The sequence below is a fragment of the Biomphalaria glabrata genome, chromosome 6 (genome assembly GCF_947242115.1).
Source record: "Biomphalaria glabrata chromosome 6, xgBioGlab47.1, whole genome shotgun sequence".
Taxonomy (NCBI): domain Eukaryota; kingdom Metazoa; phylum Mollusca; class Gastropoda; family Planorbidae; genus Biomphalaria; species Biomphalaria glabrata.
In genome coordinates, this window is record NC_074716.1 from 38,697,316 (window position 1) to 38,769,404 (window position 72,089).

Sequence of the window (72,089 nt, forward strand, 5' to 3'; positions counted from 1 at the left end):
GTGAATATTATTTGTAGATTTATACATTCTTGAACTAGGATTCTAGGCCTATCATGTGAATATTATTTGTAGATCTATACATTCTTGAACCAGGATTCTAGGCCTATCATGTGAATATTATTTGTAGATCTATACATTCTTGAACCAGGATTCTAGGCCTATCATGTGAATATTATTTGTAGATCTATACATTCTTGAACCAGGACTCTTTCTCGGGGGGAGGGGATGGGTCGGGGTAGAAAATGTTTCATTTGTTAAGACCTAACATTCATTAGTTATTGAGAAAAAAAATTCTCCATCAGTTGTATAAAGGAGGTATTGTCTTTTAAAGTATTTTCTTTGGTTTTTCTTGTTTATTTGCACAGGACACACTATTTCTATTGGTCACTGTAAAACACATAACCATGTGACAAACACTTGATCTGTTTGTTATGTATGATCAAGATCGGAGACACCTCAATATAACACTACTTCGCCTCTGTTCAGCGCCGCTATCTGGAGTCAGGATCCTATCAGTAAGTAGATCTATAGATTCACAATCAGCTGATTATAATTCAACAAACTTATCATCGTCGCCTTATAAAATCGTATCCTGGCTGTCAGCGTCCTTTCCCGCCCTCCCCAGCAGGCTTATGGTTAGGCTCGTCCAGCACAGCACACAGGACAGTTAGGCAAAACAAAACAACATCCCGGCTCAAAACTTGAACGTACCGCTATTGTTTCTTCGGCTACTCGGCGATCTTGTGGACGTGCTTCTAAGACACTTGATTCAGTTTAGTCATTCTTTTGTGTCATTCGTTTTGAGAATGAAGTCTCTTGTGTTTGTTTTCGCTGTTGGGCTGTGTCTGTTCTACAACCATTTGCCATTACAAGGTAAGAGACACAGATCTCTAGAGAAGTGTTCTTGTATCTAGATGAAGATCTTATGACTTTATTTTTTTACTTTATTACAAATTTACACCCTTAACTTGAGTTAATTTTCAATAAAGCTTTGAGGAAATGTTTTTTTTTAAATTAGCTTATTGATTTGATAAGAAAGGGGATTAGAATAGATGGTCAAGTGTTTTAGATGTGGGTTCAAGTCCTTGTACACGTAATGCTGTGTTGCTCGGGATGTAAACATGTCTGCTCAGTATGACCATTGTTTTAGAAATGTAGGTCGTTGTACTAGGCCACACAACGCCCTCATCTAGGAGTGAAATAAAAACTTTGACCTGTTCTTTAAACATCTTCATGGATGTCTCCTCATAGTTTAGATTCTGTATTTGTTCAAACTATTTCCAAGTCAATTGAACTCAAGACGTCCAGAACGGAAACAAACAAAATAGAAAATATACTTTTTCTTGTAAAACAAAGTAGAAAATATACTTTTTCTTATAAAACAATATAGAAAATATACTTTTTCTTATAAAACAAAATAGAAAATATACTTTTTCTTATAAAACAAAATAGAAAATATACTTTTTCTTATATAACAAAATAGAAAAACTACCTTTTTTGTGTGTGTATAAAACAATGATTTTGCAAGGGAAAGAACTGCACATTTACTGCATATGTCTCAATACTGTAATACTTAGGGCCTCGAATGTGTTTGCGAGGTCAGCTGTCACTATCTCTCGAATGACATAACGAAAGGTTATACTGTTATCTTAAAAACTTCCATAGTCGCTTGACCTCTAGCTAAGATTTTCATATTGTGCTCTTTTTTTGTTCCACTTTCATTTTTGATAACTTGGGTTAGTGGCACCGAGATAATAATGATAATAATAATAATTATTATGTTAGAAAAGAACGAGTATTCATTCTCAGGCGAAGCCAGGGTCGAGTTTCGTTATAGGGAAACAAAATTCATCGTAGTCCCTTTATCAGTTTCCACTGAGGAATTTTCTGGTGATGTGGCAGGTCTGCAGCAGTATCGCCCTCTGACAGGTAGCGAAAATGCTCTTAGGAATGCCAAGGGCCTTGAAGGTATCTGTGAGGTCAGTTGTTATTATCCCCTCGGTTGATATAACAATGAGGTATATTGTTGTTTTAGATAATTTCCCTAAACGCTTAATCTCCAAGCCAAGGTTCCCATATTTTTGTTGTTTTTTTCAGCTCAGTTTTTTTTTTTAAATTATGAGATAGCGGTACAACGATGTCAATAATGGTAGCGGCCTTTTCCTTTTTTTATCGATGACTCACCCACATTTCCACATTTTCGGCAGTTGCCAACAATATTGAGTTTTAGGATATGTTTCTCGTAATTTTGTGTCCTAATTACCCTGTCTTGTATTGCTGTAACAAAGCCTTTAGTTTCAGAGTATATATGATCTGCTTTGAGCCCTGCTAAGGAAGCAGCCTTGTCAATGTTGTCCCCATGTAATGAAGCCGGGAATTTTCCGTGGAGTGTTTTTTTTTTCTTTCCATTGGTGAATCTCATGCCCTACGTCGTCAAAATCGACATTAACATCAACATTGTGTAGGTTCAGAGGGTCACATCATAGTCGTATTTGCGTAGGAAGGAAACTAGTTCATTGCTGGAGGCGTGCAGTTTTTATCGTATTTTTTAAACTTGCGTCTTACACAGTTTGAAGATGTTTTGCACTCCATTACCTCCATCCTTCCAGGGTAGGTATAACCTTATGGTGGAGGACTTGGGGTGTATACATTGAAATTTGGTTAATAATTTCCTCGTGAGCCTGTCAAGGTCATGTAGGTCGGTGTCAGATCATTTGATGATACCGAATGTATAGAGGAGCACTGGGACGGCTCAGATATTTATTTATTTATTATTATTTTTATTATTATTATTATTATTATTCTAGTTGGCCTCCTTCAGTCGTAGAGTGACTATGGTTCATCTCGAACACTTTTTCACGTGGCTGTGGAGGCCTATTTCGGAGAGATACTCCCGTCCACAAATACCGCTATTGTATTGCTCCTTCAAGCTTAGTGAGAAATCCATTTTGTGAGCATGTGGGAACAATACAACGATGGTTTAGCCCTTATTTAATAGCTAAGTCAATATCTAATTTAAAATAACTAGTCTAAATCTGGATTCGAACACTAGCCCTCTCAATTATGTAAGCAGGTGGCTCATATCCCCCTGCCACACAGTACAATGTTCGTGTTTTTTTAAAGTAAACTTGAAAATCAACTTTGGCTTGTTTTCAAATCGTTATCAGTAATGGTAAAATGTGTGTTAAGCTTCAGGAAGCTGTAAACTTTATTACAATGTGTTCATTGATAGATAACTTTACAACTCCGGATGCCATGGGCTGAGTGGTTGACGCTGGTTACCATTATTCTGTTCACGTTTAGTTTAGATATTTCTAGGAAAAGAAAGCATGAGACTTGTCGGGAAATAGGTCAGGACGTAGCGGCTCAGGATGTGCAATAGTTGTATCACAGTCTTATCTGCTATTGTTTTTGTGTTGTCTGTCTGTACGTCTATTTGTCCGCCCGTCCGCCCCGTTTAGATCGCAAAAGCTAGAAAAGATATTGAAAATCTGATATTATGATATTTTAGAACTTTAAAAGTTCTCGAGCTACGCCAGCTATTTTCTTTTTAGAAAGCAAACGTTTAACTTTAAATATGAAAACAGTTTCCATTAAAAATACATTTTTACAATTGTTCACCATTAACAATAAAAAAAAGAGTAGAGACTGTTTAAATAAGGGAGACAATTTTTCTTTATATTTAAAAACAAAATTATGCAAACGATTTTGATTTTGGCAATGTTTATATTACCTCGCTTTGTATGTTTCTTGGATGTTTCTATGCTTTGCAATCGATTTTTCAACCATTTCTACACATCTAATCATCATCAAATTTTGCACACAAGCTCATGATCGATGACAACACAGGAATCAATAAATAAAATTCAACTCACTCACCTAGATAATGTGAAAGAAGCATTAATGTAGACAGCGAGAGCTATATGTACATTGATGTAATGATTATATCAAAGGCTGTATACTAATGTAAACATTATGTTAATGTAAAGTATATATCAAAAGACTGTGCTAATGTAAAGATTATATCAAAGACTGTATTCTAATGTAAAGATTATATCTAAGACTTATATTAATGTAAAGTATATATCAAAAGACTATATGCTAATGTAAAGATTATATTGAAGACTGTATGTTTATGTAAAGAATATATCAAAGACTGTATGTTAATGCAAAGATTTATCAAAGATTGTATGCTAATGTAAAGAACCTCCGACCCCCCCCCCCTCCAGCTACGCACATGGTTTCCACACAAACTATCTTTTAAACCTTTGTTTGAAGTGATTCGGACATCCACTATTGTACCATAGGCTCGTTCCTTTGTTATTATTTGAAGTTAAAATAACAAGCTTTGTTTTCTGTGATCATTGTCAAACATTATTTAAATAACAAGCTTTGTTTTCTGTGATCATTGTCAAACATTATTTAAATAACAAGCTTTGTTTTCTGTGATCATTGTCAAACATTATTTAAATAACAAGCTTTGTTTTCTGTGATCATTGTCAAACATTATTTAAATAACAAGCTTTGTTTTCTGTGATCATTGTCAAACATTATTTAAATAACAAGCTTTGTTTTCTGTGATCATTGTCGAACATTATTTAAATAACACGCTTTGTTTTCTATGATCATTGTCAAACATTATTTAAATAACACGCGTTGTTTTCTGTGATCATTGTCAAACATTATTTAAATAACAAGCTTTGTTTTCTGTGATCATTGTCAAACATTATTTAAATAACAAGCTTTGTTTTCTGTGATCATTGTCGAACATTATTTAAATAACACGCTTTGTTTTCTATGATCATTGTCAAACATTATTTAAATAACACGCTTTGTTTTCTGTGATCATTGTCAAACATTATTTAAATAACAAGCTTTGTTTTCTGTGATCATTGTCAAACATTATTTAAATAACAAGCTTTGTTTTCTGTGATCATTGTCGAACATTATTTAAATAACACGCTTTGTTTTCTATGATCATTGTCAAACATTATTTAAATAACACGCTTTGTTTTCTATGATCATTGTCAAACATTATTTAAATAACACGCTTTGTTTTCTATGATCATTGTCAAACATTATTTAAATAACACGCTTTGTTTTCTGTGATCATTGTCAAACATTATTTAAATAACAAGCTTTGTTTTCTGTGATCATTGTCAAACATTATTTAAATAACACGCTTTGTTTTCTGTGATCATTGTCAAACATTATTTAAATAACAAGCTTTGTTTTCTGTGATCATTGTCAAACATTATTTAAATAACACGCTTTGTTTTCTGTGATCATTGTCAAACATTATTTAAATAACAAGCTTTGTTTTCTGTGATCATTGTCAAACATTATTTAAATAACAAGCTTTGTTTTCTGTGATCATTGTCAAACATTATTTAAATAACAAGCTTTGTTTTCTGTGATCATTGTCAAACATTATTTAAATAACAAGCTTTGTTTTCTATGATCATTGTCAAACATTATTTAAATAACAAGCTTTGTTTTCTGTGATCATTGTCAAACATTATTTAAATAACAAGCTTTGTTTTCTGTGATCATTGTTGAACATTATTTAAATAACACGCTTTGTTTTCTATGATCATTGTCAAACATTATTTAAATAACACGCTTTGTTTTCTATGATCATTGTCAAACATTATTTAAATAACATGCTTTGTTTTCTATGATCATTGTCAAACATTATTTAAATAACACGCTTTGTTTTCTGTGATCATTGTCAAACATTATTTAAATAACAAGCTTTGTTTTCTGTGATCATTGTCAAACATTATTTAAATAACATGCTTTGTTTTCTGTGATCATTGTCAAACATTATTTAAATAACAAGCTTTGTTTTCTGTGATCATTGTCAAACATTATTTAAATAACACGCTTTGTTTTCTGTGATCATTGTCAAACATTATTTAAATAACAAGCTTTGTTTTCTGTGATCATTGTCAAACATTATTTAAATAACAAGCTTTGTTTTCTGTGATCATTGTCAAACATTATTTAAATAACAAGCTTTGTTTTCTGTGATCATTGTCAAACATTATTTAAATAACAAGCTTTGTTTTCTATGATCATTGTCAAACATTATTTAAATAACAAGCTTTGTTTTCTGTGATCATTGTCAAACATTATTTAAATAACAAGCTTTGTTTTCTGTGATCATTGTCAAACATTATTTCTTTGATTTGCATTGCCAGGAAAATGTTCGACTTCATTGCTCTTCAAGAATGTTATGTTACTAGCAGTGGCGTAGCTAGAAATTTACCATCATTTTTGGGCCCGGGGGGGCTTGACCTCTTAGGAGGCCCCTGTATTTTGCGTAATATTTAATATTCAATGTAAAAAAACACTCGTTTGGGGGCTACCCTCAAGTGGCGGCCCTGGGGGATTATCTAATTCTCCCCCTCCCTCGCTACTACCTAGCTACGCCTCTGGCTACTAGCGGATAGTACGAAGACTCAAAAAAACAAAGATTTACTGCTGCAGGGGTAAACGACTGTATAGAAAATACGAAAAACATGCATATATGTAACCCTGCCGGACCAAGTAAAACGAAGGACGTTTGGGCCACGAGGTTACAAGGTTATTATTCTTCGTAAATATAGCTATCTATATAGCTCCTAATACAAGGTTACAAAGACAGTTTGTGTGGAAACACAAACTTAAAATCGGCCCCCGAAGTGGTCCACCCAGGCAGGCTTCAATATTTTCAGAAAGAACATCCAAATGAAATTATATCAAAGACAAATGAGAGATAAGAATGGAGAAAGAAGGTTGACAGATCTTGTGCAGTGCCCCAATGGTGCTGCAGATCAAAGGATAGGTGCAAGTGAATGCAAAGTTAGATGTGAACCTGGCCTAATTAGTTCCCGCTTCAGACCTTGTGGTCTATAGGGCAGATGATGTAAAGTTCATCTGTTTTTGTGGCTTACGGTTAACGAGGATGTCATGTAGCCAGCACAACGACCAACCGTCTTTACTTTTCCCCAACTAATGTCAGGTACCCATTAGAGCTGGGTAGACTCAGAGGCGCCCAAGGATTCCGAAGTTGAAAATCCCAGTCTTCGAACCCGGGACCCTCGGTTCGGAAGATAGGCGCATTACCGAGCCTCTCTGGTCTTCACTTAATGTAATTTTTTTGAAAATACTGATTCCTATATTCGAATTTTTGTATATCAATGTGTGCTACCATTAAAGTTGAAGAAAATGAAGTTTATAAGATTACTATTCGTTTTAAATTAGGTTTAACTTATAATGCATACTAATTAGCTTTTTCTCTTTAAAAAACTGCTTGCATAATTGATTTTAAAAATTAGATTTTTCGCTTTCAGGAAAAAAAAAGTAGCCATTGCATCAGAACTTTGAATGGTCTAAAATATTGTGATGTCGGATTTTCAATATCTTTTCTAGTTTACGAGATCTAAACGGGACAGACGGACAGAAATTTCGCACAAAACTAATAGCGTCTTTTCCCCTTTCCGTGATCTTTGAAAGAGTCGTCGAGCTCTTTCTGAAGCCATTTGCTGCCAGCAGTTTTCCTCTGGAAAGAGCAAACTTGATACATTTGTATTTAGAACGCAAGTTTTTGTCTAAAGTCTAAAGTCTTCTTTGCTCTCGATTTCATGACAGATGTAACAAACTGTGGTGCAGTGAGTTGTTCAGTGGTCTCTCTGTCTCACCAAATCTGTTTCAACACGATTTCTGTCTCAAGATCTGTCTCTCATCAAGGTCTCTGTTTGTCTGTTCGTCTGTCTGGACCAGTTGGAAAGAGGGAGAAATAACGGGGTATCTGGATGATCGCTTTTTAAATGTATTTTTAAAAAAAGGGGGGGGGGAACGTGCTGAATTCGAGCTTGTGGGCTAAAGCCTTCTCAGGTCTCTCAAACCAACGCGGTAACAGCTCTGCTAGCGAACAGTCTATGAACAGCTTATACCACCACTTCAGTCAAGTACTGTTACTTTTGCTTGAATTTTTTTTTTATTGATTCTTGTGTTGTCAGGTAAGAAATTTCAGCTTGATCCGAGATAGGGTGTCGGAGAAATAACGTGTACAAACTTTTGGCCAGACAGATAGACACACAGACACACAGAGTTGATATAAGCTTTGTAAAAAAATATTCTTAAGTTTGCTTATGTCTTGTTTTGTGTTTCTCTTTGTCTTGTTAAGGAGATTATAAAAAGAAAAGGCTTTCACTTCTTTTGTTTCGCTTAAAACAACAACAAGGGATAATGAAAAGAAAAAAAAAAGTAAAAAAGCTAGGACATTGTTCTACGGGTCATCTTCACCTGTTTCGTAGTAGTTGAACTGTTGGGAAACCACACATGATCTGTCGATCGTTTTTCTCCATTCCTCTCTGTCTTTTGCCTTGGATACGATTCTCTTTCAAAGTCAGGCCAGTCCATTCTTTGACATTTATCTTCTAATCGCTTTCTCCGTCTGCCTCTTCTTTTTTTTCCCTGGTACTGTTCCCTAAAGGAAGGTCTTTGCGAGCCCTGAGTAGTTTGTGATATTGCCTTAAAGTTTTATAGGACATGAATGCTATCTTTTTTTTTTCTTTTTAATCTGTCAGCTATTGCGCTTAGATAGGGGCCTATCGGATAGAAAGTGGCGTATCATGTCGTTATTTTGTTATGCATTGGAGTGTTACTTATAAAATCATACAATTATAGTATCTTTACATTTGCATCTTCCTGTTCTAGAGTTTAGTGTTATTATTGTTGTTATTATTTTTATTATTCTTCGTAAATATAGCTATCTATCCACGCTACAAAGTTATGGACATAAAACATGATAGCTCCTAATGCAATGTATGGGTGTTATCTTAGTGTGGCTTCTTAGACTATTAGAGCTCTATCGACATTCTCGTCTTAATTGGGACAGACATAACTGTTGTTCAAACTCACAGATAGATAATGGCAGTCGACAATGTAAGGAACAGCGTGTCAACTGAACACAGTCTCAGTTTGAAAACAACACCAGGGGCTTTTCAGTTGTTGTTGCTACTTCATCCATTAGAGCAAACTAGTGGCTCGGTGCGTGTTGCTTTTTTTACTGTGTCTTTTGGTACTCTTTGTGTCTGTGTGTGTGTGTGTGTGTGTTTGTTATGAGTGTTATCTAGCTATCACTGAAGAGTGCGTGGACTGCAGGGGGCGTCACAGTGAGACGTCAGACAGTGAAACTTATGTGTGTTGGAATGTATATGTGAGTATGTGTGTGTTTGAATGCATTTGTGAGTATGTGTGTGTTTTAATGCATATGTATGTAGATTTCTCAACTCAGAAAAAGATACTGTACATCTCTTTACTGTACATCTCTTTACTGTATATCGTTGTTTAGTTGCTTTGAATATCTGTATAACTGACGAGCCAATGAGCGATTATAAATACTCACTATGTGGTGACGCTTGCAATATTTATTTGTTACAAATCTTGTATCAACTCTGTCTGTCTGGGTGGAATCTTTGACACTTTTTTTCTCCCACTTCCCATTCTTGGATCTAGTTGAATATTTTCACATTTCTTCTTTGTCGATGACAACACACGAATCCACACAAACAAAAATTAACCCATTAGTTAATCAATTAGTCGTAACTAATTCAATTTGTTTTATATAGAAAAGTACTAAAATAAGGGGAGATAGGCATTGCAATAATGGGAAATATGACAGACTGAGTGGCATTGGTTCAGGGCCGAACTGGATGTTAAAATCGGCCTGGGCATTACCATACGATTCGGCCCACAACTTGATTGCATATGATAAGCATAAAACTGAATGCACGTGTGCAAGCCTAGGTTTCAATAACGTATTGTTTTAACATGTAGACTTTAGAGACTATAGGAAATCTCAATGTGTCAAAATAAAAATTCTTCAGTGCATCGCAATCTTCATTAGTTGATTACATTATTTTGATATAACTAAAAGTGTGAAGCCTAACATTTGATGGCTGCCTTTTCGTGTGTTACGCGCTCGGGAGTGTCTCCTCGATGGTCCCAGGTTCGAGCTCTGCCCGCCACCCACTTACAAATATTGCAGCATTAGCACTAACCCAAAAGCCAATTATTTACCCTGAAAAAAGTGTACCCACAATTCACTTATAGCCATTGGAGTAGATATTACATCAATTCCTTACGTAAATTGTTAATGCCTACTCGGGTAGGTCAACGCCAAAATGACATGATTGTTTCACAACACTACTCTACTATTTTGTCATCGCATTTAGAGACACTCAATTAATACAAGACACCTGAATTTGAAGGCGCACATGCATTTCCAGGAATTAGAGTTTTAAGTCTGCATCTGTGTGGATAGGAGTTAGTGTCTCTAAGTCGTCTACCTTGATCTCCAGGAGTAAGTCGAGTTGAGAATGTTCCTTGGTGAAAGTTGTTTTGAGATTCAGCCACGTTCATTGAATGTTTTTTTTAGACAGGATAATCCAACTATGAGTCAATTTTGGTAACAGTGGATTTACAGATTGCGGTATACAGCACTACATAATAGCATAGCACATTCTTCATTCCATATGATAGGACGAATTTGTACAAATTCTCCTTCTTCCCTAGTGCTATTAGAGCATGGAATAGGTTGCCTGAGCCAGCCAGGAAAACCAGTGGCTTGGCAGAATTGAAGTCATTGAATGAATGATGCATGTCGCGCTGGACGTAATCGTCTTTTTTTTTTTTTAAGTAACGTCTGTATTATATATGATAAGATTAAGAAATACTCCATTTTAAGTTCAGGGTCCCGTTTTAGATTCACACGAGTATGTTCACACTAAGTTTGACTTCTATAGGTCTGTAAATAAAATGTAGGTCTTATGTTGTTTGTTAATCTCTTATTCTGTAAAGAGAATAGAATTTCAGGATTTGCGGCGATTATTACAGTTAATTATTTAAAGATATTTTATCAAAGTTAAGGCGATATCAATCACGTTTACGAGACTTATTGACATTTAATGTTACCCATTCGGCAGCCCCACCGACCCATTTTGGAGGCGCGGTGGCGGAGCAGGAAAAGCGTTCGATTCCTGGTGGGATTTTAATAACGGGATATTTGGGCGCCTCTGAGTGCACCCAGCTCTAATGGGTACCTGATATTAGTCACCCAGCTCTAAAGGGTACCTGACATTAGTCACCCAGCTCTAATGGGTACCTGACATTAGTCACCCAGCTCTAATGGGTAGATGACATTAGTCATCCAGCTCTAATGGGTACCTGACATTAGTCACTCAGCTCTAATGGGTACCTGACATAAGTCACCCAGCTCTAATGGGTACCTGACATTAGTCACCCAGCTCTAATGGGTACCTGACATTAGTCACCCAGCTCTAATGGGTACTTGACATTAGTCACCCAGCTCAAATGGGTACCTGACATTAGTTGGGGACAAGTAAAGGCGGTTGGTCGTTGTGCTGGTCACATGACACCCTCGTTAACAGTGGGCCACAGAAACACATGCCCTTAATATCATCTCCCCTATAGATCACATGGTCTGAATGGGGAACTTTACTTTACTTTACCGGCCCATTTAGGCACCGGTCCAGCGGGCATTAGCCCAGTTGCTCATGTAGCCAGCTTGCCCCTGTGTTTGTTGTCACAAAAAAAAAAAGATATGTGTTTACATTTTGAGTATCCAATGACGAACACACAAAAGTTTAAAAATCCATGCGATTAATTACCATGACGGGACGGGGCAGCAATAAAAAGAAGATATATTTACGTTTTCTGATTGATTGTTTCTAGATGGCTACTTAGTTGTGTGTACTGTCGTCTCGATGCTCCTGTGTTCGAACCCAGTATTAGTGCGCTAGTAAAATTATCAAGGCGGTCAGCCGAGATAAAGGAATTAAAATAAGATGAACAAATACATACATGGTTGCATCAACGATTAATTGAGCAACGTAGCATTAATAGATTAATGCAATACATAAATATACACATATGCCATGTTTATGTTTTCTACTTACGACAGTGAGAAATACACAATGCACTAATCAATATAAATGAAATAATGAAATACACATGATAATATACAGTGAGAAATATGCACAAAGTATTTAAGATGGAACTGTGATTAAGTTTAGCTTACCACCAGGTATTCCTCTAAGAGTAAGAATAAATGAAATAGTCCAGACTCGATTGCCAGCGATAGAGAAATGAGCGGGTCTGGTTTGATTTAGTCTACCTTATAAAGGTCCTGAAAGAGGCGGGTGGAAACAGGAAATGTCCTAGGCTAAGAATTATCTCTCACGTGGGTGAATTTGACTCGAGATGGGAGTCGCACCTTGAAGTGTCACGAGGCGTGTTGACCCGAGTAATCTCTTTTATCAAAGAGAGACGTGGGAGAGGGGGGAAGAAAGAGTGACTTGCATTCCAGCCAAGGTGTTGTCAACTGCGACCGTCAGACATCCGGCGGGTAAGACCAAAGAGACTGTGTGTTCATCTTTCCCCGATCAAGGAAAGTGAAAGGACGCTGCATACCTATCTCCTGGTGGTGGACTAAGTCTAGCCTGAAGAGGAAAAGGTGGGGCGGGTGAAGGAATTGGGGGTAGAACGGGGAAATAATTAAAATAAAAAAAATAAATAATAATTAATGCTGTGATAAAATTGAGTGACTCTGACAGCAAGCTTTTGACTTGTCACAACAGGGTTGTTTTTTTACAAAGCTTATATCAACTCTGTCTGTCTGTCTGGTAAAACGTTTGTACACGTAATTTCTCCCACACCCAATTTCGTATCAAGCTTAAATTGTGCACAATTATTTCTTGTACCTGACAAAACATAGAGAAAACATATTTTCATAAGCACTTCGCTAGCACAGGCTTGGGGAGGCTTGAGGAAGCTTAAGGAGGCTTGAGGAGGCTTGAGCCCTCGAGTTCGTATTCAGGTCTTTCAACATTTTTTTTATATAAATGCATTTAAAAAGCGAGCACGGTAATATTAACTCAGATTCCCCATTCCTTCTCCCTCCACCCCTTTTCCAACTGGTCTAGACAAATGATATGATCTTAGCGCATTTAGAAAGCTAAAACAGGAAATTGCGCTAAACTAAAACAATCAATAAAAATACTTCGAATCGCAAAGATTTATGATTGTAAGTCAAGATCAATTACAAATTTAATGACATGACTGATCCAAAGTAATAGGGTTTGTTGCTAAACATAAAAATTATATATATGTCAGACGTGAATAGCCCAATTTTTCTGTAAAAGAAATTACAAAAGTCATTTCTCTATAGAAGAAGTTACGAAGGCTATATAATTTACAACCACAGACCTATATATACTACAATAAATATAGATTTTTGATTTCTAGTTACGATTTATTTTGGTAGGTGCTGATTTACTACTACATACCAAGTATTAGAGTTTAGAAAAACCCAGGTTCCTTTCTATTAGCTAACACCGCATATCCTATCTCTATTTGTATATTTAGATCTGTCGAGGTTCGACACCCGACTCGGGCAGAGTTGTGTTTACTGAGCGCCTAAAGGCAGCACGGAAAACCAACTCCTAGATACCCCCTCCCCCCCCCCCACTGGTCCACAAATGAGATTGGACCAAAGCGCTCTGAGCATGCTATAAGCATGAAAGTAGCGCTATATAAAAGCTATAATAATAATAATAATAATAATAATATAATAAAATTCTAGTCTAGATCATGGACGTAGCCAGGGGTGGGGGGTTGACCCCCTGCGGAATCGGAATTTAGTGACTGATTTTTTGCTTTGATTTTGTTTATTTTACGTGAGATTTTAATACTAAACCATCACTTGCCCCAGCACAACCAATGGGGGTTTTGAGTTTAAACCCCCCTACCAGGAGGTTTTGAGTTTAAAACCCCCTACAAGGGGGGTTCGAGTTTAAAACCCCCTACCATGGGGGGGGGGTTTGAGTTTAAAAACCCCTACCTGGGGTTTTTACAGTTAAATTCCCCTCTTCTATAAAACAAAACAAAAAAAATGCAAACAAAAATCCCCAAATTCCAAGAGTACAGTTAAGGAAGATTTTGATTTTAAACCCCCTCCAAAATATACGATAAACTGAAAATGTTATGAGCGTAGCTAAATGGGTATTGACTTAGACTTTAGTTTAAACCCCACTTCAGCGGGGTTTGAAGGATAAAAATACCTCTTTAATAATAAAAACAAAGCAAATTATACACTCAACATGTTATGAGTGTAGTCAAAGAAGTTTAGAGTTTAAACTCCCCTCAGGTGGGGTTAGAAGCTAAAAAGTACCTCCTCAATGTCAATAAAAGCAAATTACTTTCTCTAATATCTATGAGCGTAGCCAAAGGGTTTGAGTTTAAACCCCCCGCCAGGGGGTTTGAGGATAAAAAATACATCTTCAGTGTAAGAAAAAAAGCAAATTACGTACTCAAAATGCTATGAGCATTGCCAATAGGGGTTTTGAGTTTAACCCACCTTCAGGGGGTTTGATGCTAAAAATACCTCTTCAATATAAAAAAAAGCAAATTACACACTAAGATTATTTGAGCGTAGCCAATCCAATCGGAGTTTTGAGTTTAAACCCCTCTCCTACAGATGGCCTTTTTTTAAAGTTTAAAACCCCTCCAGATGGTTTTGAGTTTAAGATCCCCCTACAGAGCATTTTGAGGTGGAAAACCCCCAACAGATGATTTTGTCGATAAAACTTCTCTTTTCGATATAAAATCTAAAGCAAACTACAGTCACCTGATTTCAAGAGCGTATTCAAGAGAGGTTACACATTCTTACCAGTGGCCGGGCTCCACTAATAAAGTGTAGTGAATAGTCATCTGCCGAAATTGAAAAATACTAAATGTGGCTCAACAAAGATGGCTAAGACAGATTTTAGGAGTCAGTTATAGTCAAGTTATAGAGATCGGGTCTAAATCAAGGAAATTCTATGCCGAACTGGGAGTCGACCACTTAGTAAGATTGTGAGAGAGCGTCGCATGAGGTTTGCGGGGCTTGTTGTCCGACAAAATGAATTACGCATAAGAGTTGCGATGACATCTAGTACAACTTGACGCCACACATTCATGGAGGTTTGCAGGTGGGAAGAGACTTCAGACATTACCAGGGACAGATTTTTATGGAAACAGCTTGACGGCAAATGCTCCGAACGGCGCGGGAGGGTCTAAGTCAGTAAGAACTTTTTAATAGCAAGAAAATGCAGTGTAGATACCTCAGAATATACATTTTGTTGGCTTTCAATACCAGAAATAGTGCTTGGCGACGGGGCTTCGCCCCGCGCTGGGGGAGCTGCTAGCGCTCTCCCAGACCACCCTTGCTAGTAATGGCGGGGAATCTACAATTTTTCCACTAACTCCAGGAAGAACCTATTCTAATGCACAATAATGTCTTCCAAAAGAATGAAGGTTCAGAATGTAATAAAGATTATGAACACACACACACACATAAATACATATAAATTTTTTTTCGCCGGGGGGGGGGTCGAGGGGGAAGTCCTAACCCCCCCCCCCCCGAAAAAAATCCTGGCTACGCCCATGGTCTAGATCTATATATAAAAATCGAATAGATCTAGTAATAGTATAGTGTTGAAGGTCTATTTTGTTGATGAGTATATATATGTTACTGGTGCATGCGAGTCCATATGACACAACAACAGAATGAATCAAGAATATACTTAATAACGCAGGCTGATAACTTCAACAATTTAATAAACAATAAAAAGGGCACAGTCCTCTGTCGTCGCTAGCCTAGCGTCGTCCTCTTAGGCGTCTTGTCCGTTATTCTTCTTGTTCGTAATCCTACTCTGTTCTTACTCGTCACATTACTTAGGAAAAACCCGATTCACATCAACTTCTACGCATCTTGTGTCATTACATATTTCCTCCCCCCTTTATCAAAAAAAAATTTTTTTGTCAATTTTTTTTTTTTCAGTCTAAAACACTATCCCTACTGTCATGTCTGTACAATATACATGGCCAAAATTTTGGGGAAAGACAAAACAAACACATATCTTGATCTTGATGGACATCATCATGTTTCCCATCTTCATCAGTTCCTGGTGTCCATGTTTCTATGTCACAAAGTTCACCCTGTAGCTGAATGTTGACACCAAGAAAACAATATGTACAGTTCCAATACAGTTATTGGTAAGAAAATATCCGATATACGGTGTTCTAATCATCACTCATGTCATTGACGATAAAATAGTATAGTCCAGTGTAATAGTTTCACCAACCAATAGTACTAAGTCCATCAAGACATGTATACAGTCCCCATACGACGATGCCTTTGTCGATTCCACAGACATAAAACAGAGTTTTTCAGAATAAATACACATGTATATAGTCCACATACGAAGATGCCTTTGCTGACTCCATAGGCATAAAACAGAGTTTTTCAGAGTAAATACTGTTATTGGCTATATTTGCATGGTCGATCGCCTCACATCACACCAAACCCTTCCTGTCAGACAAAATGTAATAATTGTGTCAAAACAGCTTTCCAAATTATTCTACCTAACTTTTTTGTTGGGTACCAATAAGTATATTTTCTCTCCACTTACCATTTCCAAACTGACCTAGCCTTTTACTAATGAATGATAATGATTATATAAAAAAATAATGACTGTAGATGATCATACTTACTTTAATTTATACCTTTGACTTTAATTCTTGAAAATTTTTTTTAATTATCTCCCTTGATTTAATAAAATTCCCAATTTATATTTTACTGAGTTATCTTCCTTTAAAGGAAATAAAATGTAGTATTCACATATATAAACAACTTATTCATACCCATTGACTAGAACATATACATATATGCATAAACAAATCAAGATGAATAATCATTATTTACAATAGTTTATCTCACTGTAACTCTTCAAAGTATTTCTCTTTCTCATTAACATGGTCTTATGAGTGCCATACTATAGCATACAAATAAATATCATAACATATACAACTTATTTACAATCTAAAAGAACTCAACATGTTCATGCACTATACAATTAAACCATTACTAGTATATATATATCTATATATACTTATAAGTAAACCATCAAGAATTTACTTTCTCCAACTATATTCTGCTTCTCTATTTCTTCTTTGGTAAGGTCTATATGACCTACAATTGTCCCTTGTACCCTGGTACTCATCAGAGTTACATCTTCTCTGAGGGTTCCCTCTATGATACTGTCTATCATAGGCATTGCTATCAAAATTTCTGCCATACTCATAATGGTCAGATCTTCTATCTGAATAGTCATAACTTCTGCATTGCCTGGCAATATGTCCCTTTCTTTGACATTTAAAACAAATAATGTTTCTTCTCATTTTACCATAAGAATTTCTTTGTCTCATTTTGTATTCATGTCTTCTATTCCAGTTATCTATTTCTCTTTGAGTCAGTTCCTTTAGTCCATGTATATTGCCTAAAAGCAAATCATGAGACAATCCTGGTATTGCTAAACCTTTACAATAACCAGTATAAAATGGTGTTTCTAAGAAAACTTTACAGGCTTGATAGCGCTTTATACTGCCATCTATTAACCTTACTTTTTTCTCATAGCCTAATAAACAATCTGGTTTAACTAAGTTACTCCTAATTCCAACTGTACTGCATCCCGAATCTTTGACAAACCTCATAGGTTTCCCATTGATAAAACCAGAGTGTACTCTCACTCTGTTAGTTCCATCTTCAACAAAATTTATTTCTTCTATACCCATACAATAGTTCATCTCTTCTACTTCTTCACTTTCACTACTTTCTCTACTGTCCCTATCATTGGTGAAATACACTCTACTTTTGTTATTTCTGTTTCTGTTCTCTTTAAACTCAACTTTCCTACTCTGCTTTCTGTAATTATCCCTATTTTCTGATCTATTGTAATTCACTTTTTTACAGTGTGCTGCAATATGTCCTCTACCTTGACAATTAAAACAGATTATCTCTCTATAGTTAGTATTATCTCTATTTCTATCATTTCTGCTTTCATGTCTATCTTTACTCTTAGTTTCTTTACTATATCCTACAAAATCAATGTGTTTCTTGTCTTTATTTGAAAATGAATTATTAGGATAAGCACTGCTGTAGGTTCTCATAATAATAACTATGTCCTCTAAAGTTTTTGGTTTTCTCTCTTTTATAAATGACTGTAACTGAGATTCACATTTGTTTGTAAAGTTATCTATCAAAATAAAGTTTTTAAGTCCCTCATAGCTTTGATCAATTTGCTCAAATGACATCCATTTACTGAAATAATCTTTTTCAAGATTTACTGTTGTTTGAGGATCTATCTGACTACTAGGAAAATTTTCAAAATATTTTTTCCTAAATGTACTGGCATTATGACCATAGGCATTAAGAAGCTCTTTCTTTAATATATCATAACTATTCTGAATGGTATGATCATGGTTCTGACAAATAGTTAATGCTTGACCTTGAACAAAATCAAGTAAGATTTGAGACCATTCATTTTCTCTTATGTTACAACTGCTCATTTTGATCTCAAAACGCTTTAAATAGTCTGAAATACTGTCTTTATCTTCTTGAAAGGGCTGCATTTTCTTTTTCAGCCAATGATTAGTACTTTGATTATTACTATTATTGGTTTCAATCTGATTGTCTGGGGCATTGGTAGTATTAATATTAGATCTATCATTAGTATTATTGCTATTAACTTTTTGTTTATTTTGTTCAGCTTCAATTCTCAATTTCTCAAGATCATATTGTAATTTCCTATCTGCTTCTTCTTTTATTAATTGTGCTTCCCTATCTTTTTCTTTCTCCCTTATCTGATCTATTCTATCTCTCTCTATTGTCACCATTTGCTGTACATAGCCAGTTAGGTCCTTCCCTTTAAGTTCTAATTGTTTAGCCTCAGCAATAATTTGCTGGCGAAAAGTCTCCATATAATCAAAGTTTGGAGCTGTTGCCATTATGCTTATTTTATTTTAAACAATGTCTCAATATAGTTTTGATATGGCCTCCCTATTGGCCTAAATATCACAATTTAGTTTTCACAAAAACTCACTTTCAAATACTTCTTGTAATATATATATATTTAAATACCTTTGCTCAATGTTATATAAACAAATATTACCTCAGTGGACTTACTCACAGCCACAATACTTGAATACAACTCAAAATTTTATATCACCTTAATTCAGTGGACTTACTTTAGGCCACATAAACAAATATCATATACCTTTATCAATACCTTAATACTTAATTCAATGGACTTACTTCTTGCCAATAAATACCCCTAGGACTATTCTAGTCACTAGTCTAGATTCAATACAACTTCAATACAACTTCAATACAACTTCAAATAGATAAATCAATATTATACCTCCAACAGTAAATCACAATCCAGTGATACTGACAAAAAATTTTATTCTGACCAATTAGACTGTGTTTAAACACATATCTATAAAATAATGTCAACCGATTAAATCGGGACAAAAGATCTATATATAAATACTTACTCCTTAGACTCAGTTGTCTTCAGGATAAAATAGATCTAAGGCTCTCATAGGTATAACAATTTAGTTAATACCTGGAAACAATCTAGAATTTATAATCTAGATTAAACGTGGCTTACCTTATCTACTTAAGATAAAATTACTAATATATAATTAGAATAATGTAAAATAAACATAATAAGACACAAAAAAAATAAATCTATTCTAATGAGATGAGACTTTTTAGAGGAAGTATACACTGAAAGAGACAAATAAAGATGACTTCAACTGACTTCTAAAAAAAATAAAATGTACGTTGATACGAACAAAACAAGACAATCTAAACAATCATCGAGACTTTATTAAATGGAGCAGGTCCACTTTCTAATGTGTCCTATAATGACGCCCTTATCAGGCAACCTGCTCTTAACAAAGATCTACTGTCCCTAAAATAGACTTAATTTAATAATAATGGAGAGAAAAAATAAACTTATCTTTAGTTAGATCCCCTTTGTTCAGTCCACGGAGCTACAACGGTCAGTTCCACACAAGTTCCCCACTGTCTTAGTCTTAGGCAAGGCAAGGTGTGCTCCCACAAAGGCTATTCGACAGGCAGTACTGAGTTAGGCCAATCTCTCCTGGTGCTGCCACAGTATGGTACGAATCTCAGATAAAGTCCTCTGGTCAGGTTCCAAGGTTCCGGTTCCACTTGATGATCTGTTGGTGCTGGCTTCTGTCTTCAGGTCAGGAACATAAGTCAATACTGAGACAAGCTGGTGGTGCTGTCTCAAGAGAGGTAAAAAAAAATGACAAAGTCCAACTCTCTCTTTTGATGAAGATAAATGAGTCAACTTTACAAGTTGAATAGATGGTCACGCAGTGTGGTAGTAGGGTATACCATCACTTGTGTGTAGATTAGATTGTAAGCTCAGCAACACTGCAACAGTCAATTAATAGCTTGAAAAACAAACCTGACAAGGTGACTCGATCCAACGGTCAGCTTGTAGACTCTAGATACTAGATATGTAGACTCAGATGACTTTCCGTACTCACAATAAACAGATAAACCTGACAAAATGAGGTATCTTCACTCTTGAGGTATAGCCTATAGTATAGATAGAGGTATACTGACGACGGACTGCCCTAGTCCTAGATCACTTCAACGGACGAAATAGTTCTGGATTCAGACACAATGAATAGATATAGTCAATATAGATCTATATATAGATCCAGGTTCAATCTAAAAATATCTAACCTGGCTGACAAAGCTAGACGCTGGTAACGGTTTCGAATTTTCTCTAATAGAAAGTCTAGATCCACTGGAACAAAGATGCCAAAATCCAGCTGCAGTCCAGATAATTAGCACAGACGTAGGGTAGATCTAGTAGAAATAAACGAATGTTACTCCAGTACTTCTCCAGTGTACTTCGCCAAGTGTAGAACTGTAGATATATCCAGAACACGAAGTTAACTAGATTGTAGATCAAAATGACGCCCTGGCCGTCGGGGGTCGCCACATCTGTTGATGGTCTATTTTGTTGATGAGTATATATATGTTACTGGTGCATGCGAGTCCATATGACACAACAACAGAATGAATCAAGAATATACTTAATAACGCAGGCTGATAACTTCAACAATTTAATAAACAATAAAAAGGGCACAGTCCTCTGTCGTCGCTAGCCTAGCGTCGTCCTCTTAGGCGTCTTGTCCGTTATTCTTCTTGTTCGTAATCCTACTCTGTTCTTACTCGTCACATTACTTAGGAAAAACCCGATTCACATCAACTTCTACGCATCTTGTGTCATTACAATAGATTATATCTTGAGACTAATTTGCCGAGTCTAGCCTATGCTATGCCTATAGTCAGTTTTTATTAGAATAAATTCTATATATATTACTAAAGACTAAAGTTTATTAATTAATAGATTATCAGATATAGACATATGACATATATCTAATAATACTGTAATACATTTACCATACTCTATACTTAATCAACTAGACTAGAGATCTATCTATAGATCTATCTATTATCTAGTAAATCCAGATCTTTACAATATTCATTATAATACTTCTACTTATTTAATAAGTTAATAGGCCTAATTAGATTTAGATGATTAGATCTATTATAGTTTATTAATAGATTTACTTTTCAATGCCTAGACCTAATAATAAAATTGCTATTAATATCTAATGACTGATTTGTTTTATTTGTAATAGGCCTACTAGATTTAGGTCTAGACTCTACTTAAATTTAGTCTAAAATAATGACTGTCTAAGACTCTAGATGATTGAGACTTTCACATATAGGTGTTGTTAATAATACGGCATGTCGGCTGAAAGTAAGCTGTATACAAAGTATACATATATAAAGTGATTTTTTTTGTAAAAACAAAAAAATAGGTGCCGGTACTCAGTGATAGATTGCCTAACTTTCAACTAACAATAAATTAACAATTAACGTTGAAATACAAGAAAAGTAATAATTTTTCCCGACATTGAAAAAAGGTGCCCGTACCCCGTACCGATGAGTACCGTAACAAAAATATATGTATATCTCAATCTTCTTTCATTTAACTTTTTTTTTTTTTTTGCGGAGTTATTGCTACTTAATACATTAATACCGGATCGATTCATATAGGGCCTAAGTATACATGAAGGATCTCGAGCATTGGATAAATTTATTTTTTAAATACAAAGTTTTATGGAAGAGGCAATATATTAGTTGTTTGAAGTTTGTAACTTCTTAAATTCAGGCTAAAAATATCGAAGCCTACATTTTTACACTCATTGTTTAGCAAACAATTAGAAGAGAATGACTGACTCATAATGTACCTTGTGTACATTTGCAAAAACACAAACTCTCTTTGTAATCTTATCAGACTTTCAAAACTATTAAAAAAAAACTTAGTGATTATTTTTACTGTATAATTCTATTTATTATTCCTTTTTAAAAAAAGGATATACACAGAAATTTGCCATATGACTTTGTCTAACCGAAAAAAATGAAACTTACGTCTATTTATAGTTATTTTTAATTACCTAGTACTATAAAATATATTGAACTAACACGTACATTCATCATAATGCAGCCATGTGATTTTTCGTTTATGAACATAGCATTATTTACGACCAATATTTTAGAAAGGCTGCTTGGAGAAATCAGGTATACCCATTAGGAGAATAACCCTTTTCTCAAGAAAAATTCAAGAAACAGACACAAAATAGACAGTGACATTCATAACAAACTAATATTCAAAATTGATTAGAGTAACACATTTTTAACTTATCATTTAAAGTTTAAAATCACTATAATATTTTTCAACAATTTTTTTGTGTATGAAATTGTGTATCGGAAAATGCCGGGTACTTGAAATAAGCTAGTCCTAAAAAAACAACACAGATACTCATCAAATAAGATACTGTAAATGTGTAGTTTAACGCGCTAGTTTCAGGTCTTTTCTTTTTATAGCCTCTATCGGGTTTGATCACAACTACCCGTATTTTTGTGCAGAATTTTTTTCTCTATCAGGCACACTTAAAATTATAGCATAATAATGTCAGTTTAATTTAAAGAGAGAACTGAAAAATGCAAAGATATATAAGGAAAAAAGCCACTTGCGGCCCAAAACTTTTTAATCAAAGAAACGAAACGGACTAGTCCAACAAACCCTATTGATACAAACACTTGTCATAAGTTCTTTGTTCTTCGTTTTGTTCTTATATGTGGTTGTATGTTGTGCGTGTGTGGGGAACTCTATTACACACATACACACTTTTACATCAATAGTCATCCATTGAAACTTCTTACAAGTCACTCAAAAGATAATTTTTTAACTTTTTTTTTTTAAACTTTCAGGCGCTCCACTAGCACAGCCAGAGGCAACTGATATTACGACCGCAGCTACAAATATAACTACAGCAAGTACAACTAAAGCACCCACAACGACTGCGACAACGACGAATACACCCACAACATCCCCAACAACCGTTACCACTGCGTCTACAGTCAACACCACCGGGCACGTGACCACTCTCGTCACATCTAACACCACTAGCCACAATGTGACCACCGGAGCCCCATCCAGCACCACTGAGCACACCAGCTACACCACGATTGCCCCACACAACAGCACAAGCACATACGTTACCAGTCCCTCCACCAAAGGGAGCACCACCTCCCCCATCTCCACCACCACGGAGAAGCACTCTTCCGGTTCCTCCTTTGACGTCGGTTCCTTCTTTGGGGGCATTGGCTTAATGGTGGGCCTGATCATCATTGCGGCAATAGCATACCAGTGCTACAAACGGCGCTCATCAGAAGGCTACAAGTCCATGTAATGAATGAACTTGTCTTAAAGCAATGCAAGAGAAAAGGAAAAGGAGGGAAAACTTAATGCTGAAAAGAGCACACTACCCAACTCCATTTAGCTCCCTTTGTGAGTGAGCTCTCCAATGAAAGTTCTGATGTGCCTTAACTAATGACATGTATTATGATTAAGATGTGTGTGTGTGCGTGTTTCTATGCGTGTGAGTGTGGGGTATAAACATAAGTCAATGTATGCTTAGTTAGTTCTAGTCCGCATTGTAAATAATCTTTTAATACGATTTAAAAAATGTGTAAGGACCATTTGAAATTTGATAAAATGGATACTGTACGGACAGGTGGAAGAAAATTTGAGCTTCCTAATTTAGCTTGACTTTTTTTCTCGTGCGGGCCAGATGTAACCCGCGGACTGTAGTTCTAACACATATATGCAATGTTGAAGAGGTATAGCATGTACAAGATGTCCACAAAGTTCTCTAGTCAATAAAAGGATGTAGACTAAACAAATATCAGGTTTTCATGATGTTACAGAATGTAGAATGTTTTAGCACTTCGTAACATGTAGCACCATTCAAATAATGTACCATGTGAATTTTAACATTTTGGAACGGTTAGCACCATTTGACTGTTAGCAATGTGTGACAGTTAGCACCATGTGACGTTTAGCAACACGTGACGTTTATCGCTATGTGACTGTTAGCTTCAAGTGACGCTTAACATATTCTAACATAAGTCGAATATATTCACGAAGCCATTACAGTAGCATTGACCCCAAGTAATAGCAGCGAGTGTACACTTTGACACTGGGTATTAACTGGTGACTGATTCACAACATTGACATGACACCAGGGCCGGCCTTAGGCATAGGCAAACTAGGCATCCGCCTAGGGCCTCAGATTGGTGGGGGCCCTGCTTATGACAAAATATTTTTAGAGAAAAAACAGCGTAACTTGGTTCAGATATACTCTAAACATAGCATGTCTGCTAGACTATCTCTATGGCTCAAGGTTTATCAATTAAAGTTTAGATTTACTTGTTAGAATTTGTCAAAGTCATATTTGTTGATTTCGATATACTATAGATACAAATATGTTTGCGTGGTTTTAATTTCTCGTTATTTATTTTTAATTTTCATTTGGGGCCACCAAAGTCACTTCGCCTAGGGCCTCCGACCACCTAAGGACGGCTCTGATGACACCCTGGACAAGACAGTGACCCTACAACGTGACTCGTGTTTCTGTTGGAATAATAAATGCAAGTGTTTATACTCAATCTCTTCATTGGTTTTGTGTATGTGTGCCTCAATAATGCCATCAACCCATGTCACGTATTTTAATTGAACCTTGTGTTGTTCACACAATCAGCTAGACTTTATGGTCTCTCGGAGTAACCTTACAGTTGTAGGTTCGGAGCTGCCTCTCTATCGATACACTGAAGAAACACTGTATTCGTTTAGAATTTAGTATCTTCAAACTCTATCCAAATGAAATACTCCTGCGATGTATACCATTTACGTCAAACACGCAGCGCCTGTTCAAATCTTCTAGGTAGTAAAAATAGCTTGACTAACAAAAACTATCAATATCGGCAGAGCACAGTGAACAAAAAAAATCATCAATGACTATACTAATTACTGACTTATGACCATCTTGCCTCTATCGGGCAGGAAGAGTGTTTCTTACATTTGCTATAAATGTGACATGAGCATTGGCAATGTGTGGGTAGAGAGTTTCAGATTTAGGTTTCCCATGTATTGAAAGGTCCTTGTAAAGACTTATTGGTAGCTTCATAATAGTAAGGGAAAACTTAGGAAAATATATTGACATTTCTGTTCAGAAAAGGGTGTTAGGAGAAATGCAATATTTAATTGAGCAACACACTACAGTTGAGGGACATGTAGTTACGTCAAGGATATAGATGTTTACTTTGTTTATGTATTATTATAATCGGTTAGTATTAGGATTTTGAGGCGACACAGACTCGACTGGGGCCCATTCCACATTAAAGTTTGAATTGTTCAACGGTTAGGACTTAGTTCTTTACGTCGTCACCATCATCACCAAACTCCATTAGAGTGAGGGCTTGAGAGGCTTGAAACATCTCTTACAAATGCCCTGGACAGAAACCCTGCTCTTTTGCGTAGTGTATACATACAGGTCGAGAAAGTATGGTCTTCAAGACCTGTCGAAACAGAGATCAGCAAGTCTGGGGCAGTCGAACAGAATAGGAGACAGTTTCCTCTTATTCACCGCAGCGGAGGCACATTGAGTCATAGTTTGGACATAGCCGTGAGAAATATGAGCCAACAGGACAGCGGCCTGTCCTGCACTGTGTTATAATAGCTTACTCAGGCCTGGACAGCCTCCATCAAAGGCGGTCAGGGAGCCTCATGCGCTCCGAGACTCTGCGGGCTTTTTGGGACTTTTTCCTGCACTCAAACCACTCTTCCATTTCTTTTTTGTTTAAATTAAAGCCAGAGCATGATGGAAACTTGCAGCCTGCTAGGTAGGTGGTGTTAGCCATCCCTGGTGGGCCAAGGAGTCTGCAATGGTGTTGCCAGTCACTTCTTTGTGACTCGGCACCCGTTGCATTATTACAGGGGTGCCATAGCCTTGATTTATGTTGTGTGAAGCCATGATGACAGTGTCTATTTTGGGGGCCATGGTCCAAGGCTTTGCAAAGCCTTTATATGATATTTTAGGTTTTTGGAACATCGGCACAATTTAGGTCATGTCTTGCCCATAATCCCACAAGGGTTATTTCCCCTTTATAGCTCAAGAGCTATATTTTTAAACCTAAGTTATTAAAAATAAGGTCCATTCATAGCTCAAATAGTAAAGATTTATGAAATTTAATACAAATCTGTTGTCAATATCTATATATTCACAATGACTTTGCCCTATCTCAAATCACATTTTCGTTGTTAACCCCAACTCTCCGATAAAGGCCCCAGTATTTATTATACATAGACATTACGGAGCAGTGTTTTTAAGTTCTCTATTTTAAATATTTCCCACTAATATCCTGGTATCTGGGGCAAACAAGGAGGATCTGTTCCATGGCTCCTCTCCAGAACAAAGGAGTGCGTGATGGAGGTGTGGCCAATCTGGACAAGGTCGTGCTGTCAGACCCTTAAATAGCAACAAGTTTATCGTAGACAAGATTCGACAGTAGACGAGATTTAACAGTAGATGAGATTCAACAGTAGACGAGATTTGACAGTAGACGAGATTTAACAGTAGACGAAATTCAACAGTAGACGAGATTTAACAGTAGACGAGATTTAACAGTAGACGAGATTTAACAGTAGACGAGATTCAACAGTAGACGAGATTCAACAGTAGACGAGATTTGACAGTAGACGAGATTTGACAGTAGACGAGATTCGACAGTAGACGAGATTCGACAGTAGATAATATTTGCAAGTAAACAATAATTTGATAGTAAACAAAAGAAAACAAAATGAAATAACAGTGTACACAACTCCGTGTCTATTTCTTTAGTCCGTGTACAATATAAGTATAAAAAAAACAACAACTGTGTACATGTCATCAATTGTTGTATAGGGACATTGAAGTGTAGATAAATAGTAGACAATGTACACGTTTAAAGCACTGTATAAGTACCAGACAATGTACACAGAAAGATTACTGAAACGACCATATCTATGTAAAATAGTCCAACCAATAATATACTATTTTGTTACATCAGACTTCATCAACAGCCTCACGCAATAATGAATTCGCCCAGAACTAATGAAGTTAAGACCAAACCAGGCTTATGTGCACCTATCTATGTGCACTTTCAACACTCAAGAGACCACAAGCAAACACATAACACAAACACACACACACAGTGGTATTTCATTTTCAAATGAATGTTTGGTGGAGGATCAGTAAACTCTATAAGTGTTGATGAGAAGCTGCAAGAATTCATGATTCCAACGTGACGTCCCTGTTCCGTCAAGCCAAATGTTCTCGGGTTTGAATCCAACGTTAGGATCATGTTCAAACACAAAAGTTTAAGCCAAGGAAGAGCATTGATTTAGTTCAAACATGGCGCTGTTGATCTGAGAGGTTCTCAATTCATCTATGGCAGGCCCTGCTGTCAGACCCGCGTTTCTAAACGATTTTCAAATATAATAATAAAATAATCGGCATAATTTCTCTAAAACAAAAGCAAATTATTCTCTACCTCCCTCTTCCATATCACACTGACAAGGGGCAGCAGTTTGGTGACCATTGGTCTATGGGTCAATGCCAATGTATTAACACACAAAAAGTAGTACAGCTCCAGGAAATCAAAACACTTTTCTCTCTTCTCTTGTATCCCCTGTCTCACAGACACACCAAACGTTCCTTCAAATTGAAATTCTTTGCATTAAGTAGCAGCTTTGACTTTAATCTATAAACCCTCTCAACTGTGAGTCTATGCGCTTTTGTTTTTGTGCTTGACTTATTGAAGTTCACCAGCCAAGCAAGCAGCCCTAGCGTCGTGTACGTTTCGTTCTTTGTAGTCAAGATCTATTCAAAAGTCTTGCAGCTACTCAAATGTTTTTGTGATGAAACACATCTGGACCTCAAAGTCAAGCTATGACACAAATATCTAAGACTCCATGCTCAAGACGTTACTAAATTTAGAAATCCAAACAATGACATCACATGTTGTGCTATAAATAATTTGCTGACATCATTTGACTAACAATCATCACGTGGTTTCTGATATCATCGTTCAACAATCAAACACAATCATATACAAACATATGTACCCCCTCCCCTCCAATCATAGCTGCACAAGCTCACACACGCCAGCCAGTGTCCATACGTAAATCGTATCAATCTAACGGCACAACAAAGGGGGGATCAGTCCTGATGGGAGGAAGACTTGACAGAAGTTGTTTCCCTGTGAGCTCGGTGTTCCAGCGCTTCCTGTTGTAGGGAGGTCTATATCTCTGTGGGATAGTGGGTCGATCCTTATTGCGTTCTGAAAGTAATCCGTCAACAGTGTTTTTAGAAATAAAGAATAGATATTATTTGGTCAAAAACAGGATTGTTACTTGCAACTCAGAGCACTAAGCGAAAAAGGTGGCCCGGGGTTAGGAACATATTGATGGCAGTTGACAAGATTTAGATTTTATATTGTATGGCGCATCGACACGATTTAAGCAATATCGTACACGCATATTACAATGTGTGTAGAGTACGCTCTAACAATTCAACTGCTTTGCTTTCAGAACTGGGTAAATTGTAAAAAGTGCTTGTAAAATGTTTTACTTATTTCGGATGTTCCTTCAGAGTTGAAGATAATTACTTCCTAGTCCAAACCTCCCGCAGGACGACGGGGGATGGGAGCGGGCAGGGTTTGAACCCGGGACCATCGATAAGTCCGAACGACATTCCAGCGTGCAAACCGCACGACCAGGCAGCCATCCCGTTGTACAACCAAAGACATTAAGTAAAGTACACCTTATGTTACGTCACTTCCGGAGAAAGAAAAGGTTTGTTTTTAAGAGAGTTAGCATATTCAGTTCTTGTTTTTTAGTTGTTGTTTTTTTTGTTTGTTTTTTTTTTTTGCTGTTAAATTTGGAAGCCTTTCCTCTTTTTACAATACAACAATACTCAGAAAGACAGAAAGATAAATGGACATTTCTTACTCCATATGATGGAACAAATTCTTACAAGTGCTCCTCCATTCATAGCTTCATAAGTGCATGCAAAGTTTTGCCCGAATAAGGCAGAAAAAAAAAACAGTGAATTAATAGAGTTTAGCCTCTGATTAATATGCACGACTAGATGAACTATGTTAACAAGCAAAATATTTTTTAAAAATACTTTTTAAAAAGCGCATGTAAAGGCAGGGAGTTTGTTTCGTAAAACTATTTCTACCAACAATGTACATTTTGTTTTCTTATTCGATATCAAACAAAATAATTTATTGACTAATTGGGTATTTTTGTTTATCAATTCATGTTTTGTTAGGTACAATAAATTTTTTATTAAAGGATCAACTTGATCGGAGAATACGAGAGGGAGAAATAGCGTTAATTTAAGGGGACTAAACCCAACAAATTTAGCCGTAACTGTCAATTCTGAAGTATTAGTTGCCCTTGTTGCTATTGAACATAATAATTGATTACCAGTAATTATTTGTTTTATTGGTTACTTTGATTCATGTCTTGTATATGTCAATGAATAATTGTGCGAAGTTTCAACTTGATCCGAGAAACGGTGTGGGAGAAATAACGTGTACACACTTTTTACCAGACAGACAGATAGACAGATAGATAGACAGAGTGAGTTGATATACGCTTTGTAAAAACACTGTTGTTTTATTCCATTCATTTACTAATATAATGAAAGTGCTTCTGACAACAATGTGTGGCTGCTTCTTGTGACAGCAGCTAATCTCAGCTATTTGTGGTCGCAACTTATGGTAGCCAGCTTGTAACAGCAATATGTGACAGCAACTTCTGACAAAAGCACTATGCGGCAGCAGCTAGTCTAAGCAGCTTGTGACAGCTAATTGTGGCAGCAGCTTGTGACAGCTAATTGTGACAGTAGCTTGTGAAAGGGAATTGTGGCAGCAGCTTTTGACAGCTAAATGTGTCAGCAGCTTGTGACAGATAATTGTGACAGCAGCTTGTGACAGCTAATTGTGGCAGCAGCTTGTAACAGCTAATTGTGGCAGCAGCTTGTGACAGCTAATTGTGGCAGCAGCTTGTGACAGCTAATTGTGACAGCAGGTTTTGGCAGAAGTATGTAAACAATGTAAAATTGACTTACCAATTTGCTCCCTCTGTAGAATGTAAGTTGTCTCCTTCCGGTTGTCCTGGGGAAAAAATGCACCCTTTAACCAATGAACTTCAAAGTTCACTTCACAGGCTCAAACATTTGTTGATATAAATGAAAGAAAATCTTGAAAATAATTGGAAACACAGAATTATAATGTCCTAAGAACATAGACATGAACGTTTGTTAATCGCTCAAAAATATATCAATTATCAATGTTGTTTATTTCAGATTGGATTGAAAAGGTCAGTCCTTGTCTGGATTCTAAAATCTCAAATAAAATTTGCAGAAATCCTCAATTTAACGGACTATTTGGTATAACATGCGTATAACATGTCTTGTGGGTTTCAATAGATACTTCCATATGGTACAATTCTTATTTCATTGATGTTGACATATTGAACTAGAAACGTTGACTAAAATAAAATATTTATAGTGAAAATATTGACATGCATACAAGTAAATAAAACTTGCACTTACCGACCAAGAAACGTTAATTTAAAGTCTAAAAAGCGAAATATACAAAATCCATTTTTAAAGACCACCGCACTTACAATTATATAACTCAAGAATGTAGACGTTTATTTCCCTTTTTCGATATAATAATAATAATAATTAATTATTAATAATAATTAATTGACTAATTGGTTAATTGTTTGAATTTCCAATGTTTTGTGAGGTATTCTCAATAATTGCTCAAATGTTCAACTTGATCCGAGAATGGGTGTGGGAGAAATAAAGTGCACAATTATTTAAGGGGACAAAACTCTACATAGTTAACCATGTCTGTGAATACTGAAGGATTACTTTCACATGTTGGTATCAAACAAAATAATTAATATCAAGTAATTAATTGATTAATTTATTGCTTTTTTTTATTGATTCATGCTTTGTCTACGCCAATAAATAATTGTGCAAAGTTTCAACTTGATCCAAGATTAGGTGTGGGAGACAGACAAAGTTGATAAAAGCTTTGTCAAAAGTGGAATAAAGACCAAACAATTTACGTGACTGGATTGTCTGTAAGTAACAGTCTAATACCCGTGTCTGCAGCGCAATTTCCCGCTATTCTTTTATCAATCAACAGTAGACGAAATGTCAAATCTGCTCTTCACTGGACTTTATTACTTGAGCCCAGCAGCTGCTAGAAAAGCAAATGTCGTTGTTGTCGTTGTTTTTTGTAAACTGTTTTCCATGTTTCGGATGTTCCATCAAAGTTGAAGAGAATTTACTTCCTAGTCCAAACCTCCCGCAGGACGACATGGGGATGGCAGCGGGCAGGAGATGAACCCGTGACCATAGAGAAGTCCGTACGACAGTCCATCGCACGTCCAAGCAGACACTGTGTGAAATATTTTATTGGGGAAGGTGGGAAGAGAACTACCCTCTCTCCCCATGACCCACTTCTTCTACGCTCATGGAATAGTGTAACTCTTTGATAAAGTTTATGAAATGTCGGTCTATGTAGATTTGTTTTTATTTGTTCACTTGGTCGCAGTAGGGAAGAACTTCAACACTGCCTCAATCATTTAGTGACTGTAGCTTTCGTTTTTCTTGGGCTCTTGCTCTATTGACAAATCTTTCCCTCTGTCTGGCCAACATTTGAACACGTTATTTCTTCCACGGCCATCTCGGATCAAGTTCAAACTTGACACTATCATTTATTGTACCTAACAAAACTAGAATCAAGACAATAAATTATATACTAAATATGCGGGGCTTTGTCCGCGAACACAATTTAATATGAAATTTTCTCCTCATCCATTCTTGGTGCAAGTTGAAACTTTAAACCAGCGTGTTCTCAACCTTTTTAACTCGGTGACCCCCAACACGATTCCCCACAAGGCGGAGACCCCACCTGTAAAATTTATTTCCTTCATAGACCTATGTAAATTTCATTTTGCTAATATTGTATCATCGTAATCACAATGTAGGTGTGCATCCATGGTGTATTTTCTTATAAACTAAACATAACAAAAGCTGTATTGTATTTAGTGTAAAATAATTTTGTGCTTACATTTTTTAAAACGTTTATGACTTTTATTCATCTACTTTTCTCGAGCATGTTTATTATGCTAGGCATGGATCACGTACAATGTTGAATAGAGTGAACCGCTTTGCAATGAAAATATTGTTGCGACAGTATTTGCAAACACGCCAACGTCAGAACGAAGGTTGAGCTTGGTTCTGTTTCCCCGGATGAGGAATTCTCCGGATAATAAGATCATAACGAAAGTAACTTTCAGTATCAAGTCTCTTTTTGAATGGAGTCTTAAAGAGCTGTTGTTGGACATAGAAGAAAGCGCAACACAATCCAAGAACGGGATTTGTCTAAACAACTGATACAGAATTTTGTAAATGACATTGAAAGAATATTTTTCTTTAGCTGCATCGCTATTGTGACAGTGTCTTCGTTGCTAATTTATGTCCATGAATAATCGGCCTACATTGACTTTCGATGAATTTTGGTGAGTAATTCTGTACCAAACGTTGAAATCCAGACCGTCTTCAAGGCATAGTTGGAGCACCATATGTGCAGGCTCCACAATTATCTTTCAAATTACTTTCACGCTTTCAAAAATAAACCAACTTTGTCAATTAAATAATGTTCTATATAAGTTGTTTCGACAGGTTTCCAAAAAGGAAACTCGTCTTTAAAATCACGTATAAATAGTGAAATTGTAGAAGATATCACTTTCTGAATTACATGATCAATGATATCAATAGACAAATCAACTAATAATAGGCTTTAATGGCCAATTTGTTTTGATGATGGTATTTGGCACCTGAGATAAGTCTGAATCTCTTGACTTCATCAGCTTTAAAACTAAAATACTGGATCAACAAAACTGGCACGTTTCAGTTTGGGGCTTCATCCATTCGGCAGATAGAACTTCATTACATCCGAGTTTTTCAGTTCCTGTTTGAACTTTTGAAGTAAAACCTAATCCAGAAATAGTCATTACATTTTCACCTGTAACATCAAGATCCATGTTCCCGGGATGTTTTGTCATGAATGTAAAACGATGGTCTATGACTAGTTTCCATTGGTCCATGGCCTGCTAGAACTTTTACAATCCCACAATGCAGTTAACAGCGCGTTTGACGGAAAGTGATTTCAAAATATTGATGCTGCGACATAATTAGTATACTGCAATTACAAATGGAAAAATATGTCTCCTTTCACACATTGATGCTACGCTCGCTAAGAGTCCCTTCAGTATCCTCTGATAATAGATCAGTGTTCTTAATATGTCTCCCCCACATTTTTTTATTATTATTAAGTTGACTCTTCACATCATGTCATGATTTTTTTAGACCTGAAAATGTATAATGTCCCTTTATTTCATGTATAACAATGTCAATGTCAACCATCTATGGTACAAATGTGTTTCTTACGTTACTCATTAGAAACGGGAAAACAAAAAATTGCGATGAAAAATAGACGACACCCCCACAATTTCCGAAGGTCATAGGCGACCCCTGACAAATTGTCATTCGACCTCCCAAAGGAGTCGCGACTCACGAGTTGAGAACCCCTGCTTTAAACAATTTTATTTAATGTAACATGAATCTTGTAATTGTATGTACCATTGGCCTAGACATAATAAAGTCGGGCGATTAGAAATATGTGTAGCAATTGTTTTTGTTTATTTAGCTTTTAGCTATCTCAATGTCCTATCATTTGTCTGGATCAGTTGTGAAAGGGGGAGGGAAGAAGGGGGTATCCTTTTGAATGTTTACAAGATAGTTTGTTTAAATGCGTAAAAAAAATTTCCACTGAGGGATAGAGCACTAGAAAGCTGAAAAAGACTAATTCTAATTATACAACCACGTCTGTCAAGTACAATTTCTTTCCCTTGGACAAAATGAATTACCAATAGTTATTTAAGTAATTAGTTAATTTAAAAAAAAATTATTGTGTTTTCATGTAAAAGAAATAATTGTGCCAAATTTCAGCTTAATCCGAGTTTGAGTGAAATAACATGTACAAACTTTGTACCATTCAGACAGACAGACAAACAGAGTGAGTGGATATAATTTTGTAACAAAAATAGGTGTTCTTTAGCCCTGCGGTTTGTCCCAAACAAAATTTAGTAAAAAAAGTCGAAAGGCCAAACTGCCAGCCGAGAAGAGGTTGGCTTATCAAGTAACGAGGAAGTAATTCAAAGTAAAATTTCCAGTAACCTACATTTCTAAACGAGTACGGGTGTCTTCCCTTCAAACTCCGGTCGTCGGTCAGTGAGATGGTGTAACTCAAAGGACATTTCTCAAACACATTCTTCCTGACGGTCTGTAAGAAGACAAAACAACAAGAATGCTGATAAAGTTTCTCACAACTCAGTAGAGATCAGGTCTAGTTAAGGTCTAGTTAAGGTCTAGTTAAGGTCTAGTTAAGAAGGAAACGAAACCCGTTAATCCAATTACTTCAGCTGCGCTGCGCACACGGTTGGGATTTTTCACTCCAATGAAAACGCAATATTTTTGTTTCTGTCGCTTGAAAAATAAATCGAAAGGTTTTGAGTCCCCTCACATAAATCAGTACGTCGTGTCTCCATTGTCAGGACTTAGCGCCCCTTCCACCTATTATTCAGACCCAGACTTAGGCCCACACTGAGCCTACATTGAGACCCAGACTGAGGCCCACACTGAACCTACATTGAGACCCAGACTGAGGCCCACACTAAACCTACATTAAGACCCAGACTGAGGTCCACACTGAACCTACATTGAGATCCAGTCTGAGGCCAACACTGAACCAACATTGAGATCCAGACTGAGGCCCACACTGAACCTACACTGAGACCCATACTGAGGCCCATACTAAGCCTACATTGAGACCCATACTGAAGCCCACACTGAGCCTACATTGAAGCCCACATTGATCCTACATTGAGGCCCAGACTGTGGCCCACACTGAACCTACACTGAGAACAATACTGAGGCCTACACTGAACCTAAATTGTGACCCATACTGAGGCCCACACTTAGCCTATATTGAGACCTATACTGAGCCTTTATTGAGACCCAGGTTGAGGCTCACACTGAGCCTTTATTGACACCCAGGTTGAGGCTCACACTGAGCCTACATTGAGACCCACACTGAGGCCACACTGAGCCTTTATTGAGACCCAGATTGAGGCCCACACATAGCCTACATTGAGACCCAGACTGAGACCCAGACTGAACCTACATTGAGACCCACACTGAGTCTACATTGAGACCCACACTGAGTCTACATTGAGGCCCACACTGAACCTACATTGAGGCCCACACAGAGACCCATACCATGCTGCCCAGACGGTCGTCTTGATGGATTGGTGTTCAAACCACGCGCGCCCCGCCTCCAAATCCTGAGGTTTGGGCTAGGATGTAATAATCTTCAATTCTGACTGAACATCAAGACGCTTCCTCAAACAAGTTTTCTGATTGAACCAGCTGTCTCATCAACGTTTATCTCCAGAAAGTAGATCTATATATTTATAGTACAAAACTATTTCCGAAAAAAAAAAAGACTTCATGACTTCATATTAAAACTCGTATAGGAAAGATAATAAGTAGATAAATTAGCATGTAATGTTCGAAAGGTTGAATAGTTCTGTCTTTATGACACTTTGTCATCTGTGACTTTATTTTATTTTAAAATGATTCATTTTAACTTTTACTTTAATTAATTAGAAATGTGAACATTGTTTTAGACCTAATTAAGGTACTCCTAGATCTATGTGTTTTGAATATAAATATAGATTAATACTTTCGTTAAATTCAAAACATTTAGATTACCCAATCCAGCTTTTGCGTCTTCCATAATGGCTGGAGGACGATTCCACTCACATGCTCAGCTTTCTCTGACATTTTGACTCGGTCAAAAATATTTCTTTCTGGATAGCGCCGTCTAGTGGAAAGAAATATATGGATTGGCCGAGCTAAGGAAGCTCCACGATGGCTATGGATAATTTATCGCCCAGCCTTCTGCTGAAATACTGACCGTCTTTCTGAATGTAAGTCCAAAGCACAGCTAGTTCATGACGAAACTTCCGGTTTCAGGCTTCGTGCGCACTGTGCTCAAAACGTTTTGGGATATATTTGTATAAACACTCTCTAGGATAGATGATCTAAGAAATACTTGCATGTAATCTAGACACTTACACTACCAAACCAAACTGTCTACCAAGCAGTGGTTCTCTCAACCCTTCTATATGGATCTGAGACATGAGTATTATACAGAAAGCAACTAAGACTACTTGAACGCTTTCACCAAAGATGCTTGCACTCCATCATGGACATACGTTGGCAAGACCGCACTACAAACAGCGATGTCTTTGCGAACGCCGGTATGGACAGTATAGAGGAACTTCTTATGGTCCGACAGTTACACTGGGTAGGGCACGTATCCCGTATGGGGGACGAACGTATGCCGAAAGCAGTCTTTTTTAATGAGCTGAAAGGTGGTCGAAGTAACAGAGGTGCCCCACAGAAACCAGACCAGCTTAGGCGGCGCCAACTTGCTAAGCTGATGTGGTTGCATGCGGCCTCAGAACGAGACAGCTGGAGTTCACTGACCAAGGCCGCGGTATACACATTTGAGACCGAAAGAAAATCCGCTGCCGAGGACAGAACTAGGCTGCGAAAAGATAGTCTTAATCGATCACCGGCGGACAATGGTTATGCTTGCCCTGGATGTGGAAGACGTGTAGCTCACAGCCGGGGCTGCGTAGCCACTGGAAATACTGCATTCCTCATTCATCTTCGGACTCTAAGACAAGCCTTATTATTAAGCAAACGAAGGATGTTTATTAACATGACATATGCCTGCATGTTCAACAAGTTATCTTTGTAAAGAAATTTTAAATGTTGAGCTGGCAGAAAGACACATTAAAGAGCACTTTTCACAGTGATGCATGTCAATAAGACTAAATTTCATTGAAATCCTCCCGAGCCGTTCGGTGCATGTGGCAACAAGCTCTCTCCATCGTTGGATAAGGGACAGTTTTTGCTCGTTTTTTTTTTAATGTGGCCAAAGAGTTGTCCTGCAAGACTCTCCATTGTAAGGAAGGAGAGCAAACTAATACCGGAGGGCATGATGTCTGAAGAGAAAACAAATCGTATGGGTTAAGCAGGGCCGGCCTTAGGTTATTGGAGGCCCTAGGCGAAGTGGTGGCCCTGAATGAAATAGAAAAACAAGAGTCAGTTAATATAAAATGTGTACCAGACAGACATGAGTCAGTTCATATAAAATGTGTACCAGACAGACAGAGTCAGTTCATATAAAATGTGTACCAGACAGACAGAGTCAGTTCATATAAAATGTGTACCAGACAGACAGAGTCAGTTCATATAAAATGTGTACCAGACAGAGTCAGTTCATATAAAATGTGTACCAGACAGACATGAGTCAGTTCATATAAAATGTGTACCAGACAGACATGAGTCAGTTCATATAAAATGTGTACCAGACAGACATGAGTCAGTTCATATAAAATGTGTACCAGACAGACAGAGTCAGTTCATATAAAATGTGTACCAGACAGACAGAGTCAGTTCATATAAAATGTGTACCAGACAGAGTCAGTTCATATAAATGTGTACCAGACAGACATGAGTCAGTTCATATAAAATGTGTACCAGACAGACATGAGTCAGTTCATATAAAATGTGTACCAGACAGACATGAGTCAGTTCATATAAAATGTGTACCAGACAGACATGAGTCAGTTCATATAAAATGTGTACCAGACAGACATGAGTCAGTTCATATAAAATGTGTACCAGACAGACATGAGTCAGTTCATATAAAATGTGTACCAGACAGACATGAGTCAGTTCATATAAAATGTGTACCAGACAGACATGAGTCAGTTCATATAAAATGTGTACCAGACAGACATGAGTCAGTTCATATAAAATGTGTACCAGACAGACATGAGTCAGTTCATATAAAATGTGTACCAGACAGACATGAGTCAGTTCATATAAAATGTGTACCAGACAGACATGAGTCAGTTCATATAAAATGTGTACCAGACAGACATGAGTCAGTTCATATAAAATGTGTACCAGACAGACAGAGTCAGTTCATATAAAATGTGTACCAGACAGAGTCAGTTCATATAAAATGTGTACCAGACAGACAGAGTCAGTTCATATAAAATGTGTACCAGACAGACATGAGTCAGTTCATATAAAATGTGTACCAGACAGACAGAGTCAGTTCATATAAAATGTGTACCAGACAGACAGAGTCAGTTCATATAAAATGTGTACCAGACAGAGTCAGTTCATATAAATGTGTACCAGACAGACATGAGTCAGTTCATATAAAATGTGTACCAGACAGACATGAGTCAGTTCATATAAAATGTGTACCAGACAGACATGAGTCAGTTCATATAAAATGTGTACCAGACAGACATGAGTCAGTTCATATAAAATGTGTACCAGACAGACATGAGTCAGTTCATATAAAATGTGTACCAGACAGACATGAGTCAGTTCATATAAAATGTGTACCAGACAGACATGAGTCAGTTCATATAAAATGTGTACCAGACAGACATGAGTCAGTTCATATAAAATGTGTACCAGACAGACAGAGTCAGTTCATATAAAATGTGTACCAGACAGAGTCAGTTCATATAAAATGTGTACCAGACAGACAGAGTCAGTTCATATAAAATGTGTACCAGACAGAGTCAGTTCATATAGAATGTGTACCAGACAGATAGAGTCAGTTAATATAAGCTTTGTCAAAAGGAAGGTTTTTAATGTCCTCTAGATAAATTAATTGTTTATTATGCCAAATATTGAAAGGGAGTGCTGTTTAAGATAAATTCCGGTGAAATTCTTTTTGAAAGTGTACACCTGTACAGCTAAAACATTTTTCTCGAGTTAATGATTTGAGGTTAAAAGTAGATACAGGATTAGTAATTTAGTATCCCTATCATCTTCGCATGAATCGCCCAGTGGAAAGCATTATTTCTCGTATGTGTTTTTAAAATGAATTATATATTTTTTTATTTGTGCGTGTGTGTGTGTGTGTACCTCCACGTACCATTTTTTTAAATGCACTATTTATTGGAAATATTTTTCCCTTATTTAAAAAAATGTTATTTCGTTTAATTCAAGGGAGGGAATGTCAACTCAACATGGAGAACTACTATAGACGTTTAGTAGATTTAGTTCCCTTGCATTGATAAATATATTATAACTGTCACTTCGTCTTGCGAATTTTAATAGTGATTTCAATTTTTATTTTAATTCGGTTCAAAGGACATTTTACAAAGCCAATAAATTTTTTTTTGGCTACACAACATTTCTTTAATCTGGCTATATTATTGACAACATTGGTAAGAAATAAATATAGCTTCAGTTCTAATGTTCCACTGGCGCCTTACTCTTTAATGTAAATAGATAGATGTAAATAAACTATCGGAATTGAAGCCGAGACATTTAGCGCTGATAGATAGATAGATAGATAGATAGATAGATAGATAGATAGATAGATAGATAGATAGATAGATAGATAAGATAGATAGATAGATAGATAGATAGATAGATAGATAGATAGATAGATAGATAGATAGATAGATAGATAGATAGATAGACTGATTGATTGATTAGGGTTGGATGGGCACATCGTTTTTCATTGACATGGCAATTACAGTTCACAATTTGTGTTTGACTAAGTCTTTATTTCCTTAACATTTTCACTAACAAATACGAGATTGTTGCAACTGCCCATGCACAGTGGCGTCACTAGGGTCGGTGTCACCCGGTGCGGTAGGCTCAGGATGTCACCACCCCTCCCCAACAACAGTCTCCAAACAATTCCCAATATTGTTACACATATGTAAAATGAGTATCTATTCTATTTTAAATTTGAATGATTATGACATTTTATCCATGATTACTACATATATTCAAATGTAAGTTTATTAAATAAGAAATAGAGTTTACATTAAATGAACATGTTTTTCTTCTTAGACTTTAAATTCTTTTACACATTACGAAGCTGTTTAACATTATGTTAACCTTATTCAAACTTTTACTACCATCTAAAACATTTTAGAATCTAGACCAAAAATGTTCGCCGTCTCCTTAGTAATTTGTTACACCTTGTGCAGTGTTTCTGTACACATTACATCATTTTCTTTAGATTAAGATTGCATCCTTTCTCATACTAAGAAATATCAAGTTTCAAAAAATAAATTAAGAATATGTGGTATTTAGTAGTAGTGGGAAGCGTGGTCGAGAGGCTAAGTGCTTGGCTACCTATGAAGGGGGCTCGCTCGAGGTTCGACACCCGAATCGGGCAGAGTTGTATTTATTGAGTGCCTGAAGGCAGCACGGAAAAACCTTATCCTAGATTCCCCCACCACCCCCCTTCCCCACTGGTCAACAACTGAGCTTGGACCAAAGCGCTCTGAGCAAGCTATAGGCATAAAAGTAGCGCTATGGAGTGTGCATACTTCAATTACATTGTGAATTCGATTTCTATATGCATAGTTTCAAAATCAAGATTTTTAAAATATACCTATGTAATATACACATCACAATGTAAACAAATTTTAGATTAATTGTAGACTGCATGCATACAGAGATATATTTGTCGCCTATGAAATTGGTGAATTGAAACATTCTTGACCTTTGAACTCCATCCCAAATAGCTCGCGGCTTTTGGACTTTTCAAAACGTCAAGCTCTAAGACTTTGATTTCTTTATGACAAAGTTGTTTGCCTAGTTGTATCCTTCTTTGGAAATACGAAATGAAACCTCTGATAATCATTCATTCTCCCCCTTGCCGATAAAATAATCTAATATTACTTTTTGGATACATAGAACAACTACGCCATTGCCAGGATCTAAACCGCAGCCATTAAATTTAAAACTATTTTTTATTCGCAATTTCAACCCAATATGTTTTTGAAAGCTTTACATGTAAATGTCTTTAGTATTTATTTCCATTTCATTCTGCTCTGAGCACTTTTTGGTACGAAACTTTCTTTTGTTATAATTTTTTTTTAAAGTTTTATTTCTACATCTAGATCTTCAATGTAATTCTCGTCTAGATCAAAAGAATTGAGTGAATGAAAGGGATTCTTCTAGTATCAGTGTGGTCATCAAAGGTGTGTTGGCAATGCAGACGAAACACCTGTAGGAAATCGTGCGCGTGTGTTTGTGTTGAGGGAAATGGCTACAGTTTGAAATGTGAAGAACGTAATGTATAATAATGTATAAAAGAAAGATTATATATATTATTGATTCAAGAGTTTAATTATTAATAAATTAATGTTTGGTAAAATTTTGCGCACCGTTTTGCAAGTCTAGATTAAAAGAACTATCATTGGATTATTAAAATATTTAGATCTATGCTTCACTGTGGAGGTGGAGGTCTGAGTAAAAAATGTTCATTGTTGTTTTAATCAACATTCATTAATTATTCAGAAAAAAAAACAATCTATAAGTTGTATAAAGGAGTTACACAAACAAATAAGTATTTTTAATGTTTTTCTTGTTAAGTAAAGATTTCAGAATAAGCTGTACAATTTAAGGGAGGTAATGTCAACTCAAATATGAGAAATACTTTTGAACGTTTAGGTAGATTTAGTTCCCTTGCATTGATAAGTCTCTTTCTCTTGTGTAATTTGGTGATTTCATTTTATTTTTTTTTTAATTCGGCTCAAAGGACATTCCTTAGAGCTAAGGCTTATTAGGCTACACGACATTACTTTAGCCTGGCTACATATTGGCTGTTAAATATCATCACAGTCAACAATAAGCAAACAACTAGCACAAGGGACACCATCCCCTTTACTGTTCAAATTATTTTTTTTTAATTTTCCGGGAATATCATGAAAAAGTGAAACAAAGCAAACATAAACAACAAAAACATAACATACATAACAAACATAACAAACATAACATACATAACAAACATAACATACATATATACGCTTCAATGAATATAAAACATGTCACATTTAAAAATCAACATGCAAGAGTTCATTAAGACACAGTCATTGAGTCTTGTCGGTTTCTTCAACTGATCCCTTGGTCACAGGGAATGATGAGTAGTTCTTTGATTGTCGCTTCCAAATTTTGCTTGTTATGACCTCTGGCGAAGGTGTTAAGCTTGAGTTCCGTTGTCCTGTAAGCTGTCATCAGTATCAGGAAATATATCTTATTCTGTTTCTCTGTTCGGCTTGATATGTACTCTATTTCTTTGGTACACTGCACCATTGTCAGAAACAGGCATTCTGGTTTACTAGGGACTGGATAAATCCACGTCTTCGTGTAGGGTCAATTGGTGATTGGAAATACACCTTCTGTCCAGTTCTCAACGGACTCAAATTTTTTGACCTCTTATCATAAGATGTTTTTACACTCATCTGACGTTTTTCTTTCCTTCTCTTAGCGTTCTCAAAACTTCTCTTGACATGTAGAAATCTTAATGTTATTCCTTTGTTATTTGGTATCAGTATTCGAGTCATCCACCCAAAAAAACATTTGAGGTGGGTTCAGATTTGTGTCTTGGAGTATTTCTAAGCTCCAGGAGAGCTTCATAAGTATCGGACTTCTCTTGATTTTTCCATATTGTTCTTTAGAATTTTCACTGCTTATTCAGATTTGCCGTCGGATTGATAGTGTCCTGCAGATGATTTCAAGCATAAACCTAGAAAAATATTCCGAGGTAAACTGAGGTCCACTTTCAGAAATACACACTTTGGGTATACCATATTTTGCAAATAAAGCCTTCAATTTCTTAAAAAAAAACTGCATGCGTTGTTGTCAACTGCATATTTTCAACCTCTATAAAATAGTAATAATAATCCATTATAACTAAATATTGTTGGTCTCTCATCTTGAATACATGAATTCTAATCTTTCCCAGGTTTTGGGACATATTTCGTGTTGTATCAATTCTTCTATTTGATTAGAAGCTTTGTTTTTCTGTCCAACGTTGCATGAGTTGGCTATTTCCCTAATTCTTGCGGATAATCTAGACCATTCAACTGTTTCTTTTGCTCTTCATTGAACCAACTCCTAGATGTGCCGGGGAAGATGTTCTTCGATTTCTTTGTGAAGCGACCTCGGTATAAAAATTTGCTGTCCTTTTAACAAGAGCTTGTCTTTGTACCTACTCTCTAAGTGGTGATGGGCAAAAGTTAACTAAAAATTTTAGTTAAACTAAAAAAAAAAATAATTAAGGCCAAAGATTAACAAGAAAACAAGATTACAAAGTTATCACACAAACTCAGAGGCGGCCCCCATCAAATTCACAATGGACGAGAAATATATTCAAGCCATTTTCTGTTTTGATCGTTGAAAGAAATTGTAAAAATTTGGCGTCATTTTTCACATAAAAGCAAACAGTGCAACACGTCGTCTTTGATAAGACTCTTCTAACTCTTCTGGAATAAGTAGAGTAGCTTTAAGTGATCACCTAAGATCAGCATGGAAACCTCCCGATACAGTGTCGGTGGCACCTAATGCGGTAGCTCAGGGTGTCACCCCCCCCCCCATCAACTTTCTTGAAATATGTTCCAATGAACACTATTGCTAGTTATTTTTGTTGTTGTTGTTGTTGTTGTTGAACCAATACAGTGAGCTGATTACCTACTTTTATTGATTTATATTCAAATGTAAAATCCCAATCCAAATAACATTAAAGAGATAGATCTAGTCTTTTCTTTTCATTACAGGATGAAAAAAAAATCATTTATAGATGCTACAAATAGATTCAAACGCTGAAAAAGTGTGTGTTGAAGGATCGATCAATGGAGAAAGCTAAAAAAGTGAATGATTGGCTTTGTAGTAAAAAAAAAAAAGGCTTGAAAAGTGTGAAAGCGGGTGTTTGTGTGTGCGGGAGGGGGTAACGGTCGAATAAAAAACATTGATGATGAGACGCCAAAGAAACGTCAGAGATTCTATTGTAGGACACAAACCTTTTTGTTGTTGGCGGGAAATGGTTATGGGGTGGGGGGGGGGGAGCAGATAAATAAAAGTAATACTAGAATTTACGTGTCAGAATCATAGGTGCGTTTGTGTTCCCGAAGAGATGTCATAAAGAGGGTCTTTCTAAATCAAATCAAAAGTCTATGTCGGAGAAATTACGATGCGCAAGATGAAAAAAACAAAAATGTGGTTTCTAGTAAGAAAGAGAGAGAGAAAGAAAGAGAGAGAAAGGGGGAGAGAGAGAGAGAGAATGATAAAAAGAGAGTGAAAGAGAAAGAGAGAGAATGGGAGAAAGAAAGAGAGAGAAAGAAAAAGAGAGAGAAAGAGAGATAGAGAGAGAGAGAGAAGGGAGAAAAGACCGTTATATTTCATTGTAACATAAATAAATTGACAGTCTAAAAAGTATGTTAGCGGGCATCGTCAAACTGTGACTCGTTAATAGAAAAAAAAGATAAAGGGATGTTCCTGTCTTAAAACAAATAGTAAACAGAACCTGGGTTGAAATCAGTCTTTAACCCTACCATAGTGATGATTTTCCCACAAAACTGATGAGTTCCAGCATCCTTGACCTAGAAGCTCAAATGAACCATCCGACAATATGTAGCGCTAGACGTACACCTCATAACTGTGACTTTTGGAGATTCTCTGTGCTCTTTATGATTTTTTTTTCATTCGTCTGCCTAATGATATCATTCTTTGGAAATGCAATCTCACATGTAGATGAGTTTATACTGAATATTTCTCTTGAACGTCAGCGGGCCTTCCCGCCTGTTAGCCGTATTCTTTAAATTGTTTAATAAATACTAAATAGACAAAAATGAACATTTTGCGCAGCGTCTTTTAAGTCTAGATTCTAGGCCCATCATTAGAGTTGTATATACCCTTTGATTTAACCAGAATTGTTTTTTTCTAGTGTAAGGAAGATTGAGGCGAAAGGGGGGGGGAGGAATATCTCATTTTTTATAAAAATATATCATTCACTATTTTTTTTTTGTTTGTTGCCTACTTGCAAGTGACCTAACCCATCCATGCCACATAAGCGGCCGGCTTTTGAAAGCGAGGATTGGACTTTACAGCCATCTTCGAGTCCATGGGAAATGAGAAATGTGCTCATCTTCTACCTCGAAGGAGGAGCTATATTTGAATGACATCTTTGAGTTCTAATGACATTCAGGATCTATGAAGTTTTTCTAATGCTGAAGGATGTCAATCTTTGCCTATGTCATGACATTGTCGCACAATATTATTATTTATTTATTTTTTATTTTTTTTTTTGCTGTACACTAAATAATAAGTTTTGCTACGTTTGATATACATAAAGAAAAGGGAGGGGAAAAAATAAAGCTTTCTTCTCTTTGTAAACTCTATAGGTTTGTACAAGTTTAATGTATGTGTATCTTAAAGTACTTCAATTTTAAAATTGATATGTAAGTGCTTAATTTTTCTTCTAGATCTAATTAGAAATAAAAATCTTAAAATGACTAAATATACACACACACAATGAAGATTCTATGAGGTTATGCGAAACAACAAAAGCCCTGTGGTCCCCCCCCCCCTCCCTCACTACTTCAAACTACGCCGATAGATTTGTGTCTCTGCCATTGACCTGAGTGCTTCGCGGATCTCATGCGCATCCCTGGCGTTTCATCTCTTCATCAGGGACATAATGAGAGGTATCAACTAGGACAAGGGGACACCACCGCTCGCTGGCTTGCTCTCTTTCAGCCTGACGGGAGACCACCTACCTTAAACTGCAGTTATGATAGGCTCGTTGCCTTCGCGCCAAACAATAACCTGGGAGTCCGCGGTCTGGAAATTTATTGCCATCTTGAAATATTTTATGATTATCCACTTAAAGAGTTGGCGCCCCCCCCCCCCACACACACACCTATCTCTCTCTCCCCCCTCCCGCTCTGTTTTGTGTGTGTGTGTGTGTGTGTGTGGTATCTGCTTAGTGTGCGGCGGTGTCTCCTTCTGTGACACTGTACTGACACAGGGTATTTGACATTTGTGAGACAGACATAGTGGCCTTCCGTTTTCTGTCTCTGATTTGGTCATTGGGCCGCCCCCTTAGAAGTGACATTTTATGGACTTCAAGTCTATCGGGTAAAATGACTCAATGAACAGCTGGTATGTACGCTGCTGCACTCTGGATAAGATTTTTTTTTTGTAATTGAATTTTAGGGACAATTATTCTCAACTGCACCTTATGTTGTTGATTTCTCGCCTCTAGGCTGTTGCAACGAAATTTAATATTTATCTCATAACTGGGATTGAAAACAGTTCGATCTATTCTATTCTCTTTTTTTTATTCATCATATCCTGAGACATCTTCGAGATGTCAAAAAAGGTTCTAGATAAATCCCTTTTATGAACCTTGACCCGGGAAAGGATTTTATCCCGTGACCAGGATGAAGGATTGGCTTTTCACCGACACTCCTGTCTGATGGCCCCCATCGACAAGTTGATCATTTAGTCACATCCGTCTGTACATGGGTCACGGTCCATTGAGCCAAGCCAATCGGTTCCCCCATCTCATGCGAGGCCAGAGGCCGAGCCCACGAGGGGACACTTCCTATTCCAATACTGTACCATTGCGTTCCGTGATGGGGGAGCATAACCACACGTATGGATCCGGTTGAGGAACGGTGCGACGGATTGAACAGGTTTAAAAGCCTTTCTTCTATCCTCATCACGTGCAAGTACACTCGCTAGAGAATAACTGTGGAAACTTACTTGAGGCTATGTTCACCTCGTTCTTACCCTATCCGCTTCCCCGGACGGACGTTTCCACGGGAGGCGCCACACTGAGGCGACGAGAGCTGAAATTTCTCAGGTATCATGCAACTGTTGTAAAGTCTGTTAATTGTTTGGACTTCAAATTGGTGGATAGATCAAGGTTGTCTGGCCAAAAAGATCACAGTATGAATGAGCCATCTGTTGCAACGATCCCCAGAGGGGACCATACATGGGATGCTTGTCCTCTCACGGTTTGTTTCTGTACATTATAGGAATAACGAGAGTCCCCCCGTGGGTTCAGCCTCCGGCCTTCCCATAGGAGGAGGAGCATATGAAGTTGGCTCAAGGAGTCGTGTCTCATGAAAGACGGGAGTGGATAAATGATAACTTTGTTGTTGATGGCCTCCTGACAGGGAAAAAATGGAAAATGGTCATTACAAAAGTATGTGCTCTATGTGTACCTTAAATGTCCTTAGCATTGTAGTATGGGCTGGTCTCCTCCTGTATCGAATTCATTTCACTGCCCCTCTTTTTTGTTTTTTACTATCATTAATAGTGCCTCTTGACCCTCTGGGAGTATTCAGCTCTGAAGTTCGGAATGAGGGAAAACGTTTCACTTCTGCTGGAGAAACTTACTGGGCACGCAAATGTTAACTTTTTCATCTATGGGAACATCGCAAAAGTTTGAGAAACACCGGATTAAGGCACTCTATGATCTAAGCAGTCTTATTACGATGCTTATATCAACTCACTCTGTCTGTCTGTCTGTCTGTCTTGTAAAATAGTGTAAACGTTATTTCTCTCGCACCCATTCTCGGATCAAGCTGAAACGTTGTATAATTCTATACTGGCATAGACAAGGCATGTTTCAATAAGAAAAAATAACCAATTAATCAATAAATTTCTGGTAAATAATTATTTTGTTCGGTACTAGCAAGGGAAATTAACCCTTCAGTATTCACAGCTAAATATGTAGGGTTTCGTCCCCTTAAATAATTGAACAGGTTTTATTTCCCACACCCATTCTCGGATCAAGTTGAAAATTCCAACAATTATTTATTGTACTTAATAAAACATCAATTGAAAAAATAACCAATTTGCCAATTAATTATTGGTTATTATTTAATTTGTTTGATATCAAATAAGGGAAATAACTTCTACATTAATGAGTTCTAAATCACAGGACCTAACGATAAATTAGTAAGCTGACACCGCCACGTTTGTATTGACAAGATTCTAAGATTTGAGGAGGAGAAAAGAAATTAAAAGTTAACCTTCACCTTTCTTCTCCCTGAGTTCACATGGCTCAAATTTTTATTTTATTTATTAGCGGCCCCCGAAAGGGGAAAAGACGCTATTTGTTTTGTGCGAAATGTCTGTCCGTCTTGTCCGTCTGTCCGTCCGTCCCGTTTATATCTCGTAAACTACAAACGATATTGAAAATCACAATAACTTAGACCATTCAAAGTTCTGATGCAACGGCTACTTTTTTTTCTCTGAAAGCGAAAAATCTAATCAGTTATGCAAGCAGTTTTTAAAGAGAAAAAGCTAATTAGTATGCATTATAAGTTAGACCTAATTTAAAACGAATAGTAATCTAGTAAACTTCATTATCCTGAACTTTGTTAAATGCGGAATACTCATAGAGCGGAAAATCGCTTGGCTTCCGAACCGGGGGTCCCGGGTTCGAAATCTGGTGAGGACTGGGGTGTACAACTTTGGAATCCTTTGGCGCCTCTGAGTCCATTAGTTGGGGAAAAGTAAAGGCGGTTGGTCGTTGTGCTGGCTACATGACACCCTTGTTAACCGTAGGCCACAAAAAAAAAACCAGATGAACTTTACATCATCTGCCCTATAGACCACAAGGTCTGAAAGGGGAACTGGTTAGGCCAGGTTCACATCTAACATTGCATTAACTTGCACCCATCCTTTGATCTGCTGTACCGTTGGGGCACTACACATGATCTGTTCTTTCTCCATTCTTATCTCTCATTTGTCTTTGATATAATTTCATTCGGTTGTTCTTTCTGAAAATATTGAAGCCTGTCTGGGTGGATCACTTCGGGGGCCGAGTTTGAGTTTGTGTTTCCACACAACTGTCTTTTGTAACCTTGTTTATTTATTTATTTTTTGTTGATTTGATTGATATTTTAGAACGAAAACTTTTTGTAATTTTTGTACATTTCAGTAGTCATAGTATAGCCCAAACCTCTCGCAACACGACGACCAGGGTTCGAACCATAGATACAGACCGACATATGGATAAATACATTGACAGATGCTTAGCCAAAAACACATATACATTGACAGATACATAGACAGATGCATAGCCAAAAACACATATACATTGACAGATACATAGACAGATACATAGCCAAAAACACATATACATTGACAGATACATAGACAGATACATAGATACAAAGGCAGAGACATAGACATATAGACTATAGAAAGAAGGAAAAAAAAGATAATCGCTGCATTTCTCTACAGATACGGCTAATAGATAAGGGTAGAGAAGTATAATGGACTCCCCAGTAGGTCAATGAGATTTAGACTGGATTGCTAATCCCTGTGCTAATCCACCATTTGGCTTGTTCCTGTGTCGCAATACACACGTAGCTTGATCCGCACAGGGGGAAACAAAATTGTCAGTCATTTTTCACTGATGTGTGACTTCACGCGAGTTGACTTAGAAGTATCTACCTCTTGCTGCAGTGCGTGTGCGTGTGTGTGTGTGTGTGTGTGTGTGTGTGTGCATTGGTGTATGTGTATGTATGAAAGAGAGAGAAACATTTAACTAATTCTAAAATTTTTGAATTCATCGATCTACAAAACAAAAAAAAAAATGTCTTAACACAAGTGTCTGAATAAGAACTGCTAATTGGGTACCTCTCGTCAAGTGGGGTGAAAGGGCGTGGAAGTGCGACTATAACAAGTGGGGGCCAGCTACCCGAGACCAGTGCGAACATTTTGTCTTAGAAACTTAGAGTGTTGTATACTGATTATACTGACAAATCCTTTTTTTCTTCTTCTTTTCTCTAAAAACAATGATTATATTAGCTTCAAAGAGATCCTCTAAGTTCAAAGAAGGTTTAGACACCGGCCTTCACTGGCTTTTCTTAATCATGTAAAAAAGTGTACGGATCTAACTCATGGCTGTGCTTAAAGCTGTCTCAGTCTGCTGTCACAAGTTAGAATAAATGAAGTGTCCTCAACTTTTTGAAGGTCACTCACTCCTGTTTTATCACCTTCCAAAACGTTGGAATCTCTCTAAGTCTCTGTTACCTACAATCTCTATAAGTCTCTGTTACCTACAATCTCTATAAGTCTCTCTTACCTACAATCTCTATAAGTCTCTGTTACCTACAATCTCTATAAGTATCTGTTACCTACAATCTCTATAAGTCTCTGTTACCTACAATCTCTATAAGTCTCTGTTACCTACAATCTCTATAAGTCTCTGTTACCTACAATCTCTATAAGTCTCTGTTACCTACAATCTCTATAAGTATCTGTTACCTACAATCTCTATAAGTCTCTGTTACCTACAATCTCTATAAGTCTCTGTTACCTACAATCTCTATAAGTCTCTGTTACCTACAATCTCTATAAGTCTCTGTTACCTACAATCTCTATAAGTCTCTGTTACCTACAATCTCTATAAGTCTCTGTTACCTACAATCTCTATAAGTATCTGTTACCTACAATCTCTATAAGTATCTGTTACCTACAATCTCTATAAGTCTCTGTTACCTACAATCTCTATAAGTATCTGTTACCTACAATCTCTATAAGTCTCTGTTACCTACAATCTCTATAAGTATCTGTTACCTACAATCTCTATAAGTCTCTGTTACCTACAATCTCTATAAGTATCTGTTACCTACAATCTCTATAAGTCTCTGTTACCTACAATCTCTATAAGTCTCTGTTACCTACAATCTCTATAAGTCTCTGTTACCTACAATCTCTATAAGTCTCTGTTACCTACAATCTCTATAAGTCTCTGTTACCTACAATCTTTATAAGTCTCTGTTACCTACAATCTCTCTAAGTCTCTGTTACCTACAATCTCTATAAGTCTCTGTTACCTACAATCTCTATAAGTCTCTGTTACCTTCAATCTCTCTAAGTCTATAATGTAGACTGAAAGAGAGAGGAAGAGATCGAACGAGAAATAGAAAGAGATAGAGAGAGAGATAAGTCTCTGTTACCTACAATCTTTATAAGTCTCTGTTACCTACAATCTCTCTAAGTCTCTGTTACCTACAATCTCTATAAGTCTCTGTTACCTACAATCTCTATAAGTATCTGTTACCTACAATCTCTATAAGTCTCTGTTACCTACAATCTCTATAAGTCTCTGTTACCTACAATCTCTATAAGTCTCTGTTACCTACAATCTCTATAAGTCTCTGTTACCTACAATCTCTATAAGTCTCTGTTACCTACAATCTCTATAAGTCTCTGTTACCTACAATCTCTATAAGTCTCTGTTACCTACAATCTCTATAAGTCTCTGTTACCTACAATCTCTATAAGTATCTGTTACCTACAATCTCTATAAGTCTCTGTTACCTACAATCTCTATAAGTCTCTGTTACCTACAATCTCTCTAAGTCTCTGTTACCTACAATCTCTATAAGTCTCTGTTACCTACAATCTCTATAAGTATCTGTTACCTACAATCTCTATAAGTCTCTGTTACCTACAATCTCTATAAGTCTCTGTTACCTACAATCTCTATAAGTCTCTGTTACCTACAATCTCTATAAGTCTCTGTTACCTACAATCTCTATAAGTCTCTGTTACCTACAATCTCTATAAGTCTCTGTTACCTACAATCTCTATAAGTATCTGTTACCTACAATCTCTATAAGTCTCTGTTACCTACAATCTCTATAAGTATCTGTTACCTACAATCTCTATAAGTCTCTGTTACCTACAATCTCTCTAAGTCTCTGTTACCTACAATCTCTATAAGTCTCTGTTACCTACAATCTCTATAAGTATCTGTTACCTACAATCTCTATAAGTCTCTGTTACCTACAATCTCTATAAGTCTCTGTTACCTACAATCTCTATAAGTCTCTGTTACCTACAATCTCTATAAGTCTCTGTTACCTACAATCTCTATAAGTCTCTGTTACCTACAATCTCTATAAGTCTCTGTTACCTACAATCTCTATAAGTCTCTGTTACCTACAATCTCTATAAGTATCTGTTACCTACAATCTCTATAAGTCTCTGTTACCTACAATCTCTATAAGTCTCTGTTACCTACAATCTCTCTAAGTCTCTGTTACCTACAATCTCTATAAGTCTCTGTTACCTACAATCTCTATAAGTATCTGTTACCTTCAATCTCTCTAAGTCTATAATGTAGACTGAAAGAGAGAGGAAGAGATCGAACGAGAAATAGAAACAGATAGAGAGAGAGATATGAAGAAAGAGAGATTGACAAAAAGGGGAGAGAAGAAAGAAAGATTGACACAGAGAAATGAAGAGAAAGACAGAAAGAGAAGGGGAGAGAAAAAAGCAAGACAGAGAGAGAAGTAAAGAGACAGAAAGAGATCGAAAGAGATATAAAAAGAGAAAAAAAGAGAGATAAACAGGAAAGAAGGGGATGTATGATTACGTGCTAAGGCCACACCTTAAGTTAATCGACCTTCACACACTGTTTACCTCCCATTTCAACCTCTGTTTTGATTTGCCGACACCGCGTTAATTTCTATTTTATGCCTCTCTCCATCTCTACTGTATCCCCCCCCCCTTTCCCCAAACTCCCTCTCATCTCCCAGACACCCTTCGCCTCGCTTAGAATAACGTGAAAGTGTTTTCAGTAGCGGGACGATCAAACAGCAGACGTCAAGAGAGTGTCACTGTAAACACGAGACATTCTGGAGCTGGCTAGATACGTTACAGATATCTAGGTCACTCTTTTTTTTTCTTCTTCTGTTACGTACATTCTCACATCCCAGGTGTGATTGCCAAACTTTGCGTTCGACGGTCCACGCGTCCAGCTCAAGCTTGACCATCACTGGACATCAAAGTCTGAATTTAGGACTCGCGGATTCGGCGATGCGCTTTAATCTATCCCACACAAAATAAACATTTAGGAAAACAATTTAAAAACATGATGTTAAAAGGAAAATCTACTGGGGTTGCCTTCTTGAAAGGTGTGCTCTTATGATGCGTGACACATGTGACTGGTTCATTGATGGAGACATTTTTAAACATCTTTTGTAAAACTCTTTTTGAGTTGTTGGGGGGGGGGGGGGGTCAAGCTTGTAAGTGTGACTTCAGTCGAAGATTCTAGAAGATGAAAGTTCTGATCCGCGACCTCTGGTGAATGTGTTTGTTCTCTATTTCGAACCTTTTAGTATCATTACAAAATGAGTGCAGTATGTCAAGTTAAAGATAATGTTGGGTTGTTAAATTACTTTGATGAAATGTAGGCCTATGTCATGTGTACTAATAAATGACAGCAGTTCCGTGTTCTCGTAGACTTGACTTCACAATGAACAAGGCACACACAAAAATATCATGGAATGGAAATTCAGAACATTAATAAGCACTGTCACATATTTAAATCTTAGTAAATAACAATATAACTACATCTGCTACGTCAGACTAATAGTATGGGGGATAATTAAATAAACTTCTCCGTCTAATAGCTCGGTACCTTAAACCATCTCTTAGTCTGTTAGTGGTTTGGGGGGGGACCACACATGATCTGTTGACAGTCTTTATTCTTTCTTCTCTGTGTTTCTCCTTAGCTAGAATCTCTCAATGATGTTGTCTTCCCATTATTCGCCATTTTTCAGCCACTTCTTCTTGCCCTTAGCGTTGTTCCGAATTCTGGTGATTTTGAGTGCCCTAAAGACCTCGTCAAGGCAATGGCCACCATGTCACGGTTGCAGAAAAGAGTCTGGGACAACATATTGCTGACTAGTAGTACTAAAGCCCTAGTCTACCGGACCTGTGTGTTGAGCACCTTGCTGTACGGAAGTGAAACATGGTCAACCTACTCATAGCAGGGAAAAAAGCTGAATGTCTTCCACCTCCGATGCGTAAGGCGGATCTTTAAAATAAGGTGGCAAGATAAGATAACCAATGAGGAAGTGCTACGAAGAGCAGGGTGCCAGGACATCCGCTCTGTTATCAGCAGCAGATGTCTTGGCTGGCTTGGCCACGTTCGTAGAATTCAGGACATTCTGTATGGCGATCTAATAGAAGGCAGGAGAGCCGCTGGTCGCCCACTTTTACGTTATACGGATGTATGCAAACGCGACATGAAGCTCTTCAAAATCGACACTAGCAGCTGGGAAGAGGTGGCACTGGATAGATCCTCTTTAGTCACACAAGAAGTTGCAAAGGGAAAATATCGTCTCTTGAGACGTACAATGCCACAGAAAGACCTTGTCAACGCGCATTAGTAAAGCTCGATCAGCCTTCTATCAGCTGACAAAAATTAAGCCAATTCTACTTTATGTAGCAGAGACCTGGAGAACCATCATCGCCACCATGAAAAAATCCAGGTTTTCATCAAGAACTGCCTGAGGAAGATTATTATGATCCGCTGGCCAGACGAGATATTGAAAGAACAAAGCAACAGCCCATTGAAGTAGATATCCTTCAGAGAGGCTGGAGATGTATAGGTCAAACATCCTTCAGAGAGGCTGGAGATGTATAGGTCACACCCTTTGCAAGCCTGCATTCAACATAACAAGGCAAGCCCTAACCTGGAACCCCCAAGGAAAGAGGAAGAGGGGACGGCCCAGGAATACATGGCGCCGCGATTTGGAAGCAGATACCAAGCAGAGGAGCAAGACGTGGGGACAGTTGGAGAGAATCGCCTAGAACCGCCTGGAGGAATCTAATCGATTGTTTATGCCCTAACTAGTATAATGAGGAGATGAAAGACTTGGTGATATGACCATACAGTTTAAGTTTTCTTACTGTAGTCAGGTCATTATGGGCCCAAATTGTCATTTTATGTTCCTTTTTCAAATTTCCTCATTTGTGATGAGCTATCTAGAAGATTGTTCCAGAATGAAAAATACCGATTTTTGTTTATTCTAAATAACTCGGAAGTTCAATTAGATTAGTTCCCTTTGTTTCTGTCGTAGTCTGTGACACAGAACAACTTTCTTACCTGTTTGTTGGAAGAAATCAACGTAGACTTCCAGAAGGAGAACAAAATAAACGAGGATTGTATCTAATAGTCGGGACGACATCGCTGAAGCCAGTGTTACCTTTGCCGAAAGCATGTGAACAGATCTGAAGATGAGCAGACCTCTAAGACGTATTGGCCACAAGAAAAAGGATGACAGCGAACAAGGTGAGGACTCTGAAGTAACACACATGAAAGCGCTACGGATGGAAATGTATTCTTCCTTGGACGTGATAATTCAATAAATCGCCCGATATGAGCAATATGATGATGTGGTAAGTAAGCAAGAATTTTTGTCGCCACCCCAAGTATTGAATCCTCACATCGAATTAATTGCAATCAACGATGAAAAATTAGCGACTGATTAATTTGGCAATTGATCAAATTGATGTAAAAAAAAATAGATTTTGATAAAACTATTGATAGCAAGAAACAATGTAAGATTTATTTGTAGAATCTTTTCTGTTAAATTGATAAATTGATTTTTTTTCACAAAGTAGCAATACTTGAACAATGAAGACACATTAGTTCGGGGGAAAAAAAAATTTTCTCTGTTTTATTTCATTTCTTTTTTTTTTTTTTTGGTGGGGGTCTTGAGCTGCCGCACTGGGCATCATATAACCTAGCTACGCCACTGACGTGCATCAATATTGGAGGAAATAGCGCAAGATTGGACAGCATTGATACAGACTCTCCGTGCTGGTATGAACCTCGCCTAAAGCAAAAGAATAAGGCGGCCTAAGACAAAAGCATAAGAAAGCTGCCCTATCAGAGAACCTTAAAACAGTTGCATTCACATGTATGAACTGTGCCGAACTTTGTAGTTAATTTCAGAGGATAAGATTCTCTCTTTCCCATACTAAAAGGACATTACAGCCTCCCAGCTCCTAGTTCAAAATGTTTTCATTAGCGACACATTTGAATATGCCCCGACGTGTTTGCCGAGTCCCGGGTACTTTGTCAGCACGAGAGTACCGTATCGGCCAATGTATACACTGACAGGACGTTTTGGGGGGGCGGAGAGTAGTAGCTAAAAATAAACACGCGCGCGTACACACAAACACAGAATGTACTCGAAGTCTCGAAGACAAGTAGAGCAAGACTCAGATTCTGTTGTACTCAGACGCTAAGGGTGGTATCTAAATGCGTGCCATGTGTACCCAAGAGAGCTGGAGAAGTGTATCGCGAGACCCGGTGTTGTTCTTTCACTTTTCCCTTCAATTTTATATTCAACTTCACTGCTAGTTCTACCCAGGGTGAATATACTTGAAATAAATTATCGCGGGAATTTTTTTTTTTCCTCTAGGAAAAGCTCTACATCTACAATAAGGGCAGATTGTGCGATTTATTTTAGGGGGCAAAGGCCAAAACTGTTTAGCAAATGTTCATCTTCCTGTTGTTTTTTTTTTAAAGAAATTTTTCGCATAAGATGAAGTTATGTCTACATGACAAGGGCGTTTCTAATTGATCGTTGGGTGTGTAATAAGGTCGTTATAATATAATGGTCTAATGTCGAATTGAAGAGCTGGACAAGTTCACGTACCTTGGCAGCATCATAACAAATGATGGAGATGCTTACCATGATGTAGCATGTCGAATAGGAAAGGCAGGGAGCATTTTCCAAAGGCTGCAGCCTATTTGGACTAGCCAAGCCATTGGACTCGAGACAAAAATACACCTTCTCAACACAATCGTCATTCCAACTGCTACATATGCATGTGAGACGTGGAAGTCATCTGTCAAAATTGAGAAAAGACTAAATGTGGCTCAACAGAGATGGCTGAGACGGATTTTGGGAGTCAGTTACACAGACCGGATCTCAAACAAGGAAATCCTATGCCGAACTGGGAGTCGAACACTTAGTGAGGTTGTGACTGAGCGTCGCATGAGGTTTGCGGGACATGTTCTACGTCAAAATGAATTACGCACACCAAGAGTTGCGATAACCTGGAAGCCAAAACGAGGAAAGCGCAAACAGGGACGTCCTCGTATTACCTGGCGACACACCTTCATGGAGGACCTCAGAACAGTGGACACCAGATGGGAGGAGGCTCCAGACATTGCCAGTGACAGATCATTATGGAGACAGCTTGCCGCCCAATGCGCCGAACGGCGCGGGAGGACCTAAGTCTAAGTAAGTAAAGTAAGTAATGTCGAATATGTAACTATTTTTAGCTGTAGTAGTGTCTATCCTATTTAGCACGTTCAGTCAAATAAACTTCAGAAATAACACACACACTGACATCCCAAACTAAGACTTAGACTTACTTAGACTTACATATATTTACATATACTTACCTAGACTTACATAGACTTACATAGACTTAGATTCTCTGGCGACGTTCAGCTTCAAGCAGCCTCCAGAGAAATCGGTCTCCAGCAATGTCTGCAGCCTCTTCCCGGCGTCCACCTCCCTGAAAGTGTGGCTCCTTGTTATACGAGGACGACCTTTTTCTCGCACCAGATTCCATGTTTCTGGGGCGCACGATTCATTCTGTCGGAGAAGATGTCCTGCAAACTTCATGCGCCGCTCGGTCACAACTTCATTACATGGTCGAGTGCCGTATCTGCGTAGGATTTCTTTCTGGCCCGATCTCTGTTGGTGACTCTTAATATCCTTTGAATTCTTTTAGTCATTGATGCTGAAACAACAATTAGTCTTCAGTTCATTATAGAAGAAAACTTCCAGGGCGCTATTAGGATGAGGATTGTTAAATGAGATGATATTTGTCTCATTGGCTTGGCCGTAACCTTTGAAAAATGTATTTTTGAGCCCGATAGAAGCTATGGTGGAATCCGAGTTTCAAAGTGCTCTTAAATTTTGAGATCTAAATGTGAAAGAAGAATAGTCTGTGAAAAAAGAATTATGGCGTTTGTAGATGAAACTATTGAGATAATCGATAGCACCAACCAGTGGCGTAGCAAGGTATCCGTGGGCCCGGGTTCAAGAATATATTTGTGGGCCCCCTCCCCCGATAAAACGAATACACCGCAAGACAAAACAATTGAGTAATCTGAATGTATCGGTACATTGACCATAAGACATTCCAATGCAAGTAGAGTAGCTTCTTCATAATCTTATTACGTTTGAATCAGAACTCAACACAAATTAAAAGTTTGTATGTTTGTAAAAAGTTTTTGAACAGAATGAAACGAGTTAACGGAGTTTCAAATCTATAAAGAAATGTTTTATGAGTTCTAGTTCCAATTCTCCACATTGACATTCTTAAAACACTTTTAGTTGTAAACTTAGAAACATTGATAGGCCTACAACCTAGTATCTAGTTCTACGTCCATTATTTAACAATAATTAGATCGAATATTTATTTATTAACAATTCTCTGGCCTTCTAAGTAACAAAGTAAGAAACCATTGCGTCTATTTCTATTTTTTTTTCGTGCTGCTTCTTCTGATGGAACATTGTCCAAAAGCCATTCTAGTCTCCAGTCATATTGGAAGCACCATCATAGCTTTAGCCTTGCAGTTTATTTAAGGATAAATGTGTTGTTTTTTTCTTGGAGCATTTGTTCAGCCAATTCTGCAAACGTCTGATTCTCACAAATATGAAAACCTAGAAATGACTATCTAATGGCTATTTCTTTGGATGTTCCGTCATTGGAGATCACTAAACGGTATTTCAAAAATACTAATTCGATCAACTTTGTGTATGCCTTGAGTGCTGCCACCAATGAAAGAGACAAATGGTGCTGAATGAATGTCCTAAAGTACCGGTAGTTTTTTCCAGCACTGCATTGCCCATCAGGTCTATTATCTCGTTTTGAATCATGCAGGGGCTTTGATTTCCTGTCAAGTTTCAATATTCATATCAATTTTCTAAGGTTTTTGTATAAATATATGGTGTTTAATTGTTTAATTATATACTAAACATTGGTCACTATTCCATGATCAATTTAGTTATCTCTCTATCTTCTAGATCTTTGTTATAAGCCAGCTCCCCAATTTGGTTTCCTCATTAATTGCAATAGCACAAACCTATTCAACTTGAACGGTTCATATGTAACACTCTGATGTTTCTTTGGCTTGCTTAATATTTTATGTTTGTTTGTTTTTTTGTTGAGCGTTATCTCCTTTTTAGTCTGATATAATGATTACTTTCACATTTGTATACACTACAGAAGACAACAAATAAATGTGATGAAAACCCTCGAGGACGCATAAACCTCATTGAATTTTTTCCATTCTATTTCACTTTCGCAACTTCTTCGGATTCAATAGTTTCTTAAACAACAGTAGAGACAGATCAATGTCTATTAAACATGTTACAAATTAAGTAAAAATATCTTTTTTTTTTAAAGAACCAGAAGAATTTTATTCATTATCAACAGTGTTTGTTTTCTTTTGAAATCACCGCATGGAACATGTGTCACCAAAGTTTACAATCTGTGAGTATGGTCTTCGTTCCTCTTACGGGCAAGTCTCACTCTAAGTCTATGTGGAACATGCCTTGGGACCAGCTGTGCTTGTTCAAGCGAATGTCGATTCTAACATCAGGAGTGCCAATCATTTTTTCAGCAAACTTTCTGATTTCTTTAATGACAGGAGAGGCTCTCTTTTTAAATCCTATTCCGTGCAGTCTCTTGTGAATATGAATAGTACATTCTTTTGCAATGGCCTCATTAGTAACGGCCTCCTTTTTTCTCTTTGCTTCCTTGGGGGTGCCATTCTTAGGCTCTGAACAACCACAACAAATGTCGAAAAATATCAGACTTACATTAGATCTAGAGGTTGTTGATGAAAAGTTAGATTTTACATATTTTAAATACAAAATAAAGTAAAAACATATTAAGCTTTGAAAATATTGAATAATTAGCAGCTGTATCGAAATTTTAATAGGTGACAATCAGGACTATCCCACGACTCTCCCTACTTGTTAACCAAACTCTCCCCATTCCCTCCACTCCCCCATTCCTGTACTACTACCAATGGTTTTATGAACAGACAAGGGAAAAAAACGAATGGGACGATATGGAAACAATTGTCACCTCAAACGCACGATTAGGTCTAGCCAGCATTACAATTTACAAAACCTAATGGGAAGCAAATCCTTACATTAAAGCTTAAAACTCTGGTTTTTGAAGTTTTTATAAATTTTGGTACAAAGTTCAGAATATTTTAAATTCTATTTTTTGTTTATCGGTGTTTACAAAAATGCATTTATTTTTTTTCACTTTGGTGTCATCCCTAAATTATCATGTGGGCCCCAACTAGTCAAGAGTCATGGGTCCAAGCGCTGAGGGCACCTAATGGTCGTGGGCCCGGGTTCATTGAACCCCTTCGCGCCATGGATGCTACGCCACTGAATCAGGGGCGTAGTTAGGAATTTTCCATCGTTTAGGGGTCCGGGGGTTTGACCTCTTTGGGGGCCCCTGCATTTTGCGTAATATTCAATTTTTTATTTTAAAACACTCATTTGAGGGCCTTCCTCAATTGGGGGCCAATGGGGATTTTCCAATTCTCCCCCCCCTCCTCCTCCTACCTCCACTTTAGCTACGCCACTGCACACAATATGTTTTTTACTAATACCCCACAATGAGCCACCCACAAGAGAGAGTGTGTGTGTGTGAGTGCGAGTGCTTGTGTGTGTGTGTGAAAGACAAATACTCTATTGTCTTGTTCGTTGTTGCTTCTGTTTATATTGTAATAACTTAAGTGAGGCAACTCAACGAGGCACATCTATCTTTATTTACACGACATCACAGGTACACAAACAACATCTATCTTAGGCACAGTCTTTTCACTTCGGCTCTCAACTTGGGCGGAAATCGTTCTCTCTTTCTAATGTTGACATCCTTTTAGGTCTATCACAGTGCGCACCTTCTAGCACTAGCCTGGATGGCGGTGCCCATTGCAGAGTTATAACAATATTTACATAAATTGAAGGTTGCTGACCTTAAGTCCTGTAATAATTTAAGTGAGGCAACTCAACGAGGACATAGACGTTTATTTACACGGAGACATGACAAACACAAAGGCATCTGCCTTGAGTACAGCATCTCCATCTTAGCTCTCTACTTGGGCGGAAATCGTTAGTCCTAATGACAACATCCGACTTGTTTAGTCACAGATAGTGCGCACCTTCTTTCTGCACTATCTTGGATGGCGGTGCGCATGGCAAAGTCATAACATTGCCCCCTTCTTAGCACTTTTCGTCCCGAAAAGAAACAGTGCAGCTGAGGTTTGACAGTTCAGGTGGAGGTCGATCAGTGGGAGCTACAGGCGGCAGGAAGCGTGTTCCCCACGAAACCATCCGCATTGTTTTCCTCCAGTGCCGCTTTCTCTTTCTCCAGTTGACCAGGCTGTTGTTGCGATAATGACGTGGCCGTTTGACACACAAAGAGATATTGTCGAGCACTGTTTTCTTCAGCACAGCCGTTGATCGGACACTCTGTCTCAGCAGACCTTCCCGACAGACGACTCTCAAGGGAGCTGCAGGTTCACATGCAGCCACGTTGCAAACAAGGTCCAATGCACCGCAGTCATCCTCAGACAACAGTCTCACGTCCAGAATACAGGTCTCTTCAGTTTCAATTGGAAAATGTCTTCATATTGACGGCTCAGATTTAGAGTAGTCCGATTGACATTCATCTATGCCAATGTCGATGATGATGGTAGCAGTAAATATGCCCTGTTGGTGGTTTTCTTGGCATCTAAATTCTATGTGTGATGCGCCGCACGTACAGTTCATGCTAAACTTCTGGATGCAGTTGTCAAGCTTCGAATTTCCCTCGTGAGCACCGACAGATGGGCAGAGGTCTTTAAGGTCCATAGCAACAGGCTTGAACGCAGACCCAACGTTGTCTTGCTCCGTCAGGCTCATTGAGGTACTGGTAACAGGTACAACAGGAACATCCACTTCAGGCACATAAAAGACTTCAGTTAAGGTACTGGTAACAGGTACAACAGGAACAAACGCATTGGGCACGTAACAGTCTTCAGTTTCTTCATTTGTCTCTTTCCGTTCGATTCGGTACATCTCGTTGAGATCATCACAGCAATCGTTGTCACGTTTCTCGTCTTGAAAGTCACAACCACAAGACTTGCCCACAACACAGACACAGACGGCGCTCAAATCCCCAGCGTCTCCGTCACCACTGTTTGTGCAACCACAGTCTTGACCACGCAACTTCTTGACCAACGAGTCTACAGGCAACTGCTCCTTTACCAACGAGTCTACTCCTTCTTTCAACTGAGACACCATTTTATCTACCTTGTTCCCCATACTGTTCATTTATTCACACATTGCATCAATACCTTCATTTATCTTGCCAATAAGCTCATAAATCTCCGGTTCAATTTCAAATAGTTAGGTCTCCGGATCTTCGTCTTCATCAATTAGGGCTTGCCGGAGACGAGCTGTAAGCACCTCCTTGCTACCACCAAGCTTCAGGCGTCTGTAACGAAGTTCCTGCCTTAGCTCTTTAATTAAAAGCTGGTCTAGTTGTTTCAAAGATGCCATTGTGCTAGAATCCTACCTCCTCTAGTTGAGTCGCCTATAATCCCACTTCTGACACCAATAGTAATAACTTAAGTGAGGCAACTCAACGAGGACATAGACGTTTATTTACACGGAGACATGACAAACACAAAGGCATCTGCCTTGAGTACAGCATCTCCATCTTAGCTCTATACTTGGGCGGAAATCGTTAGTCCTAATGACAACATCCGACTTGTTTAGTCACAGATAGTGCGCACCTTCTTTCTGCACTATCTTGGATGGCGGTGCGCATGGCAAAGTCAAAGTCATAACAGTCCTATACTTAACAGTGGATGTTCTCCTTACTACGGAGATATCTGTACCAGCACGTACGCCGGACTGCCGCTGGCACAGTTCGTCAGGACCAGAAGCGTAGGCCTACTGACTATATGGGCATCCGGGCAAATGCCTTGTGGGCCGGTACCAGAACGGGCCGGTGGGGTCGCCGAATGGGTCACTTTGAATGACAATAAGTACTGTAAATGTGATTGGCATAAAAGAACTTTACAGACTTTACTATGTAATACTAAACACATACTCTGGTAATAATGGTATCACCTATATTCATATGGCATGCTTACTGGTGATTTACATTCCACTATATACACCAAGCGATATAATAATAATAATAATAGCTTTTATATAGCGCTACTTTCATGCTTATAGCATGCTCAGAGCACTATGGTCTAATCTCTTTTGTGGAACGGGGTAAAGAAGGGGTATCTGGGAGGTTTTCCGTGCTGCCTTTAGGCGCTCAGTAAACACAACTCTGCTCGAGTCGGGTTTCAAGCCTCGAGCCAGCCCCCTCCATAAGTAGCCAAGACAAACTAAGTTCAAGCGTACGTAGCCTCTCGACCACATATATAAGGTTTATATTTTGTATAGAAGTTGAATAGCAATAAATATCCTAGTGAATCTATGACGATACACCAAGCTTATAAATTAGTAACGAATTTCCAGTTAAAATGGGATAGTAATGTAATCCTTTATCTATAGATGTACAGTTACCTAAACTAACTCGAAATAGCGTGTCCAGTCAAATGTGCATTATAATTATTGGTTCCCAGGATTTCAACGCTTCGAAACTTTTCACAAATCATAATTGTACTCAGGGGAAGAGAAAGATTGGATGAGAAGAAGAATTGATGCTTTATCAAAACTTTAATGATCATGAAGGCAGGTAACTACCCGCGAAGAATAACGCAAAATAAACGAACTTATCCAACACTGGGGAAGAAAACACTAAAGAAAACTCCAACAAATGATCCGCCATCGGCACACTCCCAACAGAGCAAAGAAGCAATGACATCAACAAAGTGCGACCCTAGGAACTAAAACCCGAAACCATTATGGGCACACAAAAACATCGCACAAGAAGCAACTCTAGACTACTCTAGATGCGCACGATAATACATACAAGAATGGCTCGCTTCAGAGTATAGGATTGATACGTATTTCATGCTAAAAGTCCTACAGATATTAGACCCTAGTGTGTCTTGGTCTGCTGCATCGTGTGTCTAATTTCTTTTCTTTTTTTTTGTGGATTTCTTTTTTTTTTTAATTCTTTTTATTTAATCTTGTTTGGTCTGGTTGGGGTTACCCGTTGGCCCGGGAGAGCTTACAAGGAATGCATGCAAGTGTCTCATGTTTTCTAATGTTGGCGACTAAGACTGTGCAATGCGTGCATCACGGTCATGTTCTGCGTGGAGGGTGTTATTGTCTGATGAGCTTTTCAAAAAGGAAAATAATTTATTTCTTTTTATTTATTAGCAAATATTTTTCTCTTTTAGTTACATTTTTTTTTATTAAATATTTTGTTATGTTCTTGTTTTTTCTTTTAAAATCATTGTTACTTTTTTTTCTCTTAATAATAATAATAATAATAATAATAATCTTTATTATCCGTAATACTTGTTACTTATTTTACTTTTATTTTTTTTTAATAAAGCTTCTATTAACTCCTTTTGTCTGTCTGTCTGCCAAGAAAGTTAACACATCCTTTTACCGGATCAAGCTGAATATTTGCACACTTATTCAACGACAGGCAAGATTATGAATCCGATCAAGTTGATACTTTAAGCAATTATTTATTATACCTAACAAATCATGAATCAATAAACAAAAATGCTCAATTAGTCAATTAATTATTAATTATTGGTAGATATTGTTACAGCATTTAAAGGAGGCAACTCAACGAGGTATGGGAACAAAGACAATACGAAGTTTAATCAAAAATAGATCACCAAAACAAGAACCATCCCAATCTTCTGGCACTTCTTCTTCCCCCATTCATTTAGTCCATCCTCGTGCGCTGGTGCGCAGCCATAGAGTCACTACAGAACATGTCACAAATACTAAATCATAAAGAATGAAAGAGAAAATTTGAAACATGATTTATTACTTTACAAAAATATAATAAGAGTAATGAAAATATTATTTCCCTTTTCTACTGCGTGTATATATTTGTGTCTGTCTGCTTCGTCTCAGTTCATTTTGAAATCTCCCAACCCGCCCAAAAGCCCTAGTGGAACACAGATTGATGAATCTTGAGAGCGAACGTACAAGAAAACGTCTTTAGCAGACGACAAGCTCGTTCAGTTATAGATGGACAGGAAATGCAGCTTTACCTTGAAAAATCCAGGCAATACATCTTAACTTCACCGTGGCGATCGGCAGGGCCGGGCCTATCCATTGCGGGCCCTATGCGAAAGGAATTGCGCGGGGCCCAGTTTGGGTAAGGATCGGATTATGAGCGAAATTAAAGATTTTGTATTAGAAAATAAATTAGTATTTGCATTTTATTCATTCTTTACTAAGTACAAAATCACGATCCAATGAACTTGACGAGCTTTGGGTGTAGTAGTGAAGTCATACAGTATATCATTAGAATTCTGTTTCCTACATTGATCACTCTCAATAGCAAGAATTACCTAATTGTTCAATCTATCTTGGTGACTCCAACCGTCATTACAATAAAGTCAACAAACAGGATTAAAGTGTCCCCTCAGTCTGAGGATGATTATAGGCTAATTGTCCTAGTGAAGCTATTATTGTGAAGTTTGGAGTGAATAGTGTTTCCCAGTTTATTATTCTTCATATAATTATTCGTGTTATTATTATTATTTTTTTTTTTTGTTAAGTCGGTTGCTTGTCAGGTGGGAAATAAAGAACTGCTGTGTGGGCGATGTCAGTTTGACGCCAGCGAATGTCCGGTCTCTCATCTCAAACATTATTATTATTACTATTGTTATTCTAAAAAAAAAACAACAAAAGATAATTTTCATTTTCTGGCACCGCCTGGGTCGAGATACGTAAAAATGGAAAATAAATTCATTGTACTCTCGACCCACTGATGAAGTTTCTGATGATGTGGCAGGATTGCAGCAGTGCTGCCCTCTGACAACTAACGAAAATCTTCTTGGGAAGTTTAGGGCTCCAAAGATGTCTGCTATAATAAACATATCAACTCTTTCTCTTTCTTTAAACATATCAACTCTTTCTCTTTCTTTAAACATAACAACTCTTTTTCTTTAAACATATCAACTCTTTCTCTTTAAACATATCCACTCTTTCTATTTCTTTAAACATATTAACTCTTTCTATTTCTTTAAACATATCAACTCTTTCTCTTTCTTTAAACATATTAACTCTTGCTCTGTCTATAAACTCTTTTGTATATTCTAGATTGCTTTTGTTCCTGGAATGTTACCTCATCATTAATAAGCGCAGCTACAAATCGTTTGCAATCTCATAAGAGAGGTGTTGAATTTTTTCCCTGAGCGAGTCAGAGCAGTGCTAACAGACTATAAGACGCTGCCCCTGGTATCCCTACGGGTAACTACGCCATTGCATCTAGGTTGTAACTCATGTTCACTCCTATGTTAGTGAGTGCTTCAGGCTGGAGGTTTCCATTCAGAAGGTTGTGAAAGCATTAAAGTCTAGCTTATGCAAAACTCAACTATGTAGGAAGGGGTGTTGTGGGAGCCTTTACGTCAGCACACACACACACACATTCCCACAAACACACTTATACACACACAACCAGAACTTCCGAGAGCGGTACGTTGGGAAAGAACACATAATTATAATAGTGCACGTGTGTGTGTGATTTACCTCCCTTAATGTTTCCGTCAGTCATAGACCTGGACTACATAATCATTCAATCAGAGCAGATCACGACGTCAACGATTTCCAAAGTTTTTAGTTTAAGTAGTCCGGGGTCACTTTTTTAAAAGGGGGGTGGGGGATACTTGGCAAATCGCTGCCCTTACGTTTACTGAGTAACGCGGTCAAAGTAAACTTAACACAAGTACAATATAAATTTACTTTTAAAAACGACACAAAGCTTATAGTAAGTGAAATGGCATAAAATGTCCTACATTATTTTGAATCACTCATGTCATTCAATTGTAACACATCTAGGCCAATGTTTCCTAAACTTGCACCATAACCGAACACTTTGTACATTCTGAGTATTTAGCGGAGCACTTTGCTTTTTTTTTTTGTTAGAGAGATTACTACTACTTGAGAACAGTAGTTCGTGGAACACCTATTCAGGAACTCTAGGGTTCCAAGGAACACAGTTTGGGAAACACTGATGCCTCCATGATGGAAAACCGACATGTTTTTCCATTGCGCTGTTAGAAAACAACAGAATTCTCTACATAAGTCTTGACAGAGTCTATAGACAACAAAATTAAGTACTTAAGAAGAATTGATGAACTAGTTCGTCAATATTGAACGGCCCCAGTAAGGGGAAACGTCGCTCTTAGGTTTGAGCAAAATGTTCGATGTCACACTCAGATCTCAAAAACTAGAAGAGATATGAAAACTATTATTTCACCATGCAATGCGGCTTGAAAAGTTTAGGTGCAACGGCTACTTTTGGTTTTCTAAAAGCAAACCGTTTAGTTTATAAAATTAAATATGCAAACGATTTTTTCATAAAAATACACCAATTCTAAATCCATCCATCTATCCCAGTGGCGCTACAGCCCATGGAGGGCTCTGGCCTGCTTTAACACATCCTTCCATTCAGATCTCTCCTGGGCCTTTCGTCTCCACGCTCTAACCCCAAGCTGCTTCAGATCTGCTTCCACGTCATCTATCCATCGTATTCGGGGTCTGCCTTTGGGTCGCCTGCCTTTTGGTTTTTGCCTGTATACGATTTTCGCCCCTCTGTTGTCTGACATTCTTTCAAGGTGACCTGCCCAACGTAGTCTGTTCTTTTTTTATTTCGTTCACTATTGGTGGGTCTTCATATAATTGATATAACTCATGGTTAGTGCGTGTCCTCCACCCTGTTTCATCCTGTATGGCACCATAGATTTTCCTAAGGATTTTTCTTTCCCAAGTGTTAAGTAAATTTTCAGATGTCTTTGCCAGTGTCCGGGTATCACTTCCATACATTGCTGCTGGTCTTATTATAGTTTTGTATATTATTTTCTTGGTTTTACTTGAAATCATTTTGCTCTTAAGTAGATGGTGGGTGCTATAAAATGCCCTGTTGCCTGCTGCTATTCTTTCCTTTATTTCTGTTAGTAGGTCATTTTTGAAATTAATAGTACTTCCTAGATATTTGAAAGTTTGGACGTTTTCAAATTCGTGGTCTTTGATTTTGATATTTTGTCCCTCTGTTTGATTGTCTCTTGTCATTGTGATGTACTTGGTTTTACTGTCATTGACCTCAAGTCCTGCTGGTCGAGATGCTTCTTCTAGTTGTATGAAGGCTCTAGCGATGTCAGAGGTTTCTTTACCCAATAAGGCAATGTCATCGTCATAAGCAAGGTATTGTAGAGGTTGGCTGTATATCGTCCCTGTTGGTTGTGGACCCATGTTTTCTCTCCTGAAGTAGTTAGTAATAGTTCCCCTTGTGTTTATGTGTATATTTCTTATAACTCTCTCCAGTGTTAAATTGAAAAGCATGCAGGAAAGTGCGTCTCCTTGTCTTAATCCTCGTTTAATCCTAAATTCCCGTGAGTGTTCTCCTTGTATTATGACTTTGCTTTTTGAGTTGTTTAATGTCATATGTATAAGTCTTGTCAGCTTATTGGGTATTCCAAAATCCTGTAGTGTGTCATGTAGGTATTTCCTTCTGATACTGTCATAAGCCCTTTTATAGTCTATAAAGAGTTGGTGGATTGGTATGCTGTATTCATGGCATTTTTCTAGTATACATCTTAGTGTGAAGATGTGGTCGGTTGTGGATTTGTTGGGTCTGAAACCACATTGGTAGTCATCTAAGATTTCTTCTGAATATTTTCCAAGTCTCTTAGTTATAAGCCTAGACAGTATCACATTTAGTAGAGAGATTCCTCTGTAATTACAGCACTTTAACTTGGATCCTTTTTTGTGTATTGGGGTTATAAGAGCCGTTTCCCATTCTGTTGGTATTACTTCTTCTTCCCAAATTCTTGATATTAGTCTGTGTATTTGGGAATGTAAGTCTTTCCCTCCATATTTAATTAGTTCTGCTGTGATTTGGTCCTCTCCTGGTGCTTTGTGATTCTTCATGGTCCTAATTATTTCTGATGTTTCAATGAGTGTTGGAGGGTTCACCAAGGGATCTGGTCCCCCATGCGCAGTTCATATTCTCCATTGTCTCCATCTTCAGTGGTATTTAGGATCTCCTCAAAGTATTCAGCCCATCTCTCAATGACCCTGCTGTTTTCTGTAATAAGCTGACCATCTTTGTTCTCACACATGTGTGATCTAGCTTGAAATCCGTTCTTTTCATCTTTAATTTTCATATACATTCCTCTCATGTCTCCCTCCTTTGCTAGTTCCTCAATTTGAGTAATCTTGGACTTTTCCCATTCCCGTTTTTTCTTTCTTACAACTTTTGTGGCCCTTCTTCTTGCTTCATTGTATTGCTGTCTAGTGTTCCTGGTTTCTCTCTGTAGCATTATCATTCGGGCATTGTTCTTCTCTTCTATAGTTTGTCTGCATTCATCATCATACCACCCTATTTTCTCGTTCTTTTGTTTAATTGCAACTACCTCTTCTGCTGTTCTTTTGATAGCATGCTTTATTATTTCCCAATGCTCATTTATGTTATTTTCGCAGTCCTTTTCTAATGTTGTCAGTTGTGTTTGGAGTGCCATTCTATAAGTTTCTGCAACAAGTGGATCCTTTGTGAGTTTTTGACTATCATATTGCTGTGCTCTCTTTCTTTGGTAATTGTGTATGGTACTTATTCTTTGTCTAAATTTAGCTTTTACTAGTAGGTGGTCTGAGTCAGCATTAGCTCCTCTGATACTTCTTACATCTAGTATGTCTGATCCATGTCTCTTATCTATGAGTATATGATGTATTTGATTCTGGGTGTTGCCATCAGGTGAGATCCAGGTTACCTTGTGAATATTCTTATGTTGGAATTTTGTGCTGCTGATAGACATTCCTTTTCCTGATGCAAAATCCACTAATCTTATGCCATTATTGTTGGTCTCTTCATGTAAACTTTCTTTGCCAATTATTGGTCTGAATGCTGGTTCCTTTCCAATTTTTGCATTGAAATCTCCTAGGACTATTTTGATGTCATGCTTTGGCGCTTCATCATAAATTCTTTCCAGTCCATCATAGAAGGCTTCTTTTGTGTTATCATCTGCATCTTCAGTAGGGGCATGAACATTGATAAATGATATGTTGAAGAATTTTCCTTTCAAACGTAGTGAGCAGAGTCTATCACTTACAGGTTTAAATCCAATGACATTACCTACCATTTCCTTTTTAACAGCAAAACCTGTACCTAAGTTGTTAGTGCTTCCACCACTATAAAATATAGTATACTCCTTGATTCTGAGAATGTCCGAGTCTTTCCACCTGATTTCCTGTAGGGCTGCAAGGGGTATCCTATATTTCTTTAACACTTCAGTAAGTTGGGCTAGCGCACCTGCTCTATAAAGGCTTAGCACGTTCCATGTCGCAAAACAAAAATCAAGTCCTTTTCCAGGCCTAGGTCGTTTTCCGTTGAGATCTGTCCGGGTTTTCTTGTGTGTATTAGCTTTCGTAACAGTATTTTTTATATGACAGAGTTGTTAGCCCTGTGCATAACCATCTGGGGGGCTGCCCCTTTCAGCTCTCTGGATAGCTGCCTTTATTTTCGGGTAAGATGCCCTAGCCTTTGTGGATCCCTCCACTTCCTGCAAGGCAGCAGGTTTGATTTTGGTCCACCCCGGGTATTTTATTTCCCCGGTACCCACCATATCTGGAGGGCATTCCCCTATCCGCCACCTCGGGAGGCGCTCGATGGGAGATCAAAAACTCCACACGAGACACCAATTCTAAAACAATACATAAATGTAAGGGAGATAATGTTGCAATATGTTAACAAAGAAAGATATTTTTGTGTGTATTTTTAGTATCACTAAGTCTGATACATCTATATAATTCACTAGAAATGTTTGCAACCAATATAAATATTAGTTAACTGTATTTTTTCTGATCAACTGTCTGCTAAATTAAAAGAAAACACTTATGTTTGTTTATAAAGGCTAAGAATGCACTTTGTATGTAAATATCACGCACATTTTTTTTAAATGGACTTTATAGGCAGCGAATTTCGTGCAGTAGCGCGACGGCGCAGCAAGGTATTGCACTTAATTAATTCCTGCAATTTGTTTTTTAAATCAGATTTTATTAATTTTTGGTTTAGTGCCTCCATCAGGATAAAAGCTGCTTATTTTTGTGTGTTTTGTCTGTTAGTCTGTCTGTCGTCACGTTTAGATTTAAAAAAAACAAAACACTAAAAGCTATTGAAAATATGATTTAACCTTTAATTTCCCTTCCGAAACATTGCAATAGTTGTACGTATCTATAATAGACTGTTCCGGATGTTTTTTTGAAACATTTTTTACAATACCAAATGAATCTTTGAAACATTATTACTTTTGGCAATCAAAACACAATCACGTCTTGAAAATTCCTTGCGAATAGGCGGATCCGACAGGGATCTGACTCCGAAGGAGGTCTCCTCTGAGTTTCTGTGATAACACAAACTCTCTTTGTAATCTTGTTCTATATTGATTCACGTGTATTCATCGACAATGTCTAATTGCTGCTAGCGCAAAGTTCTGACATGATCCGAGATTTGGGGAAGTGGTAGACATAACGTGTACAAGATTTCGCTCAAAGAGACAGACGGAGTAAGTTGATCTAGGCTCGGTCAAAGTTTTGTTTTCA

At 37.5% G+C, this 72,089-nt stretch overlaps 2 protein-coding genes across 2 annotated transcripts; one reads left to right on the forward strand and one right to left on the reverse strand.

The window, feature by feature from the left end:
* The first annotated feature begins 588 nt into the window (after window positions 1-588).
* LOC106074744 (porimin-like) lies at window positions 589-25,019 on the forward strand. The gene is made up of 2 exons (XM_013235580.2): window positions 589-873; window positions 23,285-25,019. Exons 1-2 carry the CDS (start codon window positions 807-809, stop codon window positions 23,764-23,766), a joined length of 549 nt encoding a protein of 182 aa, XP_013091034.2. The 5' UTR covers window positions 589-806; the 3' UTR covers window positions 23,767-25,019.
* Window positions 25,020-27,228: 2,209 nt separating this feature from the next.
* Window positions 27,229-36,584, reverse strand: LOC106074743 (uncharacterized). The gene is made up of 4 exons (XM_013235579.2): window positions 36,325-36,584; window positions 34,733-34,834; window positions 30,535-30,580; window positions 27,229-28,735 (listed from the first exon to the last, which is right to left on the reverse strand). Exons 1-4 carry the CDS (start codon window positions 36,394-36,396, stop codon window positions 28,587-28,589), a joined length of 369 nt encoding a protein of 122 aa, XP_013091033.2. The 5' UTR covers window positions 36,397-36,584; the 3' UTR covers window positions 27,229-28,586.
* Between the last annotated feature and the right edge of the window lie 35,505 nt (window positions 36,585-72,089).

Bases quoted from the DNA above. Each gene is read 5' to 3' on its own strand.
- LOC106074744 (XM_013235580.2), top strand. From the start codon at position 807: ATGAAGTCTCTTGTGTTTGTTTTCGCTGTTGGGCTGTGTCTGTTCTAC. The intron at 874-23,284 runs GTAAGAGACACA...TTAAACTTTCAG, and splicing joins CAACCATTTGCCATTACAAG to GCGCTCCACTAGCACAGCCA.
- LOC106074743 (XM_013235579.2), bottom strand. From the start codon at position 36,396: ATGTCAGAGAAAGCTGAGCATGTGAGTGGAATCGTCCTCCAGCCATTA. The intron at 30,581-34,732 runs GTAGGTTACTGG...TTTTTTCCCCAG, and splicing joins ACCCGTACTCGTTTAGAAAT to GACAACCGGAAGGAGACAAC. The intron at 28,736-30,534 runs GTAAGTCAATTT...GATTACTTTCAG, and splicing joins TCTACAGAGGGAGCAAATTG to AACGCAATAAGGATCGACCC.